Consider the following 72,089-nt stretch of genomic DNA (forward strand, 5'->3'; position numbering starts at 1 on the left):
CTTGTGTCTGGATGAGCTGCCCTTGGGTGTTGAGGTGTGTGCAGGCTGGTCAGATGGTGTGGATGGGATAGGCTGAGGAACAGGAGACAGAGACAGGGTGGAGGCAGTCAGAAGAGGGAGGCTGGAAACAGGGACAATGGCTGCCGTCAGTGCTGAGGCCAGAGCAGTGAACGATCGTTGATGGGCAGCCTGACCCGAATGAATGCCCTCCAGGTAGGCATTGCTCCGATGCACCTCCCTTTCTACCCCCTGGATGGCATTCAAAAGGGTAGTCTGCCCAACAATGAGCGTCCTCACAAGGTCAATGAGCTCCGCACTGAGGGCAGCAGGGGTGACAGGGGCAGGGGCTGAGGTGCCTGGGGCGAAGGAGACGCCCGCCTTCCTGGGCGAGCGGGCACGGAGCGTAGGCTGAGGGGCTGCAGGGAGGGCGGGGCTGGTGCGCTGGGTGGCGGCTGTACCTGTAGAGGCGGGGGTCCCGGATGTTTCCGCCACCGCTAGGGAGCACCCATCCGAGGACGTGTCTGTGTCGCTGCTCTCACCACCGGTCCCCGTTGTGGTGCTCCCCTCGCCCTCCGGATCACTGGTGCCCTCGGTGTCTGTTCCTGGGCCCACCGGGGCCTTGTGACTTGCAGCACCCTCGTGCTCCGATGCCAAATCTCCTCCGCCTGATGATGCTAATGCACACATGCACAAGAAGATGAAGAAGAAGGGGGGGGGAGAAAAAAGAAGACCAGGTTGAGTGCATGAAATGTCAACACCGTTGGCGGAGAGGACAGACACAGGAGCCTCATGCACTAAGCCGCGCATTCGGGGTACACTACTCAGTACTTCTGACTAAGACAACAGGTCAAGAGAGGACAAACGCGCAGATGTGTGAGGCTGGACCATCAATAGCTGTACTTGTCACCCTACAGAGGTGGGGGCCGGGAGCACAGGGCCATGCCTAAGGGAGAGGACTACACTACAGAAAGCGCCCTGGCCTAATGTCACCCACAACCCTCCTCCCCCACCCAGACGCCTCCACTGCGCAGAAAGATAGCAGAATGTGCTGATACTCACCCCCTTGTGTCTGCTGTGATGCTCTCAAGCGCCCATCCAAATCAGGGTAGGCCACCGCCAGGATCCGGGACATCAGGGGAGTCAGGGTACGACTGGCACCCCTCCTAGGTTGGGAGGCCATCCCCAGCAGTGACTCGGCGGTCTTCCTGGTTCCGCGGCGGATGTCCTCCCACCTCTTGCGGCAGTGGGTGCCCCGTCTGACGTGGACCCCCAGGGCCCGGACTTCCTTGGCGATGGCACGCCAAATCTCGACTTTCTGATGGGCGCTGACCTATGTGACATGTACAGGGTGGGAAGGAAACATTCATCAACTTACTGCATGTTAGATGTGATTGGCCCCCCCCTCCCCAACCTTGTCATATGGCACATGCTCTCATCTGTCGTGCGTTGCACTCCTCATTCGCCCCCCACCCCACCAACTTACATCCACCCCACTCCACACAGGCATCGCCCATTCCATGTGCACCCGGTGTACTTACCTGTTGGTCTGGAGGACCGTAGAGTAACGCATACTGGGGGAGGACCCCATCCACGAGCTTCTCCAACTCTTCAGACGTGAAGGCAGGGGCCCTTTCCCCAGTCGCAGCAGCCATTGTCACTTCCAGACCGAGGTCACAGCAGCACTTGCAGTATAGGTCCTCTCCTGTGGATGATCAGGTCTCGAGTGATTAGGCAGATAGAAAATGGCGGTCACGCCCGCGGTGGTGCGTACCGCGGCGGTGCGTACCGCTACCGCCGGCGCACATCGTCATTGGCTCCTGAAACCCAGAGCATTCAATGTTAACCAATGCGGCTCCGTGTAGCGGTCTTCGACCGCCTACCGCCACGGTGTGCTCCGCCTGCGCATTGACCTCACATCCCATTGTCCCACTTCACAGGTCAGGGAGCCGCCATTTCAAGGGCCCACATGGCATAATTTCTACTGCGACACACAGGCCTAGGCCTTGCATTGCCACACATACACACCTTTCAAAACATAGATAACCGTGTGCTATGCAAGCTGTGGTGAACGTACCAGTGATTGGCTTGACTCTGTGCTCCATGTTGTCATTCCTAGGCACCGTCCGCTGGGACTTGCGAGGAGAAGGATGAATCCTCGCGTGTACCGACCGCTGGTGGACCTGTCGACAATGGAAGAACGCCACATCATACTACGATACCGACTTGACCGTGCCACTATCCATGAACTGTGTGCCCAGCTGGAGCCAGCCCTGATGTCCCCCATCCGCCAACCCACAGGAATTCCCCCTCTCGTGCAGGTTCTGTCAGTCCTCCATTTTCTTGCAAGTCGCTCATTCCAGACAATAGTGGCCATGTCATCTCGAATGTCTCAGCCTATGTTTTCCAAAGTTTTGTCTAGAGTGTTGTCTGCCCTGACGAAACACATGCGGAGTTACATTATATTCCCTGAGGAGGTTGATTTGGCCACTGTGAAGGGTGATTTTTATGCCCTTGGACATATTCCCAACATCATTGGTGCCATTGATGGGACCCATGTAGCCTTAGTCCCCCCAAAAGACGATGAGCAGGTGTACAGAAACAGGAAAAGTTACCATTCTATGAACGTCCAGGTGGTCTGTTTGGCTGACCAGTACATCTCCCATGTGAATGCCATGTTCCCTGGGTCAGTGCATGACGCGTATGTGATGCGTAATAGCAGCATCCCTTATGTGATGGAACAGCTACAGAGACAACGTGTGTGGCTAATAGGTGACTCTGGTTACCCCAACCTGCCTTGGCTATTGACCCCAGTGAGGAATCCCCGGACCAGGGCTGAGGAACGGTACAATGAGGCCCATGGGCGAACTAGGAGGATCATAGAAAGGACCTTTGGGCTCCTGAAGGCCAGATTTAGGTGCCTGCATATGACAGGGGGATCCCTGATGTACTCACCAAAGAAGGTGTGCCAGATCATCGTGGCCTGCTGTATGCTTCACAATCTGGCATTGCGACGTCAGGTGCCTTTCCTGCAGGAGGATGGTCCAGATGGTGGTGTTGAAGCAGCTGTGGAGCCTGCGGAGAGTGAAGAGGAGGAAGACTCAGAGGACGACACAGACAACAGGGACAGAGTTATCCAACAGTATTTTCAGTAGCACACAGGTAAGAATCAACCACGCCATTTTACTTTTCCTGCAAGCCTCCTGCTTCTCAACTTTGTCTATGACCCCCCAGTTCTTTTAAACTGATGTTTGATTTTCCCTTCCCTTTTCAGTGCTGTATGACCCACTCCGTGACTACTGCTTGGTTAGCCCATGGACTAATGCTTATTGATCTCGGTATGTGTTCAGCACAAAGTTAACAGAACATAATTGATCGGTAATGTGTTATACATTTGTAAATAATACAGCCTGACTCCTGTTTGATTTCAGTGCATTGAGTGATTTATTTTTTGTGCTAGATAATGGTACATGATATAAACACGGTGATGGGTGGGGGTGGAGTAATGGCCATGGCAGAGTCCAGTTCTCAGTCTCACAGGTGCATTGTCCATATGCCTGTGGAAGGATGGAGCAGGGGCAGTTCAAGGTTGGACAGGGTGGCAATGTGGGACAGTGGGATGACTTCAGGGGGTGTCTCATGCTGGCGGGGGTCTTGACATCCTACTCTGTCGATTTTTTTGATCTCAGGCTCCTCTTGCGGGGTGGTTGTTCTTCAGCAGGAGGTGGGGTTCTGGTGGCCTGTCGTTGTGGTGGGGCCTCCTGTCCACTAGCGCCGGCGGAGGTGGTAGGCTGTTCCTGGCTAGTGACAGGGGCCCTGTGTGGTGCCACACGGTTCCGCAACGTGTCTTCTATCCGGTTGAGGGCCTGGACTATGCTCCCCATAGCGGTAGAGATGTTGGTGAGTTGATTGGTGAACCCCATGTAGCGTTCCTCCTGCTGTGCCTGGATCTCCTGGAACCTGGCCAGTACCGTCGCCATCGTCTCTTGGGAGTGGTGGTAGGCTGCCATGATGGTGGTGAGGGCCTCTTGGAGAGTGGGTTCCCTGGGCCTCTCCTCCCCCCCCCTGTCGCACAGCAGCCCTCCGATTTGCCCTGTTTCCCCCGGCCTCTGTCCCCTGGACGGTGTGCCCACTACCACTGCCCCCAGGTCCCTGTTGTTGTTGGGGTGGTGGGTTAGCCTGGGTGCCCTGTAGTGGCAGACACACCGCTGATTGACCTGTCCTAGAGACAGAGGCATGGGCCCGCTGGGTGGGAGCTGTGCTGTTGGTCCCAGAGGGGGTTGGGTCTGCTGTGGCCTGTGTGTGGAGAACCGACTGTCCAGAGGTCCCCGATGGTCCTGGCTGGTCATCAGGTTCCAGGTCGACAGAGCTGCTGTCATCACTGGGGGCCTCTTCCGGGGGGGGATGGACATTTCTGGACCCTCCTGGCCGGTGTGTTGGCGTTCGGGTCCTGCATGGGGTAAGAGAGTATGGTTATTGTTTCTGTGTGTGCTATTGCGTGCCATTAATTGGTGCCCTTGTCCCCCAGTGCTGCCATTCCCTTGGGCGAGGTGTTGTGGGGGTGTTTGTAGAGTGGTCATGCTTGGGTGATGGGTGTCCATAGTTTGTGGGGGCATGCAGGGGTTGGTGTTGGGTGGGTTGTGCTGGAGAGACATTCTCAGAGAGGATGTGTGATGGGGGGTTGGGGGTGAGGGTGGTGGTGGGGGTTAGCATGCTGGGGGGGTGAAGTAGTTGAGATTGTACTTACCAGAGTCCATTCCTCCGTGTACTCCAGCGAGGCCATCAGGATGCAGGATGTTTAGTACCTCTTGCTCCCATGCTGTGAATTCGGGTGGAGTGGGTGGGGGTCCCCCACCAGTCTTCTGCACTGCGATGTTGTGTCGCGAGACCATCGAGCGCACCTTTCCCCTTAAGTCGTTCCACGATCTGCTGCCATAGCTCCGCCTTCCTGGCTATAGTGGTGTGCTGCACCTGTGAACCGAAGAGCTGCGGTTCAACTCTTATGATTTCATCCACCATGACCCGGAGTTCTTGGTCCGAAAAGCGTGGGTGCCTTTGGGGTGCCATGGGGTGGTGTGGATGAGGTGTGGGGTGGTATATATGGTGATGAGTGTGTTGGTGTGTTGTGCTTTGTGCTTCTATGTGGTGTGTGTGATGGTGTAGTGTGCCTCTGTGTGATGTAGCTCTCTATTCTGTGATGTGTCTCTCTCTCCTTCGTCTCTGATCTTCGGTCGTAGGGGTTTGTGGGTGTGTGTTTTATAGTTGTATGGATGTGTGGGAGTGTTGTTGGTATGTGTGTCAGGTGTGTGTATTTCAAATTGCCCAATGTGGCAGTGTTTTGGAGCTGTGTGTGTATTTTGAGCGCGGCGGTGTGTACCGCCAATGGAATACCGCGGTTGAAAGACCGCCGCGTGGATTGGTGGGTCAGAATGGCATGGGCGTGTTTGTGTTGGTGTGGCCGTGGAGGTTTGGTCATCTCCAGTTTTCCGCGGCCCGCTGATGAGGCGGCCTTCCTTGGATGTCGGGTTTTTGGCGGATTCACAGTTGGTGGTCAGAATGACCGTGGCGGTTTACCGCGGCCGCGGCGGTAGTATGGCGGAGTTCTGACCGGCGGTATGGCCCTTTTACCGCCAAGGTCAGAATGACCCCCTATGTGTGTGTCTGAAGGAACGGCATGGAATACATTAGACGTAATGCTCATGTATGAATGTGTTACAAATGGGTATCTGCATCTGATGGCAATCAGTGATCTACAACAGTGATGATATCTGTTTGTAATATGTGTCGACTCATTTGATGTGTGTAGTTGTTTGACTTTGGGGACATTACATTTCACACGACAAACAAAACTCAGAGTTGATTGAGGAAGGCTGATGAGTACTATGTCGGATATGTTACCCCTCATATATCATTAATTGTCGGTTACATCTTCATGGTGACTAGTGTGTGAACTACCCATATGTCGGCCATGTGTACATGTCTGGTACGTACAGTGTTTGAGACAATGTGCCTTAATTCCACCCATAAAATGGTAGGTACACGTCAGTTTGACTCATAAGAATTACCTTTGTTACTTGTGTTGCTGTGTGGACCGGCTGCCCTAGCTGCATGTTTTCACATATTTTCAGATGTGGATTCCACAGAACTGTCCAGTTCAAGTGTGTGGGCATGTGTACCCTGTTTCAGGATTGGGCTCCACTGTTTTACGGTTTTGTGCAGTCTAGTCAGGAGTCTGTTAGAACCACCCCATGAGTTCACAGAGTATGTCACAAGGAAGTAGTGTACCAAAGCAGAAAAGCAGCTAAAGGCAAACAAGGGGAAAGGCCAGGTATGGTAAGGCAGAGAAAACAGAAATGTGAAGGCAGACAACCTTAGTGTGAACAAATATGGAACGGGTCAGTAATGGACAAACATGCAGGGCTTATCACTAAGATTGTACACAGTGCAGGGCTCAGAACTTTCCACAGCAACAGGGAAGTGCCTCTGTGCAGATTAATCTTACAGATAGTCACCATGCAAGCCCCAAAGAAAGGAGGCAGCAGAGGTGATTTTGTGCCTGGACCCCTAGGGCACAAACAAGGATTGTACATACATACACAAGACTAGCACTTGTGGGTCCGGCTGGAGACACAGTGGCAATTCCTGGAATACAGCCATAGCACACTGTTACTGTTAGGCACTAATGACTATATGCAACACTAGACAAATGATAAGTGCTGGATTTGCCTCCTGGAAACCAGGTGCCAGCCCAAATACAAATGAAAACACTTCTAGACAGGTGAGGACTGATAGGACAATTACCAAAAACAATACCCCAAGAGGAAACAGAAAACGAGGGAACCAACTAGGAAGCAAAGCCAGGCACAGGGAACAGACACAGGTTGATGCAAAGGCTCGGACAGGCCTGGGAAACAGAAAGCAGGCTTTGGCAAAAACAAACATGAACAAGGCTGAGAAACAGGGAGCAGATTCTGCCTGGAACAAGCAGGAACAGGAATGGGTAAACAGAGAGCAGGTTCAGGCTGAATCAGGACTTTAACACAAACCAACAAAGGGTCTGGAACACAAAGGAATCCTACTCCAATGGACACCAAGGAGCTTGAGGGAATGGCAGCTTCTGAGCAGTTCCAGGAAGCATCAGGGCCAGGGCAGAGTCACATGGCTGGGCTGCACAAGATAGGTCACAGGAGTGTGCAGCTTCAATCTCTCACATGTCCTGGAGGATAGAATCCAGTAAAAAGGGACAACCAGACTTTTTGCATAGGAAACAATGGACAGAAGATTACAGGTCTTACCGACTACCAGGCAGTGCATTATGGAACCTGAAGTCCATGCAAACTAATGTAGTTCTTCTGTTGCACGCCATATGGAAAAGGGAAACAACCAAGAGTCAGAAAGGGACTCTGGGTGAGTGTTAATGATGATTCCCAGGGTACAGATAGTCCATTTACAGCGCCCCCTACAGATGGGAGGGCAGAGACGTAACACATGGCAGTGGCAGGACTTATTTTCAGAGATGGACTGCACAGGGCATGTGTTGTGAACATTGCTTTTCATACCTGGAACACTCATGCTATCTATTTTCAGAAATAATGCCCCCCTTGTCACACAAGCTCCTTGCAGAGATAGCAAATGTCACACTTACTAATGTCAGGGGTCTGTTCATACATTCCTGTTTCCACTGATATTTCACATCCACTGCCTCATGAATGGGGCGCTTATTTACCTTATGAATGGAGATGTCATAGTTGTGTGTCATGTGCTACAGTAGACCATGTTGGCAACGTGGATGTGTGTTATATACGGTGGTCCATTGATTTTGTCCTTCGTATGTGAAATTCAAAAGATGAGTCTTTTTTATATGTGTGTGATGTTTGCAGTACAATCATACGCATCACATGTGATGTTGCATCAGAAGTAATCAGATTTGTCTTTGTAACATGCTCCCTGAGGTAATACTAACATTCCTAAAGAACATGTGATGGAGAAAGAAGAAACCAGAGCAGGATTGTGTGATCAAGTAAGGTGTTTAATTACATATCCTAACAAGGTGCGTAGAGTGACTATTGGTTGAAAGAATTCTGAGCAATTTGCTGTCTGCGGCACATTCCTGCAGCTGTGTTTTGGTATTCCCCCTCACTCCCCCCCCCCTCATTTTCCCTGGCACCATCCTCCTCCTCCTCCTCCTCAGGCAGTTCTTGCTCTGGCTCATATAGGGGGATGTTCCTCCTCACACAAATGTTGTGCAGGATAGCACATGTAAGTATGATTTTGCAAACAATGTGTTGGGCATATAGAAGGCTGCCTCCTGTGTTGTCCAGGCACTGAATCTGGACTTCAAGATGCCAAAGGTCCTTTCTACAATGTTGCATGTCCTCCGATGTGCCTCATTATAATCACACTCTGCTGCTATGCTAGTTGGGGAATGGGGTCATGATCCATGGCTGTATCCAGTAACCCTGATCCGCTGCAAACGATAGTATGAGTGAGTATTTTGTTAGTGCTTGCAACAGGAATGTCACGTAGCTTGGCAGTTGATATCTTGTGTCGTCTGTGAGTCATTGTGTTTGTGGTATTGTGTGAGATCCTGGGCTTCTGTGTGAGGTTTTTTCTGCAGTTGGTTGTTTGACTTGACAACTTGTGTTTGTGTCATTGACCTGGGATTTATGGTTTAGTTTCCAAACTGCTGATCAGTATGTATGTACCATGCGTTGTGTAGTATCCTACATGGTTTAGTGTGCTTTCCCTAGAGGGGACATGATACTTCCACACACACAATAGATTCCGATTTGCTGGTAACATGGTTGACCTACATGGCCTGGACATCCAATCCAATTAGACATATGTCATTGCAGATGAAATGCAACAGTGAGGCCCTTTGATTTGGCTTGGTGACAATACACAACACATCTCCATGAGTTGGCAGCACTGAGGTGTTCAGTATTGACAGTGCGCAAGTGTCCCATGTGTGACTTAGTTCTAGGCAAACCTTTGTTGTTCCCTCTGCCAGTGACTCATGTGCAACCGTGCACCTACACTACCGGACTTGCTGCAGGTAACCTGGCTAACTGCCGTGTGGAGGTGGATGTATCTGTGCAGGAAGGGCTATCTTCCTCTACATGTGTTATTTTGATGGTCAATTAGCTCTTTCAGTGTGTGCAGCAATGTGCATTATGCAGTAGTAGCACATCAATATGTGCTCATAACACGGTCCACTTCCTTATTGCTACCTGACAACGGCACCCCAGGAGTGATGTATGATGTTGGGACTGCCTCAGTATTTCTGTGTCACCTACATGTGAGTCAGCATCATCATGCTATGTGTCTCATGGTGTTAGACCTGCAGCAACACACATTGCACACCCCTTCCAAGCTACCTACTGCTTGGGAGGGTGTCGAATTGACTAAGTGGTCTAATGTAATTGTGAATGGTTCATCTTCCAAGTTGTACTTCCAGTGCAGGCCATGTCATTGTCACTTTGTGCTTTGACATTGGTCCCTTGTAGCTCTAGAGTGCCAGCTAATGTTTTTGACAGTCGTCATTTGTCCATAGATGTGTATCCCATTGTGTCAGGGCGTACAACATAAATACCTGTGTCACACCTTAGTGTCATCCTGCCCTTGTGTCAATGTAATGGTGTATGTTTTGTGTCTCCTACAAGGTTGCTGTGCTGTGTGCATATTGCTAGGTTTATGGACTCACCGACAAGAAGGCCATTCTCATATTGTCCATCCTGGAAGTGCTGATTGATCGTGCTGGTGGAATATGAAGGAATCATGTACACTCCCAGGATACTTGGCCAAAATGTTGGTGAACAATCCCTGGTGGTCAACTATGGCCTGCACATTGATGGAGTGCATATGCTTTCTGTTCCAGAATAGATGCTCTGTTGCTGCAGCTGGTATGATCTGGACATGGGTGCAGTCAATTGCACCAAGCACATGCGGGAAGCCATGGATTTTATCTAAAAAAAAACAGTTTTATTGCCTGCTGCTTCTGCTGGGTGTTGGGGAAGCTGATGTGGCAGGGTGTGAAGGAGAAGATGGCATCTAAGACCTTGGCAAGGAAGGCGGAGAATGAGGGCTCTGATACCCCAGCGACCAGGGCACCCTTTGTTTGGAAGGCGCCACTTGCCAACATATGCAGGACAGCTAGCAGCTTCACCACTGGTGGTATATTGTGGTGTCTGCATGCTGGCTGTTATTTGTGGATCAGTTTGGCGCAGCAGCTGCTGTATGGCTTCCCAGTTCAGTCTATACCTCTGGGTGATGTCCTGTTCCCCGAGGCCATGGAGGGTTGTCCTGTTCCTGAAGACCCTTTCCTGCATTGCCTTTGGGGGCCACGTTCGGGTGGTGGTGGCGGCTGCTGCTGTTGGTCCTGTGCTCTGCATCATCTTGCAAGCTGCATCAGTAGCACCTCCATGTTGTCCTGTTGGTCTGTGATGTTGCTTGTGTGTGTTTTTCTTAAGTAGTGGTGTGTTAGCCTAATTTTAAAGCCTGCCCTGACCCAGGCATTAAATTTGGACACAAAGGGTTTAGCACCATTTTTAGGGTCCGCCTGCCACCCGAGCATCATTTTTGCCCTGTTGGATAAACATGGTGCTAAGGTGTTTGAGTCATTTTTTGGACAGGAAAGCCTACCTTGCATCTCATTGAGGCAAGGTCGTTTCACGCTTCCTTAAAAATGACGCTGACTCCATTTATTTTACGCTAGACCTGAAATATGGAGTTAACTTTGCGCTGGATTTGAGTAATTTTTTTTTTACACAAATCCAGCGCGAACAGAGTATAAATATGGGCTTAAGAGCGGTTGTTCAAAGTGAGCAATTGGGATGTTGGTTGACTGGGGTGTGAGCCCTGGTCAAGCAGCAGTCACAATCTTTGTCAGTGGGAAATAGAAGCCAGCCCTAAAATAACCTGTGCTCAATCCTCTGGTAGCTTGGAACAGAGCAGTCAGGCTTAACTTAGAGGCAATGTTTTAAGTATTTGTGAAACACTTTAAACAGTTATAAAGTGACAAACACCGCACAAAAAGGATTCCATGCCAAGTTAATTTTAAGAAATAAAACAAGACCAAACCAGCAAAAATCCTATCAGTAAATCCTGAGATATGCATTTTAAATGTTTTTAGTGAGAATAGCATTAAGCACCCAGTTAGGTCCACTGAACAAAGTATATTAAATCCTGGTTTGCGGAGCACTGCAAGGATCTGCTTGCATATCAGTCCTGAGCTGTCAGTTCTGGGGTGGAACAAGGCTGTAATTCAAGGTCGAGTGTTGTCATTGAGGATCCTGTCAACAAGGGCTTGCAATGCAAAGTCTGACATTGAGGATGTGTCTTGCAGTCAGGGTGATATGTCAGTTTGGAGGAGCTGTGAGTCTGCGATGCAAAGCCCAGCATCGTCATGGAGATTGCCATTGAGGAGGGATGTGAGGGCCTGTGCCGAGGAAGCATTACACAATGGTGATTTTGATGGGGTAGTGGGGGCGATGTAGGCCTTTGCGATGGGTCCAATCAGATGATGTGCTGGTTCTAGTCTGGTTTGTGCACCACACCAGATGAGATGTGTCGGTTCCACTGGATCAAAAGAGACTGGTAGAGCACCTTAAGCCCACTTCTAAGGGTACACTCTGCCACCAGGACTTAAGGTACTTTTTGTACAGCAGGACTAACTAGGTCCCTGTAGCCATCGACGCTCTATCATAGTCAGCTTTAAATTCTGACTTTGTCCTGGTCTGGCATGACTATATAACCTTGCACCCTGATTTAAGAAAAATTTACAGTGAGCTAATGCCATTCCTTAGCACCACCTGTGCGCCATATTTAAAAAAGGTCACATTGGAAAGGAGCAAAGTCCAGAGTTCAGGTTCTTTACATAGTGGAGGGGGACGGAGGAAATGTCTGCGTTTTTGCCAACAAGTAGGCAGTGTCCCTTGACAATAAGGATTGCGTGATACTCCCCCCGGTGATGAGTCAATAGCAGGGTGCAAGTGGTGGTGAACGCAGGGCTTCAAGCAGAGGTCGGACGTGGAGAGGTAACCACATTCCTCCCTTGTAGCGTCTCCAAAGGCAGTTGAGAAGATGACTACCCTGACCCGCCAAGACCTGAACTTTGGGCAAGGATTTGTCTCAACCCAGTGACAGATTTCAGTTGTCCTTGGTACATGGGGATCGCTTGACAGATTACATCGACGGTAAGAGAACATGGCGGGCTGCGTTGAGGGAGCAGCGCGCTGGGATGCTTACCTGCTTCCTGGGTTGTAAAGGACAGAGGTGACGTCGCTGCTTGGGGGCAAGATCACAGATGTGTGGGCCGGTGACGACGAGGAACAGTAGTGTGCCGCTGAGTTTGGTCGAGGGATGGAAGGCGGATGATGTGGGGCACTGGATTCGTGCCCCACTGGAGATTCGCCGCACACGCCGGGGTGTAGCGCATATTCCCCTCTGGGGAAATAGCAGCAGTGGCAGCACAAGCAAGGCTGCTATCGAGAACAAAGAGAAGTTGGGAGCTGCAGCGAGTAGGAGCGTGAAGGGAGCTGCAGCAGGAGTGGAGGTGGGGACAGCTGGAGGAGCGGTAGGGCAGAGTGGGGGGGATTGTGGCACTCCCTCAAACTTTTGAAAGCAGGTGGATTGGGCAGAAGGAGCCGAGTAAGGGGAGGAAGAGGGACTTTGTGGCCGAGGAAAGAGGGGAAACAAGCAAAAGTAAAGATCCTGAGGAAGGAGAAACTCTGCAAGGAGGGGAGGCGAGGATAGGCATAAAATAAAAAGTAAGCTTATGCCCTCTTTGAGGGCTTACTTTAGGGTTAGACCCGAGGTTATTGTACTTGTTCCGGGGCAGGCAAAGTCTCAGAGTAATCAGGTGATGGAAGATCCCGGCCCACAGATAATGGAACAGCTTGGCTATGTTAGCGTAATATTTGAAAACAGTGTACTCTCGTCTCCCCAAGCTAATAGAGGCTCTAAGGAGAGGCAAGCAAGAGGTGAGATACCTTCCCCTGTGCAGTACAGTAATGAAGAATCTACTTCTCTGCAAGTAGAAATTCCAGTACCGGTGGTTCCCCAGTCGCATAGGTCTCAGGTTTTGTCGGAAGCTGCAGCTCCTACAGCTACTATAGCCTTTTGTCTTACCCAAGGCTCCTCCATTGAGACAGTGATTCTTTCTATCTCGGAAGGTATAAAAAAGGGTTTTGCAAATTCTGAGATAAACCAAGGGGAGATAAGGGAAGCCTGCGATGTATAAGAAAGGAAGTTTGATAGTTTGATGGTGAGAACTCATGTTCTGGACGAAACTGTGGGTGGAATGAAGGAGGAATTGATACTACATAAAGAAGAGATTCAATTATTAAAAGGGAAAGAGCAGGAGTTACAAAACAGATTGGAGCAATTGGAGAATTATTCATGAAGGAACAACTTAAGACTTTTGAAGATACCGGAAGGTGTGGAAGGAGGAAATTTTAAGTTCTACGTGACCTCCCTCATTAAATCTGCAGTTAGGCTTGAAGAGGTCAAAGAAGAGATTGGGAAAGACATTCAGAGAGTACATCGAGGGTACCCTTTATGAGTAGTAAACCTCGAAGAATTTTGATAATGTATTTTTTTTTATTAGTACCCAAGAAAACACATATATAATTCATCGAAAATCACAAGCAAAGAAACTAAAGAACATTTACCCACATATACACTGCCACCATACAATCATTACTTATTAGAAAGCCATTTGCCCAAAAAACCCCATATTTCTTGCCCTTTACGTCTCCCTTTTTTCCCTTTTCGCTCGTACAGGGCTTGTTCCAGCTGATACACTGCGAGAAGGCGGTGTAACCAATTTTGACATGTAGGGGGTGTTTGATCAAGCCATACAGAAAAAATACGCAATCGATATACTGACATAGCTATAAAAAGAAATTTACTAGCAAATGACTCCCTTTGCTCCGAACTCCCAAATATAACCACCCCAGGTGATAACTCAATTTATAGTCTGGCAACATCTTTATTAAACTGCTGCACTTTCCCACGAAAGTTCACTAGTTTCGGACAGGTGGCGAACATATGAATTATGTCCACTCCATGTAACTGACATCTTGGGCAATGCACTCCTTGTTCCCGACCCCATTGTGCTAATTTCCCGGGCTTGATGTGCAAATTGAATATTGTTTTGTAATGTTGTGCCTGAAGAGATGCTGAAATCAAGGCGGTCCGACCTAACTCAAGAGATTCATAGAAAACCTCCTATTCCACATTCAGCTTAGCGCTCCATTTTAGGCTATACTTTGCCAAATCATCGGGTATGTTATGAGTCAGTCTCGCATATATTGATGGTATTGTGCTCTTATCAGATGAAATCATAATTTCTACTAAAGAGTTCTTTATAAACCCCGCTGCACCACCAGTTTTTCAAAGGATAAAATCCCTTACTTGTAGATATTTGAAAAAGCCCGTTTGGGCTAGTCCAAATTTCCCGTGAAGATTTCCAAATGTAGTGATTGTAGAGCCCTCAATAAAATCACCTAATCTTTGTATTCCCTGTTGATTCCACTTCTCCATGATATTATCCTGGAAAATATCCGGAAAAAACATATTGTCCTTGATCAAAGTATAATAATTGTCCCTTCCCAGCCCTCATTTCTTTCGCCACAGACCCCAGACTTTGAAAGCAGCCTGGAGGACTTTAAACCAAGCTTTCTTAAAATAGCTGGGCTCCAAAAGCTTAAGCATCGCCCCATTTGCAGCAGGGCCAATTAGTACTTCATAAATATTAGGGACATATTCCCCATCGTTTGCCAGCCATCCATTTTTAAACAACGATTACATATACTGAATTGCGGCTGCCGTCTGATACAATTTAAAAGTTGGGAAGGGACCATCCGCCCTTTTCTCTTGATAGTGTCATATATTTACTTGCTCTAGGTATCTTACGATATGACCAAACAAACCGCATTATCAGCTGATCCAATTTACTAGACCAAGATTTCTCAAATTCCAATGGAATCGCACAAAATAAATATAGTACTTTAGGGAAGAAACATCATTTTCATCATATTACAGCACCACATAATGGTCATATGCAAGTTGTTCCATCTGCTAAAATTATACCTAGCATTATCTATAATAGGCCAAAGGTTGGACCGGACGATCTCCTCCACCTGGGGTTGAATATCAATCCCTAAATACACTGCGTGTTCTACTCTTCGTGTATCCGACGATCTACGATGTTCATTCAAAACTATTTGTGTCTTATCTCTGTTAAGAAGATAGCCCGAGATTGCCCCGAAATTTTCTGCCGCACCCTCAATCTCTTTCAGGGCAAGATCCGGGTTCGCGGTTATGACTGCACGATCATCTGCATAAGACAGAATTTTTGTTGCCCACCCATAGCGAATAACTGGCTGTACGTTAGCACTCATTTCCAAAAAGCGCAGAAAGGGATCTAGGTATAACGCAAATAATAAGGGTGAGCATGGATATCCTTGCTGTGTACCCCGTTTTATCCTAAAAGGATGGGAATATTCTCCCCCAATCTGTATTCTAGCACTCGGCTCCTTATATAAAGCTTTAACAGCTGTAATAAATCTTCCTCCTAGACCATATATCTTTAAAATATCCCACAAATACTCCCAGTTAACTCTGTCAAACGCTTTCTCAGCATCCAGTAAAATCATAGCCATGGGCTCTGCTGCTACATGCGTAGCATCGAACAGTGCTATCACCCTCCTTATATGATCAGTTATGTCCCTACTGGGGACAAATCCATGTTGGTTGCAGCTAATCAGCTTACAAATACATCCAGACAATCGAGTCGCAAATATTTTGGAGTAGATTTTTGCATCACTGTTAATAAGGGTGATAGGGCAGTACGAACGTAAACTAGCCGGGTTCCTGCCTTTCTTTAAAAATACTACAATGTTAGCAGAACCCCAGGACGGAGGGGGATTGCCCCCAAGTTGTACATGAATCACCAGTTTCAACAACACTGGTAAGATCACATTCTTGAAATATTTATATAGTTCTAATGGAATGCCGTCTGGCCCCTCAACCTTCCCATTTGGAAGTGCCTCAAGCGCGTCTGACAATTCCTCCATTGCTACCTCCTGCTCCAGTGTTATTTGATTTTCTACTGTAATCTGACTACCCCGAATCAACGCCAGCCAATGTCTATCAATGTGCTCCTGACTAATATTAACCGCGTCACATAATTCTATGTAATATTCCCGGAAAGCTTCCCTAATGGCGTTGGGTCTCGTAACTGTCAAACCTACAGTTGCACTTGCACAATTGAGCCTAAGGATGCCCTCTGGCGAATTCGCATTGCTAAAATATGCCCTGCTTTCTTGCTACATTCATAGCATTCCCTTCGATTTGTTAAAAAAAATTCTGCTATCCTCTCAGTTGAGTATTTCCCTGGTGTCATTTTCGCTATTGATACCTGATGAAGGGCGTTCTCAACCCCAGCATCATTCCTAATAGCCCAAATAAGCTGCTCTTCAGCTGTCATTCCCCATGAGTACCTGAAACTGGGCTGCTGCTTGTTTCCATCGCTTTCCGCTGAACCCAAGAGTTTCCCTCCTTATGACTGCCTTTAATCTATCCCAAACTATTGCTATTGGGGCTGTTCCAATGTTGAAGTCCTAAAATTCCTGCAGCCGTGTGCTCATGTGCTGTATATACAGAGGATCATTCAGCAGAGCCCGCTCAAAGTCCAGTTCTTCCTAAATCTTTGCCAGTCTCTAACCCTAACCTCTAATACTAATGGGTTATGGTCTGCCATAAAAAGAGGGTATAGCTTAATCTCTGATTCGTCTAGAAATATCGGAGAGACAAAAAAAATCCAATCTAGCAAATTTCTTGTGTGGTGCAGAAAAATAGGTATAACCTGGCTTTGGCCCTTCTAGAGCCGACCATACATCTATTAGCCCCACCTCCCTTTGCATGCTCTTAAGGGCCTGAAGAACTCTAGGCTTCCGCCTCGGATATCTATTCCTTCTAATATCTCTTAAACTCTGTGCTCCGTTCCATGATCCATTAAAGTTCAGATCGCCACATACAATATACAGCGCGGGCCAAAGTGTCAGTTCTGTGGATATAAAATCAAATAAGGAGGGATCGTCATCCACTGAGCCATATAATGAACATAACGTAAATCTGACATTGCCAAATGAACACTCCATTATTACCCACCTACCAATTACATCTACTTTCTTCCGAATAACAATGCAGCTAGTATTAGCTGCCAAAATAGCAACCCCCTTTGTTTTAGACATCTGTTCAATACACCCTAAGAGACGCAAACCCAAATTTTCTAATAATTTCCTACCTGCCTTTTCTATATGCGTTTCTTGCAAACAATAAATGTCCGCCTTCAATATTCTCAAATCATCTGCAGTTTTCTTCCTCTTACGGGGGCTATTTAACCTACATGTATTTATAGTTGCTATCGTGATTATTGACATATGTACAGATTTAATTGATTACGCTTGACTGGCTCGACCTTACTCCTTACCAATGACCACCTTGCATTTGTACAAACATACTTGATTCTGCACCCCCAACCCTGCATTGCCACTTCCGTAACACAAATTCCTAAAAATGAAAAAGTTTGCACATGCAGGCCATAACCGAGTTTTTTTGGGTACAAATTTTCTCCTCCCCCACTCCTGTGACGGGTTAATCCACCCAACCCCCACCCCATCTCCTCCCACCCCCCATCCACTCCTCCACCCTCCTCTCCCCCTCCCCCTCAACCACCCATACCCCAGCTCTCCCTCCCCCCCCACCCTTCCCCCCTACAGGCAGTCAGACCACCGTTGGCCTGAATGTTGGTGTCGCCTTGGTACCTGGTGCCTCCCACTACCCCACCCCAGACTAACCGGCCTCTTGAGCTTCACTCTGGACCAACAAAGCTCTCTTAGACCATATGCCTTTTAGTTTCCTTACATCATTTTTTTTTAAGCCCAAGTAAGTATTCTTTAGCCTGAACCTCTGAATTAAACACTCTGACTTTCCCATTAAACACAGTCTTGAGACGAGCGGGAGCAAGTAAATACGCTACTCCCCCTTTGTCTTGAAAGGGTTTGTTCAGCTGCCGTAGCCTCCACCTTCGCTCCACAGTGACATGACAATAATGGGATCGAGTGATGAAAGTTACCCCCCCTCCACTGCGCGGAGCATCGGGACAGGCTTTTTCATATATGGTCTGTCTTAAGAGATCATTCCCAAAATAGACCAAAATAGCTCCAGGGTGTTTAGCCTCCTCTTTGCGGCCCTCTCGCCGTACTTCTGGGTACCGGTGTACCCTTTGGACTTCAGCCTCCCAGTCCCAGTTAGTAAGGTGTGGAAATGACTCCTGCAGCATTTTAATCATATAAGCCCTGATGTTATTGCCTTCTACTTCTTCTTTAATGCCAAGGAAGCGTAGATTGTTCCTCCTCTGCCTATTTTCCTGATCCTCCATTTTCCACATAATGTCAGTTAATTGTCCATCATACGTTGCGGTTTGCCCTCTTAAAGCCTCAATATCTCCTTCTACTGCCGTCGTCCTCTCCTCCATCTAACTTAGTTTCCCTTCAATTTCTGCACAGGATTTAACCACTGTGCGGACCGTTCCTTGTAGGTGTTTTGAAGCCATCCTTGTCCATCGACTTTCTGCTCTTGTTTTGGTTGTAGCTCCTTTATCGAATCATAGATAGATTGTAGCATTTCTGAGTCTGTATGTCGATCACCAGTATTAGAGGCCGAGCTACATACCAATGCGTCAGCCCTCTTCTCTGCATTGTCCTGGACCTCAAAAGTATGGGCTTCTGCTGTACTCATAAGATTAGTGCCTAAATAGTCCCATTTAAGTGCCTTCCGGGTCTGGGCTGAGGGCTCCACACCATCTCCACTAGGGGTCCGCCCCTTACTTTTCCACTGCTGCTGTCGTACAGTAGACTCTGCGAGTGATAAGAAGCTTGCAGACTCGGAAAATATGCTGTCTCTACTTTTATTTGACCCTTGATCACTATTGGTGGAGTCTGAGTCCTCTGTTAAAGAGTAAAATTTATTGCCTCCATCTTTAGGCCACTCGGGCCCCTTTTCCTTTGTTGCGATTACTTCAAGTCCTTTACTAAGTGCCTGCGCCATTTGAGCTGAATTCCCTGCAGAGTCCTTCAATAGGCTAATAACTTCTTGGCTAACTTGAGGTGGGGCACAGATTTCTTGTTCCTTGAATCCTAGTTGAGGATTTCCCTCGGAGAGTGTATATATTTCTGTATCCTTTGATGACCTTGTGGGCTCCTTTCCCCCTTTGGGCACCACAATCTCAGAAGCATCCAAAACTCCTGGAGCTTGCTGCCAGTCCAAAAGGAAGTCTTTTTTCTTACTTACATCCTCAGGAAGCGTCTTCCCTTCACTATCGGCCCCCTGTTTCCCGCTTGATATTATTTGCATGCCGGCTTGAGGAGGGGTAATATGCACGAGATTGTCCTCTTGCGTGCCCCCTTCAAAAAACCCGTAATCATAGACTGTGTCTTCTTTCCCCCAGGGGAAGACAATAGGGGGGCATTGCTTTTAGCTTCCCTACTTGTTCCAGTAGACTGTTTCCCACTTATTTTCCCAAGCGTTAGGATTGGCCGTTTGGTACCGTGGGCCATTTCACCGTTGGATTTTTTAGTCCGTGCAGCTCATGCAACTTCTGTTTTCTCCCCAGGATTTTGGCTATTTTTTGGTGCCATAATATTGGTAAGATCGTTAATAAATAAATCACAGGTTTTCGCAAAACACGCTAACCAGGACTGCGCGCTCCACAGCGACACACCAAAAATTTTCAGAGAGCAGAGATTCACTAACTTCAAAAGAGCCTGACTGTGCATATCCAAATTGTCTGACCAAGTTCACATCCTCTATGAACTCTGTGTACTCCCAAGTATTTGCCATCCACCTTCATCATTAAAGAAGACACCTTATTGCTGCTGTAAACATTTGATTAAACTCGGCTGCTGCTTTCTGACTCACTCCTCCCACTGTACTGTGTCTTACAGTAAGCCAGCTCAAAAACCAAGTCAATAGTCAATTTGCTTAGACAAATGGGGCCACGTCATTCCCTGTAATATACTCCTCACCAAACGATCATTTGCCACTGTGGAGCCCCTTGCCACAGACCAGGCCCGATACCTGTTTGTGCTTATGCTTGATCTTGTTAGAAATTCCGTCCGTTTCTGGCTGCACTTGAGCTGGTTTCCCCCATCTCCACGTCCTAGGGTTAGGATGAGGTGCGGGGGACTCCAATCCAGGGACCCCCGCGGATTCCGACGCGGGAAGAGGCTCCTGTCACAAATTCAGGCCGGGACGTGTCCAGTCTCTTGACGCGTCCTCAGCATGTGCCGCTCGAACCTGCCGGCGTCTCCGTGTCCTAGCGTGAGGAGGAGGTGCGGGGGACTCCGATCCGGGGAGCCCCCTGTGGACTCCGATGCAGGAAGAGGATTCCCGTCACAAATTCAGGCCGGGGCGCGTCCAGTCTTTCTGACGCATCCTCAGCCTGTGCCGCTCGAAGCTGCCGGCGTCTGAGGTGGGTGTGGCCTAGCTGCCATAACTATACAGACGTCATCTCGCCTCCGGCCCTCTTTGATAAAGTTTCTAATTTATGAGTTGAAAGAAAAGATCTTGTCTAGAGCGTGAAAACAAAAAACTTTAAGGGTAGATGATGTTACATTTGAGATTAGGTCTGATTTGTCTAGGTTTTACTATGGCTAGGCAATGGGAATTGGGAAAGCGCCTGGAGGAATTTAAGAGCTTGGGGGCCTCGGCTCAGTTGAAATTCCCTGCATATTATAAGGGATGTAAATGGAGCGGGTGAATTGTTGGCAGCTATCAAGAGTGGGCAGGCCGATCACCAGTGAAGGTGTTGTTTTTCTCTTTTTCTCTTTTTTTTATTTTTTATTTTATTCTATGTATACCCAGGAATGCAGGGGCGTTCTAAAAATGGGGCCAAAATTGGCCTATAAATTGGGGGGGGGTTCTCCACGGGAGGGGTGGCGGAGGTGGGGGATGGGGGGGGTCGCTGGGTGGGGAGCATTTGGGAGAAAAGAAAAAAGAACCTTGTTCACCCCGGTTAGGTCTCACAACTTATTTTAGAGATAGCTAGTAGGGGTAGGGGTCAGGGGACAAGAGGAACGGTATCGTACATCCTTTCTTGGAATGTTAATGGTTTGAGAACTAGAGGAAGAAGAGATAGAATTTTGCAATACTTAAGAGACTCAACAGCACAAATTTTGGTTTTGCAAGAGACTCACTTGGCAAAAGATGAGTGTATGAAGTTACTTAGGACACAGAGGTGGGTCCAAACGTGTATTTGTACTGAGCACAACTTTCATACAAAAGGAGTGGTTATTCTGTTTAAACAACGACAACAAGTTAAAATAGCAGTACTGATTGTATGATCAGACCCAGCAGGGTGCTGGGTTATAGTTAGAGTACAGATTGGTGGTAGAAATATTGTATTGGTATTATTATTGATGCAATGAAAGCTTTTGATCAGGTGAATTAAATCTATTTAAAATCGATTTTAAGACGGGTTAATTTGTGGGACAAGTTTTGTAGGATTATTGATCAGATTTATAGGGCTCCTTCGGGCTAAGGTTGTGGATAATGGGAACCTTATAGGATCTATTGCAATCACAAGAGGCACTAGACAGGGATGCCCATTGTCTCCTGTACTGTTTAATTAGTATATTAAGCCATTAGCTAGGAAGATCAGGCAGAATTTGTCAATCTCTCATTTTAGCTGTAAAGGTTGGGAAAAAAAGGTAGCTTTATATGCGGATGATCTCCTTGTATACACAGATAATTTATCAACAGCCCTCCCTGCAGTTTTAAAATTGGCTGAGGGATTCGGTAGTATATCAGGATATTGCGTGAATGTTGAAAAAACAGATACTATGGCCCTCATTACAACCCTGGTGGTAAATTCCACTTACCGCTGTGCAGAAGACCGCCAACACACCGCTGTAGCGGTGGAATTCCGCTACAGCTATTACGACCCACAGCTCGGAATCCGCCATAATCCAAACACCCACACAAGTCCGCCACACCAAAGGTCAGTGATAAACTGGTGATAACAAAACCAGCACCGTCACGCCAACAGGAATATGCCCACACTATCACGACCCACTAATCCACGCGGCGGTCTTTCAACCGCAGTATTCCATTGGCAGTACACAACGCCACGCTCAAAATACACACACATTTACAAAACACAACTATATTGGACAATTCAAAATACACACACCTGATACACATACACACACCACACCCACACACGCAATCCAAGATAAAACACACACCCACATCACCCACAAACCCTTACTACCAGAATTCTGATACCACACCCGAGAGAGACACCACCAGAAACAACACCAGCATCCACAGACACACAACATCATCACTCACACAACATCCACGCACCTCAAACAACACACAACACATCCCCTCACACATCACAACACACACCACCTCACACATCACCCTGACCACATTATGGCACCTCAACGACACCCCAGGTTCTCTGAGGAGGAGCTCAGAGTCATGGTGGAGGAAATCATCCGGGTAGAGCCACAGCTATTCGGATCACAGGTGCAGCACACCTCCATTGCTAGGAAGATGGAGCTATGGAACAGAATCGTCAACAGGGTCAATGCAGTGAGACAGCATCCAAGAACTAGGGATGACATCCGGAAGAGGTGGAACGACCTACAAGGGAAGTTGCGTTCCGTGGTCTCCAGACACCAGATTGCTGTACAGAGGACTGGCGGTGGACCCCCACCTTCTCCCCCACAACTAACAACATGGAAAGAGCAAGTCTTGGCAATACTGCATCCTGAGGGCCTTGCAGGAATAGGAGGAGGACTGGACTCAGGTAAGGCAAATCTTTACTACCTTATCCCCCCACCACACCTGCATGCCATCACATACTCCCACCCTTACCCTCACACACATCACCCCAACAACCCACAGATACCCCACCAACACAACCCACACTTCCCAAAACCAAGCCCTGCATGTGACACCAATGCATGGACACCCATCACCCAAGCATGTCCACTACAGATACCCACACAGACCCCAAACCAATTATCACACAAGGACCTACACAAGAATGCAAGCAATGGAGTACAGGGTCGCTCACCCATTGCACACAATGGCACACACAGATGCAATAATCATGCCTTTACACCCCTGCAGGACCCCTACCCAACATCACCGGACAGGAGTTACCAGACATATCCAGTCCCCCCACAGAAGAGACCCACACTGATGACAGCAGCTCTGCACAACTGGATCAAGATGACCAGCCCGGCCCATCAGGGACCTCGGGGCAGTTGTTTCCCCTGACACTGTCACAAACCACCACAGAGCGTCGCCCCTCAGGAAACACCAGCACAGCACCCACCCAGCGGGCCCATCCCTCTGTCCCCAGGACACGTCAATCACCAGTGTGTCCACCACTAAAGGGAACCCAGGCAAACCCACCAACCCAAGACAATCAGGGACCTGGGGGCAGTGGGCACACCGTTCAGGGGACAGAGGCCCAGGGAAACAGGGGAACTGGGAGGGCTGCTGTGTGACAGGGGGAGGACTGGCCCAGGGAACCCACTCTCCACGAGGCCCTCTCCAACATCATGGGAGCGTACCATCATTCCCAGGAGACTATGGCAACGGTACTGGCCAAGTTTCAGGAGACCCAGCGTCTGCAGGAGGAACACTATCTGGGGATCAGGGAGGAACTGAAGTCCATTTACACCACCCTGGTCACCATTGCAGGGGTGCTGCAAGACCTTGTCAACATCAGGAGGGACACTGTGGCACAACAAGGGGCCCCTGACACTAGCCTGGATGATGAACAGCCCTCCACCTCAGCCAGTGCTAGTGGACAGGAGGCACTGTCACAGGAACACGACACCAGCACCCCACCCCCTGCAGATGGAGAGCCACCCCCCAAACAGTCCCTGAGATCCAGGAACAAGACAGAGAACATTGCCAAGACCCTGGCCAGGAAATGAGACCCCCTGAATGTCACCCTTCTGTCCCACTTTGTCACCCTGTCCATCCATCAACTGCCCTTGCTCCACTTCCTATGGCCCTTTGGACAATGCACCTGTGAAACAAATAGACTGGACTCTGCCATGGACATTCCTCCACCATCACCCCTGCCTATTTTACAACCCCCTCCACTTATTTGCACAGAAATAAACACCCTTCAATCACAAAACAAGCTGGAGTCAGTGTGTGCTTTCACAAATGTAATTGCAATAACTATGGAATGTAGCAATGTTAATTTATTTGTTCACATACCCATAAAAAAACAGCTGTAGGGATGGAGGAAATATAGCAGAGGGCACAAAGTGGGACCCAAATCTGTTAAATGGAAAGGCAAAGTGACAAGTCAAGGTCCATACACTGAGTGAAAATGACAGATTTATGCTAGCTCCAACAATAGTATGAGATGTGTGAGGCAGTGACATCTTCTTACCTGTGTCTCACTGGAAGTATTGCTGGATAATGTTGTTTCTTTTGTTGATATCCTCTTCTTCTGCCTCCTCTTCTTCACTCCCCACAGGCTCCACAGCTGCCTCAAGACCACCAGCTGGACCATCCTCCTGCAGAAAAGGCACCAGCCATCGCAAAGCCAGGTTGTGCAGCGTACAGCAGGCCACGATGATCTGGCACACCATCTTTGGTGAGTAGTAGAGGGAACCACCTGTCATATGGAGGCACCGGAACCTGGCCTTCAGAAGGCCGAAGGTCCATTCAATCACCCTCCTAGTTCACCCATATGCCTCATTGTAGCGTTTCTTTGCCCTTGTCCTGGGATTTCTCACTGGGGTCAGTAGCCATGACAGGTTGAGGTAACCAGAGTCACCTGCAAATGTCGAGGGATAACTGTTAGACTCACACTAACCCGTAGGGACAACGCCCAAACCCAGACAACTATTCACACTGTATAGGGTCCTTGTACTCACCTATTAGCCACACACGGTGCCTCTGGAGCTGCCCCATCACAAAAGGGATGCTGCTATTCCTCAGAATGTAAGCGTCATGCACTGAGCCTGGAAATTTGGCATTCACATGGGAGATGTACTGGTTGGCCAAACACACCATCTGCACATTCATCGAATGGTAGCTCTTCCGGTTTCTGTACACCTGTTCACTCCTGCGGGGGGTACCAAGGCCACATGTTTCCCATCAATGGCACCTATGATGTTGGGGATATGTCCCAGGGCATAGAAGTCACCTTTCACTGTGGGCAAATCCTCCACCTGAGGGAACACGATGTAGCTGCGCATGTGTTTCAGCAGGGCAGACAGCACTCTGGACAACACGTTAGAGAACATTGGCTGGGACATCCCCGATGCAATGGCCACTATTGTTTGAAAGGAACCACTTTCTAGGAAATGGAGTACTGACAGGACCTGCACTAAACGGGGATCCCTGTGGGATGGTGGATGGCTGACATCAGGTCTGGCTCCAACTGGGCACACAGTTCATGGGTTGTTGCACGATCAAGTCTGTAGGTGACTATTACGTGTCTCTCTTCCTTTGTCGACAGGTTCACCAGCGGTCTGTACACTGGAGGATGCTGCCATCTCATCACCTGCCCCAGCGGACGTGCCCTATGGACGAGAACAACGAGCAGAGAGTCAGCCAACACTGAGGTATCACAAAATGTCATTTGCACACATTTATTAATCTGTAATGTGCCTGTTACTGTGTGTATGCAAGGCCTACATTGGTGTGACGCAGTTAAAATTAATGCCATGTGGCCCCCTGAAATGGCGGCTGTCTGACCTGTAAGGTGGGACAAGGGGATATGAGGTAACTGCGCTGGCGTTGTTCACTGTCGCGGTAGGCGGTCGAAGACCGCAGCGCAATCCTGCATTGGTTAACATTGAACCCTATGGGTCCCAGGAGCCAATGACGATGTACGCCAGCGGTGACGGTACGCGCTGCTACGTGACACCTGACCTTCAACAGGAGAGGACCTACACTGCAAGTGCTGTTGCGACCTCAGTCTGGAAGCGACAATGGCTCATGTGTCTGGGGAAAGGGCCCCTGCCTTCACTCCGGAGGAGTTGGAGAAACTAGTGGATGGGGTCTTCCCCCAGTACACACAACTGTACGGTCCTCCAGACAAACAGGTGAGTACACTGTGAGAATGCTGCATGGGCAATGCCTGTTTAGAGTGGTGTGGATGGAAGAAAAATGGGGGTGGGACTGAGGCCTGCATGTGTGGATGGTGAGTGTATGTGCCTCAGGGCAAGGGTGGGAACGTGGGCCAAAGAGGATGACGGTCAGGACGGGTAAAGATTTTCCTTTTCCCCTGTACTATTCCTCTAGGTCAGCGCCCACCAGAAGAAGGATATTTGGCATGCTATCGCCAAGGACGTCCGGCCCCTGGGTTCTACCACAGACGGAGAACCCACTGCCAGAAAAGATGGGAGGACCTTCGCCGCTGGAGCAAGAAGACGGCGGAGGCCCAGCTGGGGATGGCCTCCCAACGTGGGAGGGGTGCCTGTCGCACCATGACCCCCTGATGTTCCGGATCCTGGCGGTGGCGTATCTGGAGTTGGATGGGCGCTTGAGGGCATCACAGCAGCCACAAGGGGGTGAGTACACTATCATTCTGCTGACTTTGCGCGCATTACAAGGTGTCTGGGTGGGGAAGGTGGGCAGTGGGTTCCCCTAGGCCAGGGCGAACTTTGTAGGCAAGGTCCCTTGTGAGGCAGGCTCTGTGGCACCCCAACCCCATTAGTGGTTACTGCCATCTACACATAGTCAGGCTCCTGTGACTTCCAGGTGTGCAGCAATTGGGCTTAGGCCTTGTACCCCATGGGCATGTGATAAATCTAGGAACTATAAGTGCATGGCGTAGTGCAGAGGGCTGCTGTGTCTGTTGTGTCCGCCAACGGTAGTGGTGTTGCATGCACTGAACATGTCTTTCTTCTGTCTACCCCCCCTTTTTGTGGTCTCCCTGTTCTTGTGTGCAATAGCATCATCAGGCGGAGGAGCAGTGGCACCGGAGCAGGAGGGAGCTGCATCCCACATGGCCCTGGAGGGTGAAACAATGGAGACTGAAGCCACCAGTGGGACGGAGGGTGAGGGGAGCTCCACGGCGGGGACAGGAGCAGACAGCAGTGACAGCGACTCCTCTGATGGGAGCTCTCTTGTGGTGGCGGGCCCCTCTGCGCCCCCTGCATCAACAGGTACAGCTGCCACCCACCCTACCAGCACCGCCCTCCCAGCAGCCCCTCAGCGTGTGTCCCGTGCCCGCTCATCTCCTTCACCCCAGGCACCTCAGGCCCTTCCCCAGTCAGCCTTGCTGCCCTCTGTGAGGAGGCCATTGACCTCCTGAGATCCCTCACTGTTGGGCAATCTACCATTCTGAATGCCATCCAGGGTGTTGAGGGGCATTTGCAACAAACAAATTCATACCTGGAGGGCATTCATTCTGGGCAGGCAGCACAATAGAGAGCATTTCAGGCTGTGGCCTCAGCACTGATGGCAGCCATTGTCCATGTGTCCAGCCTCCCCGCTCCAACTTCCCCCACCCAGACCCAATCCCCTGTACCTCAGCCTACCCCAAACACACCATCAGACCAGCAAGCACACACCTCAACACACAAGGGTGGCTCAGGAAAACATAAGCACCAAACATCCCACAGGCACTCACACAAGCATCATACCCATGCACACATACCAACATCCACTGCCTCCACTGTGTCCCCCTCCTCCATGTCCCCATCCTCCATCCCAGTCTCGTCTCCACTCACACCTGCATGCACTACATCCTCAGCCACTACCTCCATCACCAGCACGCCCATCACCACACACCGCTCACGTGCGCTCACCACCCCCACTACCATTCACACATCCCCAGTGTCCTCTCCCAGTGTGTCTGTGAGCCAAAGTACACAAAAGCAGGCACACACCCACCCAACAGCCATCCACCTCACAACAGCCTCCAGCCCATGCACCTTCACCCAAATTCGGCAGATGTACACCTCCTACAACCACTACCTTTACCTCCACTCCCAAACTGCCTCCATCTACCCGTCCCAGTGTGTCTAAAAAGATTTTCCTGGCTAATATTGACCTCTTCCCTACACTTCCCCCCCGTCCTTATCCTAGGGCCTGGCTTTCCAGGTCCCAGCCCAGCAACTCAGCCACCACATCCCCAGGCACAGTGGTGCTAGCATCTGCGGGGTCATGGAGTGCGCCAACCATCAGGGCTGACAGTGTGCCACGGAGCGAGGGCAAGGACATTCCGCCACCTGCCAAGGTGAAAAAGGTGCCCACATCCCAGAGGGTGAAGCCGAAAACACCTGCCACCAAGGGGTCAGGGAAAACGAAAGGGGATAGTGGCAAGACAGCTGCGCCACCATCAAAGGTGGGGAAGGGCCAGAAACTGAAGGGCAGGTCAGGAGAGGGCATGGTGGCACTGACTGAGGGACCAGTGTCACACCTTCTGTCTACGTCGACTCCAACCTGTACGGCGGAGAAGTCCGCTGCCTGCACGTCCACCTGCACAGCCACCTGCACCGTCACAGAGCCCGCCCCAAGCACCACTGCCACATAGCCCGCCGCCAACACCGCCGCCACAGACCCCGCCGCCAGCACTACCACCACAGAGCCCGCAGCCAGCACCGCTGCCACAGACCCCGCAGCCAGCACAGCCGCCACAGACATCGCCGCTAGCACCGCTGCCACAGACCCCGCCGTCAGCACCGCCACCACAGACCCTGCAGCCAGCAACACCACCACAGAGCCACAGCCAGCACCACCCCCACAGAGCCCGCCGCGACTGACACCACCGCATGCACCACCAGCGGCCCACGACCACCGCAGACATGGGTGGCATCCCCAGTGGTCAGTCGTCCGAGGCTGGTGGTGAGTTCCAGGAGCTTGGGCAGCTTCCATGAAGCATCACTGTCATCACAGTTGTCAGCTGCATATGGAATGCGAAGCCGCAGCAGTGTTGGGTATGTCTCTGCCTCCATGGCGTATCAACCTACCTGTACCTCGGCAGTCTTGTGGCACACACACCCAGGTAAGTGTATGTTGTGGCCACAATGCACGTGGAGCACTCTGGGCACAAAGCTCCCTCCAGAACCAGTGGAGTATCACATCCACTACCTCAGTCCTTGGCAGGATGAAGCACTCTGGGCACAAAGCCCCCTCCAGAACCAGTGGAGAAAGGCATCCACTACATCAGTCCTTGGCAGGATGAAGCACTCTGGGCACCAAGCCCCCTCCAGAACCAGTGGAGAAAGGCATCCACTACCTCTGTCCTTGGCAGGAGGAAACACTCTGGGCACAAAGCCCCCTCTAGAACCAGTGGAAAAAGGCATCCACTACCTCAGTCCTTGGCAGGATGAAGCACTCTGGGCACAAAACCCCCTCCAGAACCAGTGGAGTATCACATCCACTACCTCAGTCCTTGGCAGGATGAAGCACTCTGGGCACAAAGCCCCCTCCAGAACCAGTGGAGTATCACATCCACTACCTCAGTCCTTGGCAGGATGAAGCACTCTGGGCACAAAGCCCCCTCCAGAACCAGTGGAGACTGTCATCCACTTGAGAGACTGTGGCTCTGCACTCCCCAGGATAAAGCAGTGGGAAAACCGCCCACTGGAGAGACTTGAGAGACTGTGGCTTTGCACTCCCCAGGATAAAGCAGTGGGCAACCTACCCACTGGAGAGATTTGAGAGACTGTGGCTTTGCACTCCCCTGGATACATCAATGAGCATTGAGCCCCCTCGTGGAGCAGTGGCATCGTGCGTTCATAAGGCTGAGATGCCCCCTGAGGTGCCTGTATATTTTCTATGTGATGCCCCTCCAGTGTTCCCTCTGTTTGGAGTCAGGTATCTAGTGTGGGCCTCGCCCATGCATTTTGGGCCCAGTGGTCCACGGACAATGATTGGTGCACTATCTGGACTTGTATAGTTGGTGTACATAATTGCATATACTGGATTTTGAGTTTTGACTGATGGATTTTTTTTATTACAATTGCTAAAATCATTACCTTTTGTCCTTGAGTTATTCAAGGGGGGCAAGGAGGTGTATGTGTAATGTTGCAGCATGTGTTTGTGTGTATGGAGTTGTGGATGAGGGTGGGGGTAGGGGTGTTGCGTGTTGCATGTTTGTGTCACTCTCTTTTCCCTCCCGCCTCCTCTGTGTTGTAGGTGCAGTACTCATCGTGGTCGTCGCTGCCGTCGTTGGAGCTCCTGATAGAGGAGCAGGAAGACCATCGCCGGCAGGATCTGCAGTTCGGGCTCCATGGCGTCCTGGTTCCTCGTGGGGTGTGGAGAGGTGAGTGTTTTCCTTTCTGTGTACTGTTTCAGCTGAGTTTTTATTTGCGTTGGTTCTGCCCCGGAAAAGGTGACGGATAGCTGTGTTGTGATAGCCTGGGCAGTACATTGTTTTCCGCCTGTCTGTTGGCGGTGTCCGCCGCGCTGTTTGTTTGTACCGCTGTCGCGGTCGGAGTGTTAAAGTGGCTGTCTATGTTGGTGGTTTCCGCCACGGTTGTAATCCCATTTTTATTTCCGTCAGCTTGTTTGCGGTATTACCGCAGCTTTAACACCGACCGCCAGGGTTGTAATGAGGGCCCATGTCTTGGAATATGGAGGAAGGCTCGATGTATGGTAAGAAGGAAGTAAGGTATCTCGGTATACTGGTGACTCATAATCTTAAGCATTTAGTAGAAAGGAAAAAGCTAAAATTGTTAGTAGAATGTAAAGGTATAATGCAAAGATAGGCACACCTTCCTTTGACAATACTTGGGAGAGTTAATTTGGTTAAAATGTCCATCTTGCCTAAGTGGAATTTTCTATTTTCAGCTATTCTTATTCTTATGCATAAAGGATACTTAGAAAAGATGCAGCAGGTTATAAACAATTTCAAATGGAGGTCAAAGGGGCCAAAAATATCTTGGAAAAATCTGCAAAGAAGAAGGGAAAAGGGAGGTCTTGCACTACCAGATTAGAGGTATTAGGCTTGGGCTTTTTTACTCAAGAACTCAAGGATGTTATTTCTATGTCCAGACACCACAACAACAGGTCTTATGTTCAAGGCTATGGTTTCAACTATTAAGGGGGCTTCAAGACACTTTTTATTTAAATTTGGAGACCCCAAGTAAAAAAAAAAAGGTTACGTTGAAAATACTCGAAGGTCTTGTGAAGTGTTGGTATCAGTTAAGATTAGCAGCAAAAGCAACCTATTACAGTTGTAACGTGCCCATTTGGGACTCTCCGGACGCACCAGACTGTTTCAAAGATGTTCTGGCTTTACCAATGAAAAAGGCTGGGATGGAAGTTTGGGGAGATCTTCTTTGGGAGGGAATATTGCTTTCATGGGAAGAGTTGACAGATGAAACTGGAGGATCCCTGTCTAGACTGAAGTTTTTGCAGATAAAGGAATGGGCACAGGGGGTTAAGAGGTGTGTGGGTGTGGTTAACGCTTTGGAAGATTCTCTCCCGTTGTTCTCCCCAGCTTCAAGAAAGATTGCGGTTTGGTATTGGGAAATTTTAGAAGGATTAGATGGGGATTTTAAATTGCCTATAGATCTTTGGGTCAATTTTATTCCTAAGGAGCTGGTTCATAGGTGGTGGAAGAAGTCTTTGGCGCTTTTGTTTGATGTAGTAAAAATCACCTCTACACTATACATAGAGCCTATATTTCGCCGGATAAGATGTCTAAATTTAAAAAAGGAGAGGTGGTTAAAAGTTCAAAATGCGGTCTTGAAGGGGCAACAGATATTCATATGTTCTGGGAATGCCCGGACATTTGTTTATTTTGGGAGGAAGTATGCAGGACGGCCTCAGGCATATTAGGTTGGAATATTACAGCTTCTTTCCCTCTGATAATATTTGGGCAGCCACAGGAACAGGAAGTAAGGAGCAGTAAGGGAAGAAATGACAGGTTCAAATTTTTGTTTTATGTGATTTTGTTGGGTAGAAGAGAAATGTGTAAAAAATGGATGTCTGTTTCCCCTCCCACACACGGAGTGGCTCAATACTGTGTTTCATACCTCAGAACTGGACTTGAATTTACAAAATATTAGGAGGACAAGGGTTAACTTTTGGGCCTCTTATTAGATTGAAGAGAATCTATTTGAATCTTGTTTGAATGGGTGGGTAGTAGGTATTTAATGATAATTTTCTTTTGGTTGTCCAATGATTATACACCTCTCTTTAGGATCTCCTATCCGACAGTGGTCTTTTCCCCTTCGGCGGAAGATTGTATGAGAGTTAAATGGAGTCCCCTGGCATGGACCAGTCTCTTGCCGAGAGGGTGAGAATGGCATTTCAGAGGAGAGTTGGTTCGGGGGCGGTGATGAATGAGGACAAACAAAAAAAAAGTCCAGAGTTCAGGCCACCCACGAGGTAGCACAGTCACACTTACTTTCAGAAGTGTTTCTTGATTCAGGAAAGTGGTCCACAGTTCTAGCCAAGGGATCAGAGGCTCTGGTTTGCCTCTTGGGGTCTGGGACTACATCTCCTACAATGCACCCCTTCAACTTATGGAGTTGCTCCAAACGTCTCCAAATTTCTAGATCTTCTTCCAGAGGTCCCTTTTGGGTCCTTGAACAGTCAACAACTTGGTCCAAGGTTCCAGAAGCTCTGAGTTGCTCCTTGTTAGTTGGGACTACAATTCCCAGAATGCACCTAGTCAGAATCCTCAAATGGCCACTGGATGATGGTTAGCTGGGCTCTGCTTGTAGGACTTGATGCAGGGGACTCTGGGCAGTTTCTTTGTACCTGTAGCAAACAGGTTGTGCCTTCTTGAAGCAGTAGAAGAGAGGCAAAGTCCTTTAAGTGGTGAAGCCCAAGTGCGAAGCAGATGCAGTACTTCAGAGTGCAGTGTCCAGGTATGGGACAGGGGTCCAGCAGGGCAATCCTTCTTCTTTGTCTTGCTCCTTGTAGGGATCTGGTAGGGATCTGAAGTGTAGTTGCAGCTCTGCCATTTTTTTCCTTGCTCCTGGGTGAAAAACAGGGGAGTCCTGGTTCTCCAAGGAGATGCAGGCTCCTTCCCCTGTGATGACCACTTCTTGGAAAGTGTGGCAAAAATCAATCCCAGGGAGCAACAGTTTTCTTAAAATCCATCATGGTTGAATCTGATGTTTGAAGGTTACATCTGGCTGAGCCCACCCACAGGTGTTGCTAATAATCTTAAACACACCCCTCTCCTGCCCACTCCTAATCTAATCAAGAGGGTACCTAATTGTCTGCGGTTGCAGGATGTGAGGAAGGTGCTGGGATACTCCAAGGCCCATATTTATACTTTTTAGCGCTGCATTTGTGCAGCTTTTTGATGCAAAAATGGCGCAAACTTACAAAATACAATTGTATTTTGCAAGTTTGCACTGATTTTGCGTCAAAAAATGACGCAATTGTGGCACAAAAAAATATAAATATGGCTCAAATGTCCCTCCCTGCCTTTGAAGACCCTCCCCCCTTCCTGCTTCCCCATCTGCTGAGGTAGTTCTCCTCCCCAAGGCAGTTTGTGTTCAGCCCAGGCCACTTCACACCTCATCAAGGCAGCCTGGCCAGGCTGCCAGAAGCTGGCCAATCAGAGAAGGGCACTACAGAGCTGAAGCTAGCAACTTTTCAGGTAGAGTTTAAAACTCTTTACCTGAACTAGTTATATTAAATCCAACAAATGTAAGTTGTGGGATTTATTATAACAATTAATTTGATACCAAACTCGAGGTATCTGACACTCAAGGGGACTTTTTTAATTAAAATATAGTCTCCCCATTTTAACCTATGGAGGCCATTTACTACGATGGGGGGAAAAACTAATTTGGCTGTTTTACTTCACCAGGGCTTATAACACCATTTTTGTAAGGTTCCTGCTTATAGTTATGTGGCACCCAACTTTAGTGGCACATAGGGCACACCTTAGGGGTGACGTATATGTAAGAATAAGGTAGTTTAAGACTTTTGAAGTACTTTTAATTCCAAAGTTAAATTTGCTTGTAACTTTAATTTAAAAGCAGCCAGCAAGGCAGGCCTGCCTTTAAAATGACCCTTGGCACTACATATGTTGGGGCCCCTAAACTTACATGCCCTACCATATATAAGGGACTTATAGATAGGTTGACATAACCAATTATAATTAGTCTAATTTGTATACTTATTTTATACAGAGTACAGGCCCTGGGACTGATAAGCAGTACCCAGGGCACCATCAGAGTCAGGAAAACAGTAGCAAAAAGGGAAAAATAGGAGCAAAAATTTATGGGGACTCTGCAATCAGCCCTGTTTTCTCACGGGTGGATTCCCCACCTGGCCAGTCGGGGCGGCTAATCATGACTAGCATGTCAAAACTTTAGGGAGTACCAAAACCTTTTCCTATACCTTTTTTACTTATCTTTTATCTACTTCCCTATAGATTAGTACTGATCTTTTCCAGACATGCCAACTCGGAGCGAAAATTGAACCCAGCCTTTATAAATGTATTTCCTTGCCAATAATATCAAGTAAAACACCAAATCTCCATGGTGCGGCTTGGGCGGGGGGCAACCATTTTTTCTGGAGCAATATCCCAAACATAATTAAGGTATCCTCGATTGTAAGGTCCATGAAGTCTGAGATTGTCTTGCCCACCTCAGACCAGAATCCTTCTAATTTCTGGCAGGAAACAAACATATGAACATCGTCTGACTTGAAGTTGTCACACCGCTTAGATGTGGAGGTTACACTTCCTCTTATCTTTGCCAATCTTTTGGGAGTCCAATACGTTCTATGATGGGAAAAAAATGATTTTTCCTCAGGGCAGTGGATTTGACCACTAAATATAATGTAGCAAAGGATCCTTGCCATAACTGCTCCAGCTCTTCATCCAGCAGGAATCCGCTCAATCCGGAACTCCCAGGTTGCGTTGAGTTCTCCACTGCTGCTAAAAGATACTGGTACCATCATGCAACTTCCTTCTTTGTGGCCCCCAATGTCTGAAGATCTATCTTCATTTGACTAGATTCAGGGCCCAGACCCCTTGACTCTCAAGCCATCTATTAACCTAGAGAATCTTAAATCTGGACATTGTCCCTTCCGTCTTGTGGCTCCAATACTCCCATGTCAACCTTTGACCCTCATTGACTAGCTCACCCCATCTAGTACCTCCAATTTGCTTCAGAGGCAAAGCTAAACTGTCCAATAAACACTCTGGGGTCCCTGGTGAGTCCCAGATGGGAGCTAATTACTGTAATACCCAATGCCTAGGAGGGATCTTATTTCGTACCAAGTCCTAGCAGCTGCCCGTAAGTATTTCAATCTAACTTTCTTAAAGAACTTTGGTGCCCCAAATTTTTAGGAAAATCTGTTAACCGATAGACCCGCTGTTAGACCTGACCGCCTTAGGGTGGTCACCCCTAACTTTTTGCCTGCCTCTCTCCACTTTTTAGATATTGTTTTTGTTGGTTTTTAGACTCCGCACACTTTACCAATGCTAACCAGTGCAAAAGTGCATGTGCTCTCTCCCTTTAAACATGGTAACATTGGATCATACCCAATTGGACTATTTAATTTACTTATAAGTCCATAGTAAAGTGCACTATAGGTTCCCAGGGCCTGTAGATTAAATGCTACTAGTGGGCCTACAGCACTTATTGTGCCACCCACTTAAGTAGCTCCTTATCCTTGTCTCAGGCCTGCCATTGCAAGACCTGTGTGTGCAGTTTCACTGCCAATTTGACTTGGCATTTAAAGGTACTTGCCAAGCCTAAAACTCCCCTTTTTCTACATATAAGTCACTCCTAAGGTATGTCCTAGTTAACCCATAGGGCAGGGTGCTGTGTAGGCAAAAGGCAGGACATGTACCTGTATAGTTTACATGTCCTGGCTGTGAGGCCTGCTCCCTCCATAGGCTAACATTTGGGCTGCCCTCATATATTGTTTGAGTGGAAGCTGCTGATCTGAAAGGAGTAGGAAGGTCATATTTAGTATGGCCAGAACGGTGATACAAAATCCTGCTGAATGGTGAAGTTGGATTTAATGTTACTATTTTAGAAATGCCACTTTTAGAAAGTGAGCATTTCTCTGCACTTATATCCTTCTGTGCCCTACAATCCACGTCTGGCTGGGTTTAGTTGACAGTTCCCTTGTGCATTCACTCAGACACACCCCAAACACAGGATACTCAGCCTCACTTACATACATCTGCATTTTGAATGGGTCTTCCTGGGCTGGGAGGGTGGAGGGCCTGACACTTGCATGTCAAAGGACAGTAGTCTACCCTCATACAAAGGACTGCAACACCACCTACTGGGACCCCGGCAGACAGGATTGAACTGAAAGGGGACCTTGTGCACTTCTAAGCCACTCTTTGAAGTCTCCCCCACTTCAAAGGCAGATTTGGATATTTAAACAGGGCCTCTGCCCCTACCTACTTAGACACTTCATGGAGAAGAAACCTGAACCAGAACCTGCATCCTGCCAAGAAAAACTGCCTGGCTGCCCAAAGGACCCACCTGTCTGCTTTCTGTGAAGGGCTGCTGCCTTGCTGTCGCCCTGCTGCTTTGCTGCTCTCTGGCTGTGGTGAAGAAGTGCTCTCCAAGGGCTTGGATAGAGCTTGCCTCCTGTTCCCTGAAGTCTCAGGACCAAAAAGACTTCATCTCTACATAAAGGACTCCTTGTGCGGTGAAATTTGACGCACAGCCTGACAGAAACAACACACAGCCTACACTGCATTGAAAAATTAACCGCACACGAAACCGGAATGATGCAGCCCGACTTTGCATCGAGAAGATCTACGCAGCACCAGCATAGCGACCGGAAATGCGACGCACGGCCCACTGGATCGACGCACAGCTTAGCCGGAATGACGCAGCCTGACTTCCAGAGAGGAATCGACTCAGCGCCGGCTGTGCAGTAGAAAATTAGATGCAACCCCCACTGAATCGATGCAGCTCCTGTGACTTCATTCTGCCAGCCCAGGTCCTAAACCCCGCAACCCGAAGAGGATCCACGACCGAGAGCCGGAAATTGATGCACAGCCATCCCTGCGTGAAAACTAAACGAGACATCGCCGTGTGTGGCCAGAGAAATCAACGCACACCCCTTTGTTTCCACGCATCTCCTCCTCTGCGGTTCTTTGCGGAGATTTTGCACGCAAACCAGTTACTTTGTGATTGAAATAGACTTTGATTGCTTTTAAAAGACTTAAGACACTTTATATCACTTTTACAGTGATATTTCAACATATATTTATTGCATTTGAATCGTTTTGACCTGCATCTTATCAGATAAATATTATATATTTTTCTAAACACTGTGTGGTGTATTTTTGTGGTGCTATATGGTGTTATTGTAAGATTTATTGCACAAATACTTTACACTTTTTTAAAAGTCTTAAGACACTTTGGCCCATATTTAAACTCTGTTTGCGCTGGATTTGCGTAATTTATTTTGCCGCAAATTTGGCGCAAGTTTAACTCCATATTTATACTTTGGCGCTAGACCAGCCTAGCCCCAAAGTTATGGAGTTGGAGTAATTTTTTGTACGTGAAAACCTACCTGCGCTAATGACATGCAAGGTAGGTGTTCCCGTGCAAAAAATTACTCCAAGGCATGTGCGCCTTATTTATCCTCCGTCGTCAAAATGACGCACATGAGGAGGCGGTCCTTAAAACATGGTGCCCAGCCAGATTTGCCCCATTTTTCAACACCTGGGTCAGGGCAGGCGTTAAGGGACCTGTGGGCTCATTCCCATGGTGGGAGACCATGGAAGCAGTCCACAGGTACCCTTCCCTACACTCAGGGACACCCCCTGCCACCCTCGCCCACCCCTGAAGGACACCCAAGGATGGGGGCGACCCATCCATGTTGAGTGCAGGTAAGTGCAGGTAAGTATATATATATTTTTGTATAAGTGGCAAAGGGGGGCCTAACTTGGGCCCCCCTACATGCCACTGTGCCCAATGGCCATGCCCAGGGGACAGCAGTCCCCAATGGCCAGGCCCAGGGGACAGCAGTCGCTTGGGCATGGCCATTGGGCAGGGGGACATGACTCCTGTCTTTGCTAAGACATGAGTCTTTTCCATGGGGGTTGTGCGTCAAAAAATTGCGCTAGTCAGGTTAGAACTAATATTTTTGACTCTAACCTGACTTGCACCATTCTTTGGCTCACAACCCGCAGTCTTCCCTTCGCCCCCGCTGCCCGGTTACAGTAATTTATTTTGACGCTAACCAGGCCGCAGCGCCGGCTAATGTCATTCAATAAATAAGGCGCCAGGCTAGCATGTTGGAATGGTGTTAGCTGGTGGTAAACTTTTTGATGCAAATCTGCCCTAGCGCTGATTTGCATCAAAAAGTATAAATATGGGCCTTTATATCACTTTAACAGTGATATCTCAACATATACTTATATATATATTTCTAAACACTGTGTGGTGTAGTTTTGTGGTTTTATATGGTGTTATTGTATGATTTATTGCACAAATACTTTACACATTGCCTTCTAAGTTAAGCCTGACTGCTCAGTGCCAAACTATCAAAGGGTGGACACAGGATAATTTGGATTGTGTGTGACTTACCCTGATTAGAGTGAGGGTCCTTGCTTGGACAGGGGTAACTTGACTGCCAACCAAAGACCCCATTTCTAACACCCGCCAACATTGCCCCGCAAATGGTCCCCAATACTGATTTGTCCGGGGTAAGTAACAACATTCTGTTATTCTTTAACTGGTAAGCCAAACAGTAAAGCTGCGGGTCAGAGAGGGCCAGCCCACAAACACCAACACCAACCCTCTTCCTCAGTTTTTTCCAAGATATGCGTATGCCTTTACTCTCCCAGATAAATGAGGTTATACTCTCTTGCAGAATTGAAATAACCATTTAATCAAAATTTAGGGGGATGTTATCAAATAGGAAAGTAATTTTTGGCAGGATGGACATCTTTACTGAGTTAACCCACCCGTATATAGTAAGTGGCAGATTCCCCCATTTGTTCAAGAGAACACTAACCTCACCGGCCACCTTCTCCAGATTTCTATCCGCTAACATTCCCATGTCCTGTGTTATTCTAATACCTAAGTACCTCATCTCCGAGACACTTTTAGGATTCTCACTATTCTGATTCCATATCATTTTCTCAGTTTTTTCCTTATTTATCTCATAGCTAACCATCTTTGAGAAAGCCATTGCTTTCCTTAAAAGATTCGGAAGGTCACATCAGAGGTGTATACCATCAGGTCATCTGCATATAGGGCTATTTTCCTATGAAAATCTCCTACCACAAAAGCCTTTATCTGCTCATTTAACCTCAAACTCTCTGCAAAAGGCTCTACATAAAAATGAAAAAGGATCGGTAAGAAGGGGCAGCCATGTCTAGTTCTCCTTTCTATCTTCACTACAGAAGACAAGCTGCCATTCACCAGGATTTTCATAGTCAGTGCACCAAAATCCTTGCTAGCACATTAATTGAGGAATTGCCTATTCCAAAGTGGGCCAACCCCATCATAAAATATTGCCAATTTACGCTTTAGTGGTGTCTAACGCATTATAGCTAATGGGATATCCAGAGTTGTGGCCAAATTAATAGAGACAATTATTAAAGTATAGTTAAGATCTCTCATATTCCTTCCAGGCAGAAATCCTCTCTGATCTTGATGCACCAAGTGGCCCGCAACTTTATTTAGACGGTCTGCTAAATATACTAGTGAAGATTTTATGATCACAATTAAGTAAGGATATTGAACAATAAGAGTGGCACTGTTGGGGGCTCTTGCCTGGCTTCAATATCAGTGAAATTACTGCATTGTTTCAAGAGCTCGGGATAGGACCACCCACTAGCAATATGACATTGAACAACTGTACTCAGGCTGGGATAACATCCTCCTGCACAATTCCATAAAGTTCACAGGGAATCCTGTCGGGCCCTACCACTTTCCCTTTCTTCGCCTTTCTTATAGCAACTAAAATCTCTCTCCAATATACCTCTTGACAAGGTGATTGACTCTGCTCGGTGGATAACCTCGAGAGGTGCTTCTGCTCCAGCCACGCTGCTACTGCTTCTAAATCTGGCTCCAGGTTTTCTCTAAATTACACTTGAAAAAAGGATTTAAAAGCCGCAGTTATCTTGGAATTATCTTTGACCACCCCCCATGTGTGACCACATAGTATTATCTTAATGTTATTCTGATGTTTTTCCAGTCTTGAATTCCATGCCAGCAGCTTACCACAGGTTTCCCCATGTACTATATTACGTGACACCTTTTCCTCCATCATGACCCTGAACTTTAACTGTGAGTCTTCTAGCTCTCCTTGCAATTCCACCCTTCCTACTTCATTTAAAGTGTTGGTTTTTAGCGCCTCTTCCAGTCTTGCAATCTCCCCCTCCAATTGGGTCTGTTGTAATTTCCCCTGTTTTACCCAATGGGCCGCTAATCTAGTAATTGTCCCCCTTAGCCAGGCTTTGTACGAGTCCCATACCACATGTATCGGGGCAGACTCCTTATTCCATGAGAAAGACTCCTTGGATTGTTGTGATAGCTTGTCAACAAACTCAGGCTGTGCCAACACCCTTTTGTCCATTGTCCATTGCCTTTCCTCCCAGATATTTTTATGCTTGATTTTTAACCACAAAGCCACGTGGTCTGATAGATGGATAGGCAAATGCTCAATACTAGTAACTCTCTCTACCTCGCTTCTTTCAAAGAAGAAATAGTATAACCTTGAGTAGAGTCTGTTTTTTTTACTATGGAAAGTATATTCTCTACAAACCCCTTTCTGTCTGTGCAAGACATCACATAGGTCAAAGTTTTCCATCATGTCCAACAAATAATCATCTTTGGGGAGCTACTTTGTATCATTTCTGAGGATCTGTCCAGAACTTTATCTCATAGGACATTAAAGTCCCCTCTAAAATAATAGGGGCTTTAAAAAGAAGAAGATTTTCAAAAAGCTCAGATAACAAGGTAGTACAATCCACATTTGGGCTGTAATAGCTAGCTAGGGTGTACAAGGAGTCATTAACCTTTATATTTGCGACTATCCATCATCCTCCCATATCTGCCTTATACTGAACTAGGCTCCCCCCTGAATTTACTTTAAATACTAGGTCAACTCCTTTGGAACAGTGTTCTTGCTCTGTTGCTATTACAGTCTCCACCCATCTTTGCCTCAAAAAAAGCTCCTTGCACTCCTGATGCTAGAGATGTGTCTCTTGAAGCATAAGTATCTGAGCGTTACTTTCTTTTAAATATTATGAGACTATTTGCCGCCTTTTAGCTACCCGAAGCCCATTTACATTCCAATAAAGTATCGCCCAAGTTTTCATGCTATTTCTCTCACCTAAACCCATTCCTGCAGTTCCAATTCCAGCTGTGCCCTAATCCCATAAATCTGGTTGGTGCTTTCATCTTAGAACTGTGTGCCTGATCACACTTGAGGAAAACTTTTTTTCTTTTTTGTCCCACTGCTCCCCACCACAAGTGACCTGCCTCAGGAACCGTCCCATATATCGTTAGGCATTTCTAAAGGCCCATTTCACCCAACCCTAAGGGAAACCATCACCATCCCTTCACACTTAGGTTGCGCCTGGGTGCCCCTACCTCCTTATCTGAGAGATGAAATTATCCAAATCTGCCAGTTCAAGGAAGTTGTGCAACTTATTTTGCCACATGACCTTTATAATAACTGGAAACCTCAATTGTGCCATCGTACCCAACTCCTTTAGGTCCTCCATTCTTTTCCCCATCTCCCATTGCCTGTCAGCTGTCTCTCTGGAGATATCAGATCTAATCCTGAAAGATGCCCCAAATGCTTGCAGTAAGCCTGATTTTAGAGCAAGGCCCAATATTTTCTCTTTGAATGAATATGAATAAAGAAAATTTACCAGAATCTTCTGCGGGCTCTTCCCCCTGGGGTGTAGTTCAAAAGGGTCTCTATGAACTCGCTGAGTTTCTTCTTTAAGATTATCCATCCAACTATCTTGGGGAAAAGAGTTCCTTGATAGATTAACTACAAGTGGTTTAATGTCCGCCCATTCCAGGCCCTCTTTCACCCCCAAAATTCTAACATTGTTTCTTCTGGTATTGTTTTCTATACTTTCAAGTCTAGCATTTAAACACGTCACGTCAAGGGCATTTTCTTGTACCTCAGCTTGGAGGACCTGAAACCCTCCTTCTAGAACTTGCATGCGCTGGGTTAAATTCCCTTCTGATTTTCCTCAGAGATTGCGAAGTGCTCTTTAACCTCTTGGGATAATTGAACGAGCATCTGCTGCACCAAGTCCCACCCACTGGACCCATTGTTCTGTGTATTTAAGTCTTCTGTCTCTTGGGGCTCGGGCTGAATCCTACCCTCTCCCATGTGAGGCCCCCCCATCGGCTAAATCAGGAGCATCCACCGCCAAGCCTGCAAATCTATCATGCGTAGATAGCATCGTTATCACTGGCGGGGCTACAGAGGTGAGGGACTCCGGGGGGTCAACTCTCTCAGGTTCCATGTCTCTCACTTTGTTAATGCAATCTTTTTTCTTCTGTTTCGCCTTGTCCTCTCTAAGTCAGCCACTTGTGTCTGTTTGAATTTTAAAGTAGGTTTTTAAGGAGGGTGTAATTCTCTGAGGGTTTTTGCTTAGAGATACCATTTCCTCAGTTTGATTACTCTCTGCGACTGATTTTGCCAGGGTGTTTTTAGAATTTTTAGACTGGGGGGCCCTCACTAAGGTGTTCTTCACCCGGGGTTTATTCGCTTTAGCAGGGGCCCTTATTTTAATTTGACCTAGGCCAATACTGTCTCTCCCACCACCTTCTTCCGAGTGACAAGGCTTTAAAGACCTCAGAAAGTATCTTTCACTTCAGACCTGCTTCACTTAAGGTGCATTTTTCACATATTGGACCCCAGAATCAGCTCCAGCCCCCCTTAGTCAGCTCACCCTCTAGAAGTTGGCCCACATCCACATTCTCTATTAACTGAGGAAGTTGCCTGCTCCCTTTGTCAGCTACTTTCATCTGCCTGAACTCCTCACCTCTGTTGCAGCACTTATCTCTTCTTTGAGCTAATAGCTCTGACTTGTGCTGACTCTACCATTGCCTCCTGTTGTGACCTTCTAGATGGCTGCCTCCGCTGTTCAGTGCGCTGCTTTCGGAGCACTCCAGCAGCCAAGACCCAGCAGGGCCACCATCGGTAAGATAATATTAGTAATGGGGGGCACCCACTCTGCCATTTACTGCGCAACGCAGGCGGCATTCATTTTGCAGTGCAGCAGAGCGTCTTCCCTATGGGCGGGTGTCCCGACCGGCTGCTAGCCGGCCGCCATGTTCCCGTAGTGAAACTCTGCATCCTCCTACCCCTATTGTCAATTTGGACACCTCCTCACTAATGCACACTTGTCCTACCCATGTCTCATGACATATTCCTCACCCTTGGAAGCTGAATGTATATCAAGAGGCTCAGGGTCTCTCATGGGGTCAGTGAACGGGACATTGTACTGCACTGGAAAGTAAACTTGCACATGGAAATAAATCACCATAATCAAATTTATTGTGCACTTTTTTCTGTGTTTAATCAAATCATATAAATGTCTCCATTGTGTGAAATAATGTCAATGAGAACAGAAGCAAATGACATGTGTGACTTACTGTCAGACACAAAGGCACACACATATTTCATGCAAGCTGACATATGGCATGAATGATTCAGAACTCAAGTCTCAGAAAATTTCCCTGACGAATGTACCAAAAAATACTTGAGGAACTGAAGAACATATTCAAAACTGTGACAGGCAGCTGTCAGTTTGCCGGTTTCCATAACCCAAATAAAGTGGAGTATAATGTGAAAAACTTTTCTAAAAAGATTATGACAGATCTTAGCAATGGCAATTGATGTTGCATCATTACCTGTCAAATATATTGTATCCATACACAGTCAGAGTGTCAAGAACTGCACTGAAAACTCTCTTGAGTTGCTGCTGTCATAGAACTGTCAATCAGACTTGTCCTTGATCTTGGGGATACACATAATCATACATGTAAATCAATACTAAATGCTTACCCGAAGGCATTTCCACAACTTAGCCAGTGCAGACATGAGAACACCCAGACAGTCAATCATCATGGACACATGATTGTCCAAAATATAAGAGGATTTATTGGTATGTAAAAACACAACCTAAAAAACCCTAACCTACTCACTAACCTTCACTGAGCTAACCTGTACTAACTTATCTTAACTTAAACCTACAGCTATCTATCCTATTCTAAACTTGACTTATATACATAGCGCTACTCAATAAATATTATCCCCACACCCACTTTATGAGGCAATAGACATGTATGACAAATTGAACTAAACTACACTCATTCTAACAAATTCTGTGTTCTAAACAAATATATATTTTTTGTATTTAAAAAATGTTTTTTGTTTGTTTTGTTGTGTGTATACCCCTAAACTTAACCCCCACCCAACTACCCCAAAACAAAAACAATGCCTGAATCCCACCCCCAAACTACACTAACTATTTCCTACTACTAACATACTGTATCCTGCCTAACATATGTCTAACCCCCTAAAATCTACTAAAACTTTGAACGATGCACACTGGGGAAGGGAAGGTCTTTTGGTCCATGGAAGTGGTGAGTGCACACATCTACAGCTTCTTGAGCTTCCTCTTCTCTTCATACATTTCAGCAATTTGTTATTTCTGGCATTGTCTGCCTCAAGTCTGGCCAACCTGCCCTTCAGCTCGGCCATATCTTTTTGCATTTCTGTCTCAAAGCTAGACCCAGTGGCAGATGTTGGGAGCTGTTGTGGTGCTGGTGCTGTCTGATGTGCTACAGATGTTGAGGGTACCCGACCTGAAGGAGCACCACACACTCTGGGTGCTGAGGACACTCCTGTAGTTCAGGTGGTTTTAGGATGTTTGTCTGGTCCACCATTAGGGAAGGCTTTCCATGCCCCAGATGACTTTTCCGTGCGGAATCTCCCTGCCATCTTCCTGTACCCAGCCTGGACCTTGCAAATGTGCCGGAACCTCTCTACATGTTTAGTGAGATTCTGTTTCTGTACTGGAGTCATTGTGGCAGCTAAAACATGAGGAAAACATGTCATCAGTAACTGCTTTGGGTAGGGGAAGAACAAGCATGCATTGTAAACAGCATTTTGTGATGACACATGTTGTCAAGCAGTAAGCCAACAACAAAAGGCAAGACCAAGGTCCATACAAATCTGCCTAGCAAGTATCTGCAGTATTTAGAACATGTTACGGGGATAATGGCTCTCCAAAGTTGCACAGTTGGGCCGGGATGTGAGAGCGTCTGGGGCGCTCCCCTCCACCACATTAGCATCATAAGCAATACGACGCAAATAAGGCACAACAACACCAAATGGTCCCCAGAATCTCAACAAAGTGGTGCAATACCTGTATTGTGCTACTTTGTCACCCGTTACCCCACATTCGGCCTGTGCGAGGCATGATGTATGCAATGGTTGCATTACCCCAGTAGGGTGAGTGCCAAAATGGCGCACTGCAACCTAAGAGATTCAGCTGCCTCATTTATTTTCCTAGTGTTAATGCCAGCTCAGAGCTGGAACTAAAAGAGGGCACACCATTGGTCACAATGGGCCCCTATATCCAGTCCAGGGTTAGCATTAGATTCTCTTGCACTAACCATGAATATTACATCATGTCCATCAAGATGTTAACTGTAAATCGTACACAGCACATACATGGTGACGAATAGGGGGGATGACTGCGAGAGAAGTGGTGCAGCACTGTGTGCAGGGCCTGTTTACTTGTATATGCCTCTATCTGTGCACAAACTTGATATACCTGATTCACCTCCTAAATACACGGTACACACTCACCATGCACATTTCATACACATGTGATGTGATCATGCTTGGTTACAACTATCACAATGGCTAAAACCTGTTGTTTCATCTGCTCATATCTTATTTGCTACAATCCATGGACTTGTCCCACATCCATCTGGAGAAGAGCGCTAATCTCAATGTGTACTCAACTCACTGTTGTCCTTCTCAAAAGAGCTTCTTGTACATCCGGTGCCTTACTTCATTATTAAAGAGCAGTTAAGCACCAGGGGTGCAATTGTCTCCTTGTGAAAGGCCTTTGGAGACGGAGAGCTATGCTCAGCTACATATACTATACTGTGTCCTGACTAGCTTTGTGCAACGTGTGGCACACAGTGCTGGAACGGTTGCTGTGAAAACATATGTTTGCTTCATCCATGCATTGCAGAGAGCCAGCACCTCTGACACATATTGTGACTGACATCAGTGTGTTTGTGCCATACAAAACATTTCCTGAGACCCACTAATCCATGGCAGCACACATTGGCACCTGTGCAACATTCTATAAATTCCACATCCTCAGCATACCATCAGACATGATGTGGATACCTAAGGATAGAAGATGGTGTTGAAGTTGACACACATGCCATTTGTAAATGGCTTAATGCACATCAAACGCTCTCATACTCAACACTTTATGTACATATGTGACATACAAGGTGACACTTACTGGTTGCATTGGGGTCTTCAAAAGTGGAAACCTCTCCTATGGCGTAGTTTGGAGGTCCGCCTACAAGACATGTCAAGAACAAATAGCTTTATGATTTGTGAACAAAGCTTATCATGGGTAGTTGTTACACCTTGCACTTGTTTAGCTGAGTGACCTAGTCAACTTAGTGTTAGGAATGACCCAATGCCATCTACAACATGTCAGACACAAAACATATACCCAAAACATATACAGCAATGTGGCTCACTCATAGATACATGTCTCTGATTAATATGTCACACTTACTGGGGTGAAAAGGACACTGTTGATTGTGCAAAGCTTAGGGGCAGATAATAGGGAAGTGTCACTTCACCCAGTGCAGTGCCCCTCTCCTTGCGCCCCTTGACACCTCCCTATTGCCACCATGTGTGCGCCGTAGCTAAGATAAGGTGCAACATGGCACAGGGTAGGGGGAAGTGGTGTCATAATTGTTGATGGTATTGATGTACAGTTCAGGGTTAGTGCCAAGGTTTTAGTCTAACCCGCAACAGTACATAGGGGCCCATCGTAATTTATGGTGTGCACCCAAAGATTTTTCTCTGCTTTCTCTGTGCCATTCATTATTTGGTTCCCTAACAGGGGAATGTCCCCCCTGCATACATCATGCATGGCGTAGGCACCATGGTGCACTTAGGCTCACAAAATGGCACAATACATGCATTGTGCAACATTATCAACCTTTCTGCTAAATTATAGCTGCACCAGCCATTATGTATGCAAAGTGGGCATTTGCCCATTAGGAGGGCTGAAGAAATACTTAAAGGTACATTTAGCTTCACATTTTAACGCCTGCTCAGATCATGTGTTAAAAAGGGGGCACATCATTATATGTTGATGGCCCACTATGTACTTGTCAGGGTTTTAGGCAAATTTGTGGGAATGATCAATAGCATCAAAGATTATGGTGCAAATTTGCCCTAACCTGTGCCATGGTGCACTGTATCTTAGATACAATGCACACATGGTGACGGCAGGGGGTGCGAAGGGGTGCAGGAAAGTGGTGCTGCACTGGGTGCAGCTCCACTTTACTTAAATCTGCCCCTTGTTGTCCTCACCTTTCTCATGACATGCTATTATTTTCCATTTTCCTTATGCCCTACTGTCATGCACATGCAAAAGAGGGAGGTTGTAGCAATGTTACAGGTTTACTTACCAACAGGTCTGCCAACCTGAACACCAGGAGACTGCCTTCCCTGGCAATGAGGTATGTCCACCGGTGCTTGATCTGGTGGTCTGTGCAGTCTACCTTAAAGATCCTGAGCAGCTGGAACAGGACCTTCCCCCACTGCAGCTTCCTGGCCGTCTAAGGGTAGCCCATGATCAAACGGCCAGCCATTATCAACATATAGGGGAGGTAGTAGCACACTAACCAAATTACCCCCCACAGTTCATCTGGACTCATGCGCTGTGCCTTTCCATTGCCAGACATCATGCTGTCTCCCTCTACAGCAACCAATGACCCCCCAAAAAATCAAATAAGCCCACCTTACCCCAAATACCCCAACAAACGACACTATCCCAAAACGAACACCTGTCAATACAAATACAACATGACAATTACACTGCACAAAACTTACAAATACAACAAAATGGACTGAACAGCAACAGGACACAGCACAAAACTCTCACCAACCACCACTCCTCAGCCATCACCAGCTCTATACAATCTCTCAGCCACAGACAGAATAGACTGTAAAGTAAAAGTGAAAGTAAATTCACTTTACCTTGTGTGCAGCAAGGAAGTCCTGTTACTTCACTTCTTCAGAATATGCGTCACATTTCCTGGTATGCGCAGTTTTTTTTAATGTATGACAGTCATTACGCTGATTTTTTTTCATGAAGGCTGACAAGGCCTGTCAACTTGCAATTAACGTGCAGAGGCCAGGCGTAATTTTCCGAACTTGCGATGTTTGTAGGATAATGGTATGCATCAAATTTTTTGACGCATACCGGGCATACGTGGATTTTTGAGGGAAGGCTGACACAATTCAGATTTGCATTGTGCCAGGTGTCATTTTAGTTATTTGCGCTGTATGGAGATGTACCATATGGCTCAAAATGTATGACGCATAACGGCCATGAGTGGATTTAGGTGGAAAGACTGGCAGTGCATACACATTCACATTCCTTGTTACAGGGGCCATGCATCTATGTAGTTTGCATGGTATGGCTACGTGTGTGCATTTACATTTTATTGTGTACCGGTAACATAGAAATGTGTTACCATATGTAGATATATGTGAGTGTGATGCATATGAGGACTGATACAGCTTACAAATGTGCCTGTGTATGAAGACTCTTAGTCACATACTTGTTTACCCATGTGTACTGAGTGTACATATGGGATGCTACTCATGTTGTGGGTCTACCACATTATCATGTTAGAATTCTGACTGAATGTTACTATACAAAACATAAGATGGGAAGGTCCATGTGCAATACATGTTCAGACATATCATACCCTTAACTAATCTTTAGCAAGGGATGCTGTTGACTAAGGCCAGCATTAGATCCTGTCAGCCATTTAAATGTGAGTGCACGTATGTGCACACTCTGGTGTGTTGTGAGGAGCAGAGTTAATTATGCAGAGCAACACATGTAACATATTTTTCCCCATGCATGCAAAATGATGGAGACGATGTGCTGACATGTGTCATTGTCGATATATATGTGACATGTATTTTGTGTGATGACATATGTATCATGTCTGTTAAGTAGTCCATGATATAGTGGTAGATTGAACTCGCACCAAATCTCAAAAACAGCCATCTCATATGTAGGCCACTGTTCCAAAGCTGTGAACTCATATCTGTGTAAAACATGTTTCACAATGGTGGGGCATTTGTACTGGTCATGATAAGTTGTAAAAATATCTGTGACGTACACATATTATGATGTTAATTGTACTCATTTGCAAATTGACAGCAACAAGCCTGGTCCACCTAGCTGGGACATGTGTGAATACATTTAGGTAGGTTGTGTTAACAACATACATTTTCTAAGTGCAATTACTCAAACAGATATGTTATTGTCAGGTTGATGAAATTGAATACAATCGGTATGGCAGGGGTGCTCTCATGCAGTGATGACACCCTAGACATCAATTTGCTATTTGAATGGCCATACAGGGCATTGTTGCATGTATGAACACCAATTGACTGTGGCCACCGCAGGCCCCTCACTGTGTCAAGGGTCAATATACCCTACACAGGAGTTTGAGGGGGCATTGCGTGGTGATCTCCAATCCTCATGATGGAACATCTGCACTGCAATGCACAGTACCCTGCAGACATACACCTGCACATTTGTGATCCCATGGCCAAGTATGTGTAGTTGCCTTTGAGGGACTTTATGTCAGGCTTGCCCTAGCATATACTGGAGAATGACAGATTGATTGTGTAGGACATCTCATTAGTTCTCATTGTTTCACATGATTTGCCAAGAATTGGAGTGGTTATTCTTTGGATGCTTGATTAGGTCACTGATATTTTTGTGAACTGTGTCTTGTCTGTAGATCCAGGGCAGATATTTTACTCCTGGGCTTCCCTTCATTGTGGATGACCACTGTGGTAGACTGGAGCTGGTCTAACAGGAGTACTCACGCCTTTTGACTCTTCTTATACATCTGCTTTGGATGTGTGACAAGCTAAGTGGCTGTCAACTTATATGGTTACATTTTTACCCCATTGGGTCCTGACGCTTTGATGGGCTTCACATCCCTGATGGCTCTTTCAATTTCCTCCAGTGAAAGTGCATCTTCTAAGGCTTCACTATCCTCTGTAGTGAGGCTTGAGTAGGGCATGTCACCCAGGAGCTCACATGCTTTGTTTTTTGTAGCCAAATACCTTTTATAATTGATTTTCCCACAGTAGCGGCCAGACGTTTAGGCTATGGTTTGTCCACTACTAGCAAGTTCCCCTGACTCCTTCTGGATCCCAGGTACCCATCTATCCACTCCCTTGTACCTGTCCAGCCAGGCCAATATTCTTCCTGTTGTGTCCCCCATTACATTGATGTTGTGCTCTGTTGCCCTATGGTGTATTATTTTCAGCTTCCTGGGCCACGTCTCAGTATTGATTTTGCTTCAGGGTGAGGATGTGGGCTCTCTTTGATCCCTCCTCATCGGGTATGTCGGCCTCAAGTGAAAAGAAAATCACATTCAAGAGCCTTCAATTTGGCCCTTTATATTAGGTTCCCTTGTGCCATCGTGGTGAGACTCACCCCCTTGACTACTGTCTTATAGACCACCTACAACATAAGTAGAGACTCGACTGATGTGCTGTTTGCCTGCAAATGATGGTCTTTTCCGGCTAATATCCATTCTATACTTTTTGGACCTTTAAGGTACCAAGGGCTCAATATGATGGGGGTAGTGTTTGTCCTATTGCACCACCCTATACCAGCCACGGGGGATAACAGTCAGAAATACCCCTGGTTACGTTAGTTGTCTCACTAACTTTTAACAGCTGGTGAGTCAGCATGAGAAAGTGATCAATTCAGGAGAGACTACCATGCACCCTCAAGTAAAGGATGAAGTGCTGGCTTGCTGGTTTAAGGGTACACCATACATATGCCAGTCCCTGGGCAGTGAGGAAGTCTGCTAATGGTCATCTGACTGAGTTCAGGAGCCTGGAGGGATGTCGATGAATGCCATCACTCAGCATTGCATTGAGGTCCCCTTATATGATCACTTCCCCATCTGGAAGACTGTGTAGCAGAGTGGTCAGGGCTGGTAGTACGGAGTGGTGAAGTCATCCTGTGATATCTTCTGAAAGTATGTTTAAGATGCCCGCCCTCCCAGGTCCCAGAAAGCACCACATAGGGACCCAGCGGAACAGGCCATATTTGCCAAATGTCCAGGGGCAGCGTTCTCCTCACAAACATTGCTACTTCTGTAGAGGAGGTGGTATGGCCCTCATTAGAAGCCTTATTATTTCCCCAATAGTGAAGGGCATTACACCTATGGCCTAGGAGGTGAGTCTCTTGCAGGAGAACCATCTCAGGGAAATCTGGTTTGATGTACTTGGACACCACTCTCCGACTGACTTTGTCTGGTAGGCCATTTTACATTCCATGATACTATCCTTAGGGTACTAACTTTGGACATCCCACTGTATGGTTAAAAGACCACACCGAGGGGTGCCGGACCTTAGCTAGTTGGGGTTCAGACAATGAAAGTGAATATCCTGTGTTCCTCAGCTATGTTGACTGGCTCTATGTATCTTGCTTGAACATTAACTACAACAACTATTCAATTAACCCTCTGCAATCATCACTCCCACCTCCCTGCTACACTGCACTGCAGATTCTAAACTGCCCACTTCACTAACCGCTCATTGTGCCTGTTGCCTCAGACGTTAGGGGACCTGTGGACCCATTTCCATGGTGGAATACCATGGAATAAGCCCACATGTGCCCTCTCCAGGGCCCAGGGACACGCCCAACCACACCAAAGGGACAGTGGAGGATGAGTGTCCCCCTCCTAGGTAAGCTCAGGTAAGTAGTTACCTTTTTTTCTTAAAGTGCCATAGGGGCCCAGAAATGGGCACCCATACATGGCACTGAGTGCAATTGCCATGCCCAGGGGACCCTTGTCCCCTCTGCTGGCCATTGGGGTGGTGGGCATGACTCCTGTCTTTCATAAGACACAAGTCATGTGGAATGGTATGTTTAGCATCAATAAATAACAGTAGGCTGGTTAGAGTCATCTATTTTTTAACGCTAAACCCACTACTCCCATACCGCTACCCCCACAGGATAACGTAATTCTCCATGATGTTAGCCCACCCTTTGCTCCGGATTGCGCCATTCTATAAATAAGATGCCCAGCAGGCGTCTTGGACTGGAGCTAGCCACCGGTATACGTTTTGACACTAATAACAGCAGTATGACCACAGCACACAAAATAGTATAATCAAAGTTCGTGTTGAGGAAAAGTATCCCTGGTAGTAAGGTTCAGGATGTGGAGAACAAAATAGGAAGGTCCACAGTCGATGATGCACAGTGTCTTTAATTGTAGGCACAGTTTGCACACAGACTTGCGTTGTCTTCGTGTTACACTTGACGACCGCTCCACGCCGCACACAGGGTCCCGACCCAAGGCTTATCAGGGCCTTTCTTGCTCACCCTGCTTTCCACTGGATTTCCACTCACCAACCGCCGTGAGTTATTTTGCTCTACACACAACCCATACCACAAGATCTATCACTACATAGTACTCATTTACATTATCATCAACTTTACCCAGCACTCATTTCCCTGGCCAGATGGCCCAGCCTTGATGAAGTCACCTGTGTGACGAAACACGTGTTGGCTGTTTCTCGAAGACAACGCAAGTCTGTGGCAAACTGTGCCTACAATTAAAGACACTGTGCATCATCGACTGTGGACCTCCCTATTTTGTTCTTCACATCCTGAACCTTACTACCAGGGATACTTTTCCTCAACACGAACTTTGATTATACTATTTTGTGTGCTGTGGTCATACTGCTGTTATTATTATTGTGTACCTTGGTACACATACTTGTGCCTATTAGGGTAGTTAGGCACCCGACCTATCTGGCACCAACTTCTCATTTTACTGACACTTTTCTATCATACTTGTTGTTACTCTACGGAGGTGCAGCTTTTCTCACCCTTACTACCTTTGTGTTTTTTACGTTTTGACACTAAATTGCATTAGCACAGTTTAGCGTCAAAATGTATAAATCAGGACCTTGGTGTCTCATATTCTCTGTCTCAATCTTGCTCCCAGTGACGATTTAGGATCATCGCAGCCTGCTCCCAGCCCACCCACAAGATGCTTTGGGTGCATATCCAGTGCCACATTTACAATCCCAAAAGCCCCTCTCGTCTCTCCATGGTCACAATATCTGTTTGGGTGAACTGGACGATGCCCCAGGATATATGTTTTGACCTGAACTTCCACCTCAACTATTTCACTAAACTCCTTGCCATGCCGCCACCCCTCCGCATTTTAGGGCGGTTGCAGTGTCTTGACCCTCCTGTCACCTGACATTCAATCAGCCAATCTTGACCAGCTTCTGGGCTTGCTAAAAAGTGAGTTTTGCATGCTGCAACTAATCAAAGAGGTACCGGATAAGTCATTGTTTACTTGCAATCCCTTTCCCTCATAGCCTTCTTCTCTTAGAGGACACTGTGACGTGGCCTCTGGACCCAAAGACAGAAATTGTGGATGAAGGTAACACAAGCTTTACCTATATGCAATGGAGGGGCACAGCGAGCTGCTTGGTGACTCATGCCCCGGTATCGGATGTTTATGAGTCTTGCTATGATGGGCCAAGGGTGTGCTCCAGGCTTCCATGGTGCACCTGGGATGTGGTGGGTTCCATCCACCTAAAAGATATTTGGGAGTCCATGTGTTTGAAGCTGTGTCAGGATGAGTTCGTCCACAAACAGGTCTATGGCTGGACCCTCGGTATTTTGAGGTACCACTAGTATCCATAAATCATTTCAGTGCGACCGACCCTCCAAGTCTTCCAACTTCTCTCACAATTGTTCTACTGTGTCTTCATCTCATTTTTCATACATGGCCACATGCTGATGTTCGCTTTCCACAGCCTATCTAACATTCCCAATGAGTATATTTTGGTACTGTAATTAATCAGGTCAGCTATGAGTAGTGGGAATGACACAATCAGGCTTTCTATGGCATTCTTCACACACACAATTTGGCAAGAGTCTGTGACTTGTCAGTACATTGCTTGACTTACATGCATATTCCGAGTTGATCGGGTATAACACACCTAGACATTTGTGTGTATTGATCCCTGTATGTCACTCTCTTGCTAATACAGATGAGTGACACTGAGAAGTTTGTTCTCAATACTTGGGTGTGATGTTGCCATTCAGACTTTGCTAGGTTACCTAGCAGACACAAACCTGCCATGGTAGGTACTTGTTAGTCTTTTTCTACATAGCCTGCACATCTCTAAAGTAGTCTTCACGTATATTTCCTATATTACTACAGGCATATGTCAAGCCAACACACTTGTGTGATGTATGTGTGACAATGTAAATTGAATTAGCTAGAGACTATGCCTACATTCCACTTACACATTCATATGGTCGTGAATTTTTTAGGAGATGTTTAGTGTTCCTGATAATGGGCAGATTAAAGTAAATTGGTGCAGAAGCCATTGCAGGGGCACTTTTCTTTCCACTCTTAGTGTCCCCCTACCACAGCCATGTGTGCACCGTTTGTTACAGACTCCACAACATGGGACAGGGTAGGGGACATTAGCATATGAGGTATTTGACACAACTAATGTACTCTTCAAGCTCTGAGCTAAGATTTAAGCCATTACCATGAACAGTACTCAGGGTCCCATTGGTACCAATGGTGTGCCCCCTTATAATAGCTTCTCTGCGCAGGTGTCAAAAGTAGCAGCAATATATGGCACGTTGTTTTTGTTAGTTTCCAATGCACGATATTGGCGTCCCCTACCAGCTGTACAGCCACCGTGCATACTAGCAGGCATTTGTGGCACAAGGTGTTGCAAAGTGGCACAATGCTGACTTGCGGCCACATTACAGTAAGATGTTTGACACTAATTTTGCTCAAGGATGCACAAGGCCCTCTTTAATCAGGTCCTATGTCCCAAAGTTGTTTACAACTGTTGTGGTGTAGTCATGCTCTGTGAGGTATGTGCAAGCTACAATTGGTATGTGATGTGTAAAAGAGTAAGCCATGTACATTCTGAGTTTACGTGATTTTATTTAATTATTTACATGGTGATTCGAAAACATTTTGCACTGTTAGTTCTCTTCTGCATACTCCAGCAGCAGTTTTTTGTTGTTCCCATTCCTCTAGTTGTACACAATTGTTGTCCTCCTCCTCTTTGGGGACATCTACTTGGTCATCCCTGGAGGTATGTGTGCGTAGACAAATGTTGTGCAAAATGTCACACACAAGGATGATATTGCAGACAAGGGGTGGTGCATATAAGTGTCCTTCTCCTGTAATATGAAGGCACCTGAGCCTTGATTTAAGGAGGCCAAATGTCCGCTCCACAACAATTCTGGTCCTTATGTGGGCTTTATTGTAGGCCCGCTCTATATCCATTGTAAGATTTCCAAAAGGTGTCATGACCCATGGCTGGATGCCATAACCTTGGTCAGCTGCAAAGGAATGTGAGAATATGTGTAAATCAGGCACATTAGTCAATTGCTAGGTGCCATGGCCCATATTTGTTTTGAGTGGAGTGGTGTATCAGACTAATATCTGGTATTGTGTGTGTTCCTGTTTAATGTATGGTTGCATTGGTCTGTGGTGGTGCGCTTTCCAATCATGGGTTGTGGCTTAGGCACATGGTGATTGTAATTGGAATTTTTGTCTGACAGTTCACCCATGCCAAATGTGTGAGGTGCTCTCTATATTTGACCCAGCGGACCAAAGTTACAAGGCCCTCGAACCTCTATGCACCACATTAGCCTCATTTTTGTTGACACTATTGTGGGCCAACTAGGCAAATAATCACAGTACTATGTTTAGAAATTGCCACTACCCATGCTGTAAAACACTTAGGCCCTCATTATGACATTGGCGGGCGGTAAAGGCTGTCCGCCAATGCCATCCTGCCATCTGGCCACTTTGGTGGCGGTCCGACCGCGACCATGACCCTGGCGGTCTAGTGACTGCCAGGGTCATAATTACCCCCTTAGTGTACCTCAGCAACACATTATGCTTGTTGAAAGCATCATGTATGCAAGGGTTGTGTTCCCCCATTGGGCTAAAGCTACAATGGTGGAGAGGTATAGAAGAGGATCCAATGAATATATTTTATCTGGTACTCTTGATGCCTTCACAGAGCATAAAAAGGAGGCACATCATTGCTTTAAATGTGGGCCTATGTACTGTGCATGATTTGCACCATTCATTAGCCATTCATCCTACATAGTCCACCGTTGGCATCCATCATGTTGACACTATTACACCTACTATGCGCCATGGTGCACCATATATTAACTACGACACACACATGTTGGGTGTAGGGGGGTGCTGAGGTGCCCAAGTGAGGTAGCACTGCTTTAGATGCTGTCCAACGTTTCTGACATGTGGCCCTTAGTGCCTTCACTTTAGACCTGCGGAAGAGTGATGTGGTAGATATGTGTATCTATTTTGTGTGTTGTGTGCCTTGTAACAGGTGTGAGGCCCTGTGCATTGCATTTGAAACCCACCCCTTTGCCCTAGAAATAACTCTCTTTGCCAAAGTATTGTTGTTGGCAATTGCTGGCTGGCATACGTATGTGGATTAGGTTCATATGCCCAGTGTGGGACAGTTAAATGGATGCATTGTGGAGTATGCATGCTTTTTCAGACAGCTGTTGGTCAGGACAGGGCATGCTGTGCTTTTCAGCAGTGCCCTGTATCAGGAGTCCAGTTCTCCTACGCTCCATGTATCCTCATTAATATGCATTTCTGGCGTCTCCCTGTACATTGTCTGTAGTACTTCTGGCACAGTCCATTATTGGTACCCTTGTATCATGGTATAGCAATGTGGGATTTACTTATATGTTTGTTCTTGTTGTGTGCGGTGTCCATTCCTGCTCATGATCATTCATTGATGGTGATGTTGTACTTCAATGTGTGCTACACTATGGACCACACAAGCGAACATGGTACACAATGAGTATCTCTATCATATTGAGGTGATATTCAGATGCTGATGAGACCAGTCGGGTGGCAATAGATACCAGTGCTGCCTGAGACTTCTACGGCATAGTAAATGTAGGGCAGTGCCAATATGTGAGTTGTTTGATGTTTGAATGCCCAATGCATATGACATAGCAGAGTGATTCCTTCGTAAATGTTTTATGTGTGTAGGATCTGTGTTTTGTTGTGAACCTGTGAACACATGTAGTTGTTTGAGTCCAGCTTTTGTATTCATAGGGGACATTGCTCCACCTGTCAATCCAGTGATGTGTCAGTCAGTTGGTGCCAGGGACTTGTAGATATGGGTGTGTGAGGGTGATGTTGATTGCATGCAGTGTAGTGTGGTTTATAAGTTGTGGTCTGTACATCTGTGTTTCCCTGTCCATGTATGTTTGATATTGTGTTTGAATTATTTGTACTACATGTTTGTTGTGTTATGATTTGTAAGGATTTCTCACCCACAAGAAGGCCATTGTCATATTGTCCATCCTGGACTGGTTGGCTTATAGTGGAGGGCATTTAAAGATGTAAGTATCATGGATGCTTCCAGAATATTTAGCAAGGATGTTTGTGATAATTCCATGGTGGCCCATGATGGCCTGCACATTGATGGAGTGGGTATGTTTGCGGTTCCTGTAGAGGTGTTCGGTTGCTGCAGGAGTGTCAAGTTGGACATGGGTGCAGGCCATAGCACCCAGCACATGTGGAAAGCTAGCAATCTGGTAGAAACCTTGCTTGTCCCCTGCTGCAGTTCCTGGGTGTGGGAAGGCAGATGTGGTGGGGTATGAGTCTGATAATGGCGTCCAGAACCTTTGTAAGGAAGGCAGAGAGGGATGGTTGTGAGATGCTACCCAATTGTGCGGCAGTTGTGTGGAATGAACCTGATGCCAGCAAGTGGAGGACAGCCAGGAGTTTGGTCATGGGAGGAATTGCTGTGTGATTCCGCACTCTTGCTGTGATGTCTGGCGCAATGTGGTGGAGTAGGCATACAATGGACTCACGCCTCAGATGGTAGAGTCTGATCACCTCTTCTTCCCTGAGGGTCAGGATGCGTGCACGCTGGAGAAAGATCCTCTCCTGTCTTCTACACTGCATTTGTAGCTGCTGTGGTGGTGTTTGAAGTTGGTGCAGTGGTGTGGTAGCACTTGGAGTCATCACTGTTGTCTTCTATGGGTATCAAGCTGTATGATTAACACTTCCATGATGTCCTGTTGCTTTCCAATGCTCCTTCTGTGTATTTCCCCTATTGTTTGGGTCTCATTTTAAATTTTTTACACTAATCAGACTTAGCGTCATTTTTTGGAGCCAGTCCTTTGCGTGCATCATATTTCCATTGGATTGTAAATTTCGCACTAGCAGCCTAGCGTCAGTTTTTAAGAGGGAACACCTACCTTGCATATCATTGTTGTTAAATGGCATAAGGTGTGGTGGAGCTCCCAAAAAATGACGCTAAGTCAAATATTTTGACACTAGACTGCTTTAGCATTACAATCTAAATATGCTGTTAAGTTAGCTATGCTTTTGTGCCCAAAAAACAGTGCAAACGCCTCGCTAACTTATCTTAAATCTGGGTCTAGTAGTTCCTTTGTGTCTTTTGATGCGATTTTCACCTAAATCTTTAGAATTGCAAACTCTGGTTTTAATGATAGGAGTTTTGTCATTTTGGCCTTAACATATTTAGTACATTTTGCTCTATTTTGCTAAATTGGTATGGGGTTTCTATTCTGTTGCATTTTCACTTTATTACTGTTTGAAGTGTTGCATAAATACTTTACAGATTACCTGTATCTTAAGCCTGATTACCTTTGTGCCAAGCTACTAAAGGATTTAGCACAGGATAATTTGGGGTAGCTTGTGACTTCACCCAGACAAGGATTGTTGTTGTTGAATTGTGCAACTCAGTGTGATTTAAATTTCCCGAATTTAAATTGCACTGATTTGCATGATGAATCACAGATGCACTTTATGAATATGTTTGAAAAACCATGCAATGAAATAAATTAATTTAATATTTACGGAAGCTTTCATACATTCATTCATTCATCTATTCTACCTTATTCAGCAATAATTATTTTCTCACCCCTGCTCAAGACACTCATTCATCTCTGCATTCCTATCTATCCTAATGCTCCCTTTCATGCATGCATCTTATCATCCAGCTGCACAATCTGATCCATCAACTCTTTACCTCACACTTTCAGTTATCTATGTATACCTACATTCTCATTGATTCATTGAGCTCTTATACATTCATCAAATAAATCCTCCATCCTCATCATCTAATTAAAATATAGTGTGTGTATATACACCCATACCTACTTATTCATCATTTTTATCAATGCTAACATTCTAAATCTTCCATTGTCAAGATTTCATTCATACACGCATGACTTAAGGCCTGATTACAACTTTGGAGGAGGTGTTAATCCGTCCCAAATGTGAAGGATATACCACCAGCCGTATTACGAGTTCCATAGGATATAATGGACTTGTAATACAGCTGGTGGTATATCCGTCACTTTACCGTCACTTTTGGGACGGATTAACACCTCCTCCAAAGTTGTAATCAGGCCCTTAATCTATTGGTTCATTTGTTTACCCATCCTTACATGCTCATCAATATATTCATTAATCCACCCTTTAACACATCAAACTGGCATTCTTCCAATGTTAGACCTGACATTCTTGGTATGGTATGCCCCCAAACATTTCGCCTTTACTCCTTGATTTTTGCTGAACTAATTTTTGATGTCATTAGCACTTTGTGCACATTCCCCCTGCTAACCCGGGGCAAAGTGCTTGTGCTCTTTCCTCTAAACATTGTAAGATTTGCATACACCAGATTTGCACATTTATTTATTTATAAATCCCAAGTAAATGGTACTACACCTACCCAGGGCTTGTGAATTAAATAGTACCAGTGAGCTGAAACACATAGGGGGTCATTCTGACTCCCGCCGGCCGCGGTAACCGCAGGGCCGGCGGGAGCCGCCAGAATACTGCTGCGCGGTCAGAAGACCGCCGCGGTTATTCTGGGTTTCCCGCTGGGCTGGCGGGCGACCGCCAGAAGGCCGCCCGCCAGCCCAGCGGGAAACACCCTTCCACGAGGATGCCGCCTCCGAATGGAGCCAGCAGAGTGGAAGGGGTGCGACGGGTGCAGTTGCACCCGTCGCGATTTTCAGTGTCTGCATGGCAGACACTGAAAATCTTTTTGGGGCCCTGTTAGGGGGCCCCACGACACCCCATACCGCCATCCTGTTCCTGGCGGCCGAACCCGCCAGGAACAGGATGGCAGTATGGGGGTCGAAATCCCCATGGCATGGAGGATTCCCCAGGGCAGCGGAAAACCGGCGGTACACCGCCGGTTTTCCGTCACTGACCGCGGCTGTACCGCCGCGGTCAGAATGCCCATGGGAGCACCGCCAGCCTGTTGGCGGTGCTCCCGCGGTCCCCAACCCTGGCGGTCTCGGACCGCCAGGGTTGGAATGACCGCCATATTGTGCTACTCACAAAGTAGCATCGTGAAACGTGGTGCAGTTTTAAACTGCCATTTCTACTTGGCAAAATAAACCTTTTGTCAGGCCTAAACCTTCCTTTCTAATACTGATGTCATACCTAAGGTAGGTCCTAACCAATCCTAGGACAGGGTTCATGGTATTTAAAAAGTAGGATATGTGGGTTTAACTTTTACATGGCTTAGGCAGTGAAAAACTCCTAAAGTCGCTTTTTGCTGATGTAAGGCTACCTCTTCCGTATACTAACACTGGGTTGCCTGATTACACTTATTACATGCTAACTTCAGATTGGGAACAGATAGAGAAATTATGTTTAGACTCAAATGAATAAGTTGTATTTTAAGTTACAACTGAAAATGTCACTTTTTCAAAGCTGGCATTTTTCTGTCGAAACCACCTTTGCCATTTTTTCAGTATCCTTGATCATATGACTGTGAATGGCACTGCTTTTGTGGGTTATGTATTGCTTCCAAATGGCTTGGAAGGAGCTGTCCTCTGCCCTGATTGTACTTCAAAAGGCTTTGTATGTGGCACATACAAAGGAACCTCACCCAGGCCTTCCTTGTATTTGTCACCCTAGACATTTTGAAACCAGATTTACTAAGCCCTTACGTTGTCACTGCTTCATGCAAGGCTACTCAAGGCAACGTAAAGGCTTAAGTGATATTTACTACGCCACACAAAGCCACTTTGCATGGTTCTGCATGGCTTAGTAAATCCAGACCTATGCAAGGCAGCACAAATTGCTGCCTTACATTACTCTACTTTGGAAAGGCTTTGCATGGGTGGAATGTGGGTGTTTCCATGCATTCACCAATGGATGTTTGTGCTTTCCTGGATTTATTAAATTTAGTAAACCTGGAAATGTGTAAAAATGCTATGCTTTCACAACAGAGGCATAAGGAGGAGAAATATGTTTATGTATCCTCGCTATTTCCTCTTTTTAAGTGTGCTGCTTTCTGCAACACACTTAGAAAGCAGAAAATGTCTCAGTGGATTGTTTATATGCTGAAAGGTATTCCTTTTTGGAAATAAACATCCCTTCCTGTAACACAGGCACCCATGTACCATAGAGCAAGCATGGACCAAAATGCCAGAGGTAAGGGAAGTGACATTAGATACTCCATGGCCTCTACTTTCACATACTTACACATAAGCACAAATTCATACTTTGATACACTCTCTCTCACATAAACACACTCTCACCCCCAAGCACACACACAACATGCACTTGAAAGCATTTTTGCTTTCCTCAGCTGCAAGGAAGGGTATATTCCAGCTAATTGTTCTCCGTTTGCATAATATTACACTAATAGTGAATAATATACTAGAGTGATGCAAAATTGACAGAAAACAAAGAGAGGAGCTCCAACTGACATCCATAAGGACCAGCTGTCACTGTGTTCCTGGCACTGAATTTGCCAGCTCTGAGGGCACAAAGGCAATGCCAGGGGTCGCAAATGGCAAGCCATGGGACCCATGGTGACCCCTAAATGACGTCCATGGGAGCAAGGGTGCCTGCACTGGCACTAGACAACACTCAGTGTGCCAGCACAGACAGAGAAGAGGAATGTGCCATGTCTTGGTATACATGGTGCATTCCTACTCTCTCCATTTGAAGCTGCCCAGAAACGTGTCTTGTTGTGTTGCTTTGCATCAAATATTAATAAATATGGCCCCCAATTTCTAACATACACTCTCCTTCACACATTCATCCATCTACCTACATATGGAGGCACATACACATATACACACATGCACGTACACACACCCACACACACACACACAGCGTCTCACTCACAAATCATCAAACAAATTTACCTGATCAAAAGCTTTGTACTGTTATGTTTTTTTTTAGTTTTTTTCAATAACCATGTTATTTGATTAATATAATTTGGTCTCCTCACAATTATTCTACCTCACTGTGGTAAACGTTTTGTTTGAACAACTTTCCAACTGTAGAGTGTTTAAAGTACTTTCCTGTGAGGAAGACTTCTCCTTTGAGACAACTCATGTTAACTCCCATCTGCTTCTGTCACGAGAACATATGCCCTATTTGCTGATAATTAAGGACCTAATTCACAGAATTCATGAAGTAAAATTGAAAAAAGCTGTACAAAATTTCTGTCAAATGTCAAAGACGGTAGTGTACAGTTGAAGGGTTAAAAAAGGCTTCTGATAAACCTTTTCGGGAGAAGACAGATAGAAGATAATAATGTAGAATGTCTTTAGAAAAAAGAACACAAGTTACTGTTTGAAATTAAACTTTACTATAACTATCCCCAACAGACAAGGCATGATTGTCTGGGTACTAAAACTATTTTCTGCTCTGATAAGTAACAATCCACAATCTAGGACATTTGCTGAGTTAATTAAGATCAAAGCTGTATTTTAATTGTCCTTTTGCTTCGGTTTAACCTACCTGAATCTAAAAAGAAACTCGGAGCTGCGTGATTTTCTAGGACTATTTAGTAGAAGTTGGAGTTACTTGTTATGAATTGAACATTCATGTTCTAAAATTACCCATCGCTTTGCACATTTGGGATTCCTGGTATTTTTGCCAAGAGGGAAACACTTTATAGAGTGGAAAATTGCTGCTTTTCAACCTTTCCTTAAAATACTTGAGAATTACTAACTGTTTCCAAAATATTTGAGAACTGGAGTTAGAAAAGTAAATTTGCCTGCCCTGAGTGCACCATTTGTACATGCTACAAAGGTTTGGCATGATGCACAGACCATTGCTGAAAGTTGAAATGTGTCTTGAATAAGTATGGCATTCCTTTAATGAGCCTCGATTGGGTAAAATTTAGGAACACCTTTGCAAAATGTAGACAATGAGCTACTATAATTAGTACTGTATGAAACACAGGAAAGGGTATAATCATGATCTATAAATAAATATTTGTTTATTACCTTTTGTAATTTCTTCATTTTAAACACCATATAGACATGCAGAGGTTGAAAAAGTAAAAAAAAAAAAAAAAAAAAAAACGATACAACTGTTGGCACATACTGATGATAGGTAATAAGATTAAGGCCCTCATTACGGCCCTGGAGGTGGGTGATAAAGTGGAGGTAATACTGGCAACAGGCTGGCAGTAACTACTGCCAAATTAGGACTATGCCGGTGATATCTCCGATAGACAGCCAATGTACCACACCGACCGCCAGGGCGGAAACAACAGTCACCACGGCTGTAGCCACCTACAGCCAGACGGAAGACAAAGTTCCGCCCACCACATTAAGATACATCAATCCGCCACCTTTTGCAGGGCGGTACCAACGGCAACAAAAGCCTGGCGGAAACAGAGCACAAAAGTGAAAGGACTCACCATTGGACACACAGGGAAGAACCACACCGCCATGGAACCAGAATTGCAAGTTTTCCTGATGATCTTCTACGTTATGCTCCACCTGGAACACCAACGACGACAGTTAGTACAGCTGCCTAGCACAGAAGGAAGGGTGGGAGTAAAACGAGAGTGACACACACATGCACAACACACTCCCGTCACACACAAACCATACACACAACCAGCTGCTTTACAAAAACAGTTTTACTCAGAAAATTGGCAGAATAATGCAAGGACAACAGGAATTGACAAAAGTGATTGTAATCAGTTCAACATCAAAATAAATAATCAGATTTGGCCATGAAACAGATATGTACACTTCGATAAAAAAGGGACACTGCCCAGTCCATATTTCAAAGGGCCCACATGGCCAAAGGGCACAGTCCAAGGCCCAACTCAAATCCTGTACCAATTCAGATAGAACACGCGGGCATCAGTTGTCAAAGAGGCAGGCACCTCAGCCGGATGCGGAAACAAGTCCACTGGTTCTAGAGGGGGCAACATGCCAAGTCCGTTGTCCTGGGGTGTGGAAGGCCACAGTCTCTCGAGTTGATGAATACCCCACTGGTTCTGGTGGGGGCAGCATGCCCTGTGCTTTGTCCTGGGGATTGCAAGGCCATAGTCTCTCGAGTGGTTGTCTTTCCCACTGGTTCTGGAGGGGGCAACATGCCCTGTGCTTTGTCCTGGGGAGTGCAAGGCCACAGTCTCTTGAGTGGGAAAATACCCCACTGGTTCTGGAGAGGGCAACGTGCCCTGTGCTTTGTCCTGGGGAGTGCAAGATCACAGTCTCTCGAGTGGGTGAATACCCCACTGGTTCTGGAGGGGGCAACATGCCCTGTGCTTTGTCCTGGGGAGTGCTATTCCACAGTTCCTGGAGTGGGTGCCTTGCCCACTGGTTCTGGAGGGGGCAACATGCCCTTTGTTTTGTCCTGGGGAGTGCAAGGCCGTAGTCTCTCGAGTGGTTGTCTTGCCCACTGGTTCTGGAGGGGGCAACATGCCCTGTGCTTTGTCCTGGGAGGGCAAGGCCACAGTCTCTCGAGTGGGTGAATACCCTACTGGTGTTGGAGGTGGCAGCCCGCACAGTAGCCCCTGGAGGGTGGACTACATGGTGTCCGCCGGCGGTGATGGCTTCATGCTGGTGGTGGTTGGGGGAGGCTCCTGGACAGCCCCTGCACTTTGTGAAGGCTGCTTGCTGGTGGTGGTTGGGGGAGGCTCTTAGACAGCCCCTGCACTCTGTGATGGCAGAACATCCACGGCTGGCGGTGGGGGCGTGTGACAGCTGCAGGTGGTGGCGGTGTTTGGCTGACAGCTTCCACTGGCGTAGAGTGCCCCTTCTCCTCCTGGTGATGGGTTGGGGATCCCTTACCCTTCCTGGAAGGGGTGGATAGGCTCTTCCCCCCTCTGCCTGAAGGTGCAGGCTCCTTCCCCTTCTTCCCTGCTGGTGCAGGCTTCTTCCCCTTCTTCCCAGTTGGTGCAGGCTCCTTCCCCTTCTTCACAGCTGGTGCAGGCTCCTTCCCCTTCCACACAGCTGGTGCCGGGCTCTTTCATCCCAGGTTGTGCTGCCTCCTTCCCCTTTGGTGTTGTTGTTCTGGTATCCCTACCACCAAGAGTAGGTGGTGCTACCACTGTCCCATTCGACTGTTTGTTTGAGGTGCTGGGCTGTTTCCTTGCTACCCTGCCCATACATGCAGGATGGGGGGAGGGGCAGGGAAGAGGTCAAGTTGGGCAAGGAAAAGTTTTTTAGGGACATTGGGGTGGGAGGAGGGAGAAGTAATGGGAGTAGAGTATGTGGGAGTGGTCATCGGAGGTGTATGTCTGCTGGATTTGGGTGCAGGTGCATGTGCTGTATGATATTGTGAGGTGGATGGCTGTTGGGTGTCTGAGTGCTTGCGTTTGTGTCCTTAGGAGGGGGAGGGACAGACACGGTGGGAGAGGACACAGGGGACGCGTGCATGGATGTTGTCGATGTGTCTGCCAGTGAGGTGTGTGTTCTGCTTGGTGTGATGATGCTGGTAGTGGCTATTGATGTAGTGCATGCAGGTGTGAGTGTGGACGTAACTGGGTGAGAGGTGGAGGAGGAGGAGGGGGAGACAGTGGATGTTGTCGTGTCTGCAACTGAATGGTGTTTGTGTGAGTGCCTGTGGGATGAAGTGTGGTGCTTGTGTTTGCCTGTGCCACTCTTGTGTGTTGTCTTGTGTGCATGTTTGTCTGTCTGTGTGCTTGGGATGGGTTGGGGTTGAAGAGAATGGGATTGGGAAGTGGAAGTTGGAGGGGGGGACAGTAGAAAAAGGGACAGTGGCTGCCATCAGAAAGGAGGCCAGAGCCTGAATCGATCTCTGTTGTGCCGCCAATCCACCATGAATGCCTTCCAGGAATGTATTGCATTGCTGGATCTGGGATGCCAGCCCCTGGATGTCATTCACAATGGTTGACTGCCCTTCAGAGATGGATCTCAGGTGGTCAATAGCCTCCTCACTCAGGGCTGCAGGGCTCACTAGGGCAGGGCCTGAGGTGCCTGGAGCGAAGAAGATGTCCACCCTCCTTGGTGACTGGGCCCAGGCAACTCACTGAAGGGCTACTGGGAGGGCAGTACTGGTACGGGGGTTGTGGACTGTACCTGCAGCTGGGGTTGTCACCGAGGTGTCCCCCACTACCAGGGAGCTCCCAACAGAAGATGTATCAGAGGCTGTGTTGTCCCCTCCAGTCTCCGCCGTGGTGCTCCCCTCGCCCTCCGTCCCTCTTGTGCACTCAGCGTCGGTGGACTCGGCCTCCAGGGTCCTGTGGGATGCAGCTCCCTCTGTCACCGGTGCCTCTGCTCCTCCACCAGATTATGCTAATGCACATAAGGACAGGATGACAAAACAAGAAAGGGGGAGAGAGACAAAGGATACACTGGGTCAATGACTGCAACAACACCACTGTTGGCTTACACAGTACTCTCACACACAGGGAACAGGCCTACGCACTATGCATTGCACTACCAGTAAAAATGGCTCATCACTAAGGAATGAGGAAGGGCACACACCGCCAATTGCAGCACACCCGGAACCCACACAGCCCTGGCCAGAAGTTAATACTAACAAGCTAGGTATGCAGTATTTTCCATTCAAACCCTTAGCCACCAGAGGACCTATGCTGCTATGTCTGGCCTAGCCTAGGGGCACACAAGGGCACACAACCACCACCCAGATACCATCCCACTAGCCATAAGTTGTAATGATAGCCACTGTACTCACCCCCTTGTGGCTGCTGTGATGCCCTCAAGCACCCATCCAGCTCAGAGTAGGCCACCACCAGTATGCAGGCCATGAGGGGGGGCAGGGTCCGAAGGTCACCCCTTCCTTGTTGGGAGGCCATCCCATGCTGGGCCTCCGTGGACTTCCGTGCCCAGCGTCTCAGGTCCTCCCACCATTTCAGATAGTGGGTGCTCCGCCTCTCATAGACCTCCAGGTCCCCACCTCCTTGGCGATGGCACACCATAATCCCTTCTTTTGATGGGCGCTGACCTGCAGAGGCAATACAGAGAGGAGAACACCATTAGACAAACAGTCCAGCCTTTCACAAAAACGGCCCCCCAGTACCGATCCCATCACCATTGGCACACACATAGCACAGTGCACAACATGTAGACTGCCCAGAGGACATCCACCCACCCCCCTTACACGATGTCTTCACATGCAAATCCATGCATTCATGGCACATGCATCATGCCCATAGTGTACTCACCTGTTGGTCTGGAGGCCCATGCAACAGTCCGTACTGGGGTAGGACCCTATCCACCAGCCGCTCAAACTCCTCAGAAGTGAAGGCTGGTGCCCTTTTCCCGGTCACACAGGCCATGGTAGGTTCCAGACACAGGTCACAGCAGCACATGCAGTGTAGGTCCTCTCCTATGGAAGGTCAGGAAACAAGTGAGGATTGAGATATAAAATGGCATTCACGTCCTCCACGTGCATACCATCACCGCCAGCGTAGATCCCCATTGGCCACTGTACCCCATAGTGCCCAATATAAACCAATGAGGAATTGCATGGCGGTTCACAACTGCCTCCCGCCACAACGCACGATGTCACCAGAATTACCTAACTTCCACCTGTCCCTCCAGACAGGACAGGCAGTCGCCATTTCAGGGGGGGGTGAACAGGCCTATTGATAATTGCTGCGTCACAGGATAAATAGGCACATACAATATAAATCACACTGTCCCAAAACATGTTTGCACGATGTGGACTGCAGTTGTTGTGACAGCCTACTCACTCTAGTGTCCCTTAGATACCTACTGCTGCAGATGAATAGGAGATGGAGACATACCTCCATGTACAGACCCTTGGTGGACTTGGCTACACTGGACGACAGGCACATTATACTCACCTATAGACTGGACAGGGCCACAATCACAGAGCTGTGTGCCCAGTTGGAACCTGACCTGATCTCAGCTATCCGTCATCCCCCTGGGATCCCCACTCTTGTGCAAATTCTACCGGTGCTCCATTTCCTGGCAACTGGTTCTTTCCAAGTGACAGTGGGCTTGGCAGCACAAATGTCACAGCCAATGTTCTCAATAGTGCTAGCAAGAGTCTGGTCTGCCCTGATAAAACACATGTGCCGCTACATTGCTTTGCCCCAAGTGGAGGATTTGGCCACTGTGAAGGCCAGGTTTTATACAATGGGACAAATCCCCAATATAATTGGGGTGATTGACGGAACACATATTGCATTTGTATCCCCCTTCAAAATGAACAGGTGTACAGGAATCGTAAGAGTTTCCACTCCATGAATGTGCAGATGGTGTACTTGGCGGACCAGTACATCTCCCACGTCAATGCTAAGTATCCTGGATCGGTGCATGATGCCTTTGTTCTGAGGAATAGCAGCATCTCATATGTGATGTCCCAACTACAGAGGCATAGGGTGTGGCTAATAGGTGAGCCTTGGTTCTCACCCAGTATATGTTGGTGCATGCCTATGGTGTTGGCCATATAGGATAGTGTGTGGCTAAATGTTGTCCCAATATTTGCAGATGACTCTGGTTACCCAAACCTATCATGGCTGCTGATCCCTGTGAGGAATGCCAGGACAAGGGCAGAAGATTGTTATAATGAGGCACATTGGCGATCCAGAAGGATCATAGAATGGACCTTCGGCCTCCTGAAGGCCAGTTTCAGGTGCCTCCATCTAACAGGTGGATCCCTGTGCTACTCACCCAAGAAGGTGTGCCAGATAGTAGTGGCATGCTGCATGTTGCACAACCTGGCCTCAGACGCAATGTACCTTTTCTGCAGGAGAAGGAGACTGGATATGCCCCTGTGGCAGCAGTGGACCCTGAGGACAGCGAGGATGAGGAGGCAGAAGATGAGAATGTGGACAACAGAAAATTGGTGATACGTCAGTACTTCCAATGACACACAGGTGAGACAATGCAACTTCACATTTATAGAACTATTGGTTTATTCTGTGTGGCATTGGCATGCTGGCATTACCCACTTCTTTCCCCAAATTACTGTTACCTATGAATATTAATTTCACAGATGTTGGTGATATGACAACATTCTACTGATGTGATCACAACCACCAGCTACAGGTCATTAATTCTGTGATCATGCTATTTACAGTTCATTTGCAATGGCTGTAGCTGTTTCAATCAATACAAATTTGCAATACATGAAATACTAGTAGTCGATTTTTACCCAAGGGTATTTATTGTTGGGCTAAAATATAGAGGGGAAAGTGCAATGGAATGGGGTGATGATGGAGGAAAGTCCAGGGTCTTGTTCCAGTCTGTAGCACGGGTGCATTGTCCATGGGGACATAGGAAGGGGAGCAAGGGCAGGTCAAGGTGGACAAGGTGATTGAGAGGGACACAAGAGAGACAATAAGGAGAGTCTCATTTCCTGGCGGTGGTCTTGGCAAGTGTCTCTGGCTTCTGTCTGGTTCGCAGGGAATGTTTGCGGGGTGGTTCACCTCCTCCGGGGGAGGGGTGCTGGTGGCCCGTTGGTCCTGTGGCGGGGCCTTCTGGCCACTAGCGGTAGCAGAAATGGAGGGCTGTTCAGATGACTGGCTAGTGGCGGGGGCCCGCTGGTGTCCTGTTGCCTCCCTCATGATTTTGGCCATGTCTGCCAGTACCCCTGCTATGGAGATCAGGGTGTTGTTAATGGCCTGCAAGTCCTCCCTGATCCCCTGAACTGTTCTCCTGCACATTGTCTAGAATCTGGCCCATTGTGTCCTGGGAATGTTGGTAGGCCCCCAGGATCTCGGAAAGTACCTCCTGGAGAGTTGGTTTCCTGGTCCTGTCCTGCCCCTGACTCACAGCAGTCCTCTCAGTGTCCCTGTTGGCCTGTGCCTCTGTCCCCTGAATGGTGTGCCCACTGCCACTGACCCCAAATCCCTGATTGTCCTGTGGGTGAGGTGTGGCCTGGGGTCCCTGTACAGGTGGGCATATTGCTGATTGATGTGTCCTGGGGACAGAGGTTTGGGTACGCTGGGTGGGTGCTGTGGTGTTGGTTCCTGATGGGGGAGGCTCTGTGGAGGTCTGTGAGTGGGCTTGGGTGACTGACTGTTCAGTGGCCCAGATGGGCCAGGTAGATCATCCAGATCCTGAAGTCCAGAGTTACTTTCAGCACTGTGGGCCCCTTCTGTTGGGGGACTGGATAGTGGTGGCACCTCCTCTCCAGTGACATTGGCTGGGGTACCTGTGGGGATGTAAATGATGTATTTTGCTTTAAGTGTCTGACATTTGTATTTCTGTAGCTTCCCCTCTATGATTGATGTTCCCCTGCCAGCTTTTGCTTGTGTATGTTGTTGTATTGTGGTTATGTTAATTTCCCTATGGTGTGCATGCTTTAGTGATAAGTGTCCATGCAGGGCTGGGGGGAGTTGTCCATGCATTGGTATGGCATGCAGGGCCTGGCATTGGGATTAGTGAGATGCGATGGTACAGTGTGTGGGATGTGGTGGAGTGATGGGAGTGAGGGTGAGGGTGTGTGATGGCATGCAGGTATGGGGGAGTGATATTTGGGGTCCGCCGCCAGTCATCTGTATGGTGAGCTGGTGTCTTGCTGCTATAGAACGTGCCTTCCCCAGTAGGTCGTTCCACCCCTTCCTGATGTTGTCCCTTGTTCTTGGGTGCTGTCCCACGGCGTTGACCATGTCCACGATTCTCTGCCATAGCTCCATCTTCTTCGCTATTGATATCTGCTGGGCCTGTGCTCCAAAGAGCTGTGGCTCTCCCCTGATGATTTCCTCCACCATGACCTTAAACTCCTTCTCAGTGAAAGGGGGGTGCCTTTGTGGTGCCATGGTTGCTGTGTGTTGTGTGTTGGCGAGGGTGTGCTGGGTAATGTGGTGGGATGTGTGATGTGGAGTGCATGAGGGGTGTATAGGTGTCAATGGTGTGTGTGTCTAGTTGTCTCTGTGCTCTTCTTCTCAGTCTTGCGGTGGAAATAGTTGTTGGTAAAGGGTTGTGGGTAATGTGGGTTTGTGTTTTATAGTGGTGTGGGTGTGTGGGTGTGGTGTGTGTATGAATTTCAGGTGTGTGTTTTTGGTATTGGCCAATGTAGTGTTGTTTTGTATGTGGGTGTTCATTCTGAGTGTGGCGGTATGTACCGCCAATGGTTTACCGCCATTGAATGTCCGCCATGGTGATTCGTGGATCATATTGTGATGGGCGTTGTTCTGCTGGCGAAATGGTGTGGGTTTTGGGACCGCCAGTTTATCACTGACCTTTGGGCTGGTGGATTTGTGTATGTGTTGGTAAGTTGCCGGGTGTCAGTGCAGCCATAAGCAGCATTTACTGCCAATGTCCTGAGGATCTAAATCTTCAATCTTATCAAGACATAACAACATAAAACTGCACATCACAACCTATTGTGTATACATTTTTTTAAATTAACCACACTGTTTGCATAATATTACGAACTTTACAATATGCCGTACAGAATATATATTTTTTTTAAAGATTGGAAAGGTTTAGACAAGGCAAAATTGTACAGTATGTCCAACAT

This window comes from Pleurodeles waltl, chromosome 1_1, assembly GCF_031143425.1.
Source record: "Pleurodeles waltl isolate 20211129_DDA chromosome 1_1, aPleWal1.hap1.20221129, whole genome shotgun sequence".
NCBI classification, from domain to species: domain Eukaryota; kingdom Metazoa; phylum Chordata; class Amphibia; order Caudata; family Salamandridae; genus Pleurodeles; species Pleurodeles waltl.